The 72,089-nt window shown below is 33.4% G+C and overlaps 2 protein-coding genes across 2 annotated transcripts; one reads left to right on the top strand and one right to left on the bottom strand.

Moving 5' to 3' along the window:
* The first annotated feature begins 44,697 nt into the window (after positions 1 to 44,697).
* On the top strand, positions 44,698 to 47,322 carry LOC140878609 (B3 domain-containing transcription factor ABI3-like). The gene is made up of 6 exons (XM_073282227.1): positions 44,698 to 46,317; positions 46,426 to 46,518; positions 46,656 to 46,756; positions 46,872 to 46,918; positions 47,021 to 47,097; positions 47,182 to 47,322. Exons 1-6 carry the CDS (start codon positions 44,698 to 44,700, stop codon positions 47,320 to 47,322), a joined length of 2,079 nt encoding a protein of 692 aa, XP_073138328.1.
* An 851-nt stretch (positions 47,323 to 48,173) lies between these two features.
* LOC140883246 (uncharacterized) lies at positions 48,174 to 51,906 on the bottom strand. The gene is made up of 2 exons (XM_073289636.1): positions 48,876 to 51,906; positions 48,174 to 48,777 (listed from the first exon to the last, which is right to left on the bottom strand). The coding sequence occupies exons 1-2, from the start codon at positions 51,811 to 51,813 to the stop codon at positions 48,263 to 48,265; spliced, it is 3,453 nt and encodes a 1,150-aa protein (XP_073145737.1). The 5' UTR covers positions 51,814 to 51,906; the 3' UTR covers positions 48,174 to 48,262.
* Positions 51,907 to 72,089: the final 20,183 nt, after the last annotated feature.

The following is a 72,089-nucleotide window of genomic DNA, read 5'->3' as shown; positions in this document are numbered from 1 at the left end:
TATTATGTATATATACTAACTGTATTAATATATAATTTCATGTTATTATATAAAAGGTTGTCTATGACACTGATCTTATAATAACGTGATATGATATATATTATTGTGTAATATATACTAATCATATTCGTATAATCTCATATTATTATATAAAAGGATGTCTATGATACCGAACTTATAATAATGTGATATTATATACATAATTATTTAATTATGATTATCATTATATGCATCACATTATTATCACGAATTTTTATTCAACACATACTTGATTTTTTTTCTTACCCCCAATAGTCACAAACGGTAACAAAACGGCTAGTTTTTAGCCTATAAATATGTTCACTCAAACTCATTTTAAATCACACCAAAATTCACTCTTTCTCTCAAAATATTTTCTCCTCGGTTTTTTTCGAAGATGAAGATGATGGCATTTCTAAGGTTATTTTTCATAACGATTATGATCATCATGCTCACCGGAGATTATCCATGTAGTAACCCAGATTTCATTTTAAGATAATAATATGATAAACATGATTAAGGGTTGATAATTAACCAATTCCGGGATTCAATTGGACTTCGGAAGAGAATTTGGGCTTTTGACTTTGGGCCGGATCGGAAGCTCCGAACCCAGATCGGAAGTTCCGATCCCAGCCACTTCGGAAGCTCAGCGGAAGCACAGAGATCGGAAGCTTCGATCCTGGAACGGAAGTTCCGATCTCCAGCTGCCAGCAATGCTCGATGACTCAGCCGCGAGTTTTGACAAGTGTTGAACGTAGAGCAGATCGAAAGCTCCGATCGCCCGATCGGAAGTTCCGATCCCGACGTGTCACACATGCACGCAGTGAGCTGGATCGAAAGCTCCGATCTTGAAATCGGAAGTTCCGATCCTGGCCGGGTATTTTGCCTATAAATAGGACTTCTCAGATTCATTTCTAAATACGAATTCCCGAGTTTCTTTCTTCAGTTATATAGTGTGAGATATACACTTGAGGGCCCTATCGGTTATAATAGAGGTTCTGGAATAACCAAGTTGTGGTTATAGTCATCCGGGACTAGCGACTCCAAAGGGCTAACTACGGACGAAGGTATGGTCCGGGAATCTATTTAAGTTTTGGGAGTACTTATTAGCTTAGTTAAGGCTTATAGAATTTATGTAGTGATACGGTGAACTTTTGAATATAGGCTTGGAACCTAGGATCTTACTTTACTTGAACTAGCCTAGAGGTATGTACACATTGACTGAGATTGCCAGCGAGTATACATGTTTATATGCTGCATTTATTTGGCATTATTATATGGCATGATATATGATTTACCATTTTCCATATTCATGTGTCATGTGCATATACACGTTGAGCCTATACCTATACCTAATTATAGAGCCGCTCAGCTCTATACTCGATAGTCAGTCACTAAGAGTACCGCGACGGCGGGGGCATTTATGTCTGTCTACTCTGGTGTACTAGACGAGTGTGGTTGCACCCAGAGGTTGATCCGTGCGGTGGCAGCACTCATGTGGCGCCGGTACTGAGCATGATTTTCAGATGACCCTGTACCAGTCATCATGTCGCATGCATTATATACATATGTTTACTCATGTCTATGTACTGGGCGTTAGCGCTCACGTCCTAGTTGTTATCTTGGACACCCTATTCTATGGGGAAGGTTGCAGGATGGACGGAGCCGGTAGTTCGAGGCAGGACTAGGGAGCCGGAGCTTTTCAGGGGATTTCTGTCGGGAGTTCCAGAAATTGTATTTTCCTCCGGCTGTTCGCCAAGCACGATCTATGGAGTTGCTTACTCTGAGGCAAGGATCAATGACTATTGATCAATATCAGCAACGATTTCTTGATCTGCTACCTTTCAGTCCTCATATCAATGAGAGTGATGCGTCGAAATATGATATCTTTCTACAAGGTTTGAACCAAGATATCTACTCTCAGGTTGTCGTCTGTGATGACCCGGTATCTTTTGAAACTTTGGTGAACCGTTGCCGTCTTGTAGAGACTAGCAACAGGCGGGCACAGTTGATGATGACAGGACAGCCTGGTGGATCTTTTGAGCCTCGAGCTCAATCTGTTGTGCAATCTGGACCTACATCTTCTTCTACTCCTACTACTTCATCTGGATCTCGTGGTTCACGAGGTATGTTCCGTTTTGGGAATAAGAAGAAGAAGGAGGAGGAATTTTGTAGCCATTGTGGAGGGAAGCATCCTGCAGCTTCATGTCGGAGAGCTACTGGTGCTCGTTATATTTGCGGTCAGCAGGGACATCTGCGGAGAGATTGTCCTCAGCGCATGGGTTCTGCTAGTGGATCGGGATCACAGGTTGGATCTCAGGCTTCTATTGTTCCACGTCAGCAGCCAGCACCACAAATTTCTTCTGGTTATCATCCCCAGACTCAAGGGCAGGTGTTTGCTCTGTCTCAGGAACAGGCTACAGAGGGAAGCGATCGCATGTTGGCAGGTACCTTTTTGTTATGTGGTATTCCTGCACTTGTATTAATTGATACTGAAGCATCACATTCCTTTATTTCTAGTCGCTTTGTTAAGAGACATAGATTACCTTATGTATCATTAGATATGGATTTAGTTGTATCTACTCCATTGGAGCAAGAGATAGTAACTAAGCGTCTAGTGATGGGTTGCCTTCTGGAGTTTGAGGGTAATGTGTTAGCAGCTAATTTGATGATATTAGCGATGACAGATTTTGACTGTATCTTGGGAATAGATATGCTGACTTTGTATCACGCTACTGTGGATTGTTATCAGCGTCTGGTACAGTTTCATCCGATTGAGGGTGATAGCTGGTATTTTTATGGTGAGGGTGCGCGACCTCCGATGCCACTTGTTTCGGCTCTGAAGGCATGTCATGTCTTGGAGTCAGGTGGGGAGGGCTACCTCATCTATGCAGTTGATATGTCCACGAGTAGTACAGGTATTTATCAGTTACCGGTTGTCAGCGAGTTTCCTGATGTATTCCCTGATGAGATTCTTGGTTTTCCTCCGGTGCGAGAGATTGAATTTGGTATTGATTTAGTACCAGGAACTACGCCTATATCCCGAGCACCTTATCGTCTGGCACCTTCAGAGATGAGGAAATTGAAACAGCAGTTACATGATCTGCTTGATAAGGGATATATTCGTCCGAGTGTTTCTCCGTGGGGAGCACCTGTTTTATTTGTCAAGAAGAAAGATGGATCGATGCGATTGTGTATTGATTACAGGCAGTTGAATCGTGTTACCATCAAGAATAAGTATCCTTTGCCGCGGATTGATGATCTATTCGATCAACTACATGGTACTTCTGTTTACTCAAAGATAGATATGAGATCTGGATACCATCAGATGCGGGTACGAGACTCAGATATATCTACGACTGCTTTCAGGACCAGATACGGGCATTATGAATTTTTGGTGATGCCATTCGGTTTAACGAATGCACCGGCAGTCTTTATAAATCTGATGAATCAGATATTTCGAGAGTATCTGGATAGATTTTTCATCGTCTTCATTGATGATATTCTTGTCTATTCTCATGACAAGGATGAGCATGCACAACATCTAATGATTGTTTTACAGACGTTACGAGATAAGCAGCTGTATGCGAAATTGAGCAAGTGTGAATTTTGGCTTGATCGGGTAGTGTTTCTCGGTCATGTGATTTCTAATGAAGGGATATCTGTTGATCCTAATAAGATAGAGGCAGTGCTGAACTGGTCTCGTCCGACGACGGTTGCTGAGATTCGTAGTTTCTTGGGTCTAGCTGGATATTACCGTCGGTTCATCGAGAATTTTTCACAGTTGGCCAGGCCTTTGACTCAGCTTACTCGGAAAGATGTTTCCTTCATATGGTCCTCGGATTGTGAGGAGTCATTTCACGAGCTGCGTGGACGTCTTACTACTACACCTGTGCTAGCTCTACCTTCTGGATCAGGAGGTTATGTTGTCTATATTGATGCCTCTGGTCAGGGGTTAGGATGTGTTCTGACACAGCATGGACATGTTATTGCCTATGCTTCTCGACAGTTGAAGACGCATGAGACTAACTATCCAGTGCATGATCTCGAGTTAGCCGCCATTGTATTTGCACTCAAGATTTGGAGGTATTATCTTTATGGCGAGAAATTTGAGATGTTCACGGATCACAAGAGTTTGAAGTATTTATTCACTCAGGCGGAGTTGAATATGTGACAGAGACGCTGGATGGATCTTCTGAAAGATTATGATTGTGAAATCAAATATCATCCAGGTTCTGCCAATCTTACTGCTGATGCCTTGGGTCGGCAGGTGAGACTTTCTGCACTTCAGACTAGTGAAGTATCTTATATGATTCAAGAGTGCTGTTCATTTAGTTTTACGCTCAAGCACAAGAAAGGAAGAAATGGAATTCGGTTGTATACTATTTTGTCTGAGCCAGCATTGTATTCTCGGATCAGAGATGCTTAGATATTTGATGTTAAGACTCAGCGTTTGGCACGTCTAGCCAATGGAGTTAATACATCTGGATTTCATTTTCAGGAAGATGGTTTATTGTGCTTATCTAATCGAGTGGTTGTACCTAATATTGCGGAGCTCATGAATGATATTCTTTCTCAAGCTCACTGGAGTCGATTATCAGTTCATCCTGGAAGTATGAAAATATATAAGGACTTGCGAACTAGATTCTGGTGGAAAGGGATGAAGCGAAGTGTGTATCAATTTGTTTCAAGATGTTTGGTTTGTCAACAGGTCAAGGCTGAACACCGATGACCAGGTGGATTACTGCAGAATCTTGAGATTCCCGAATGGAAGTGGGAGCACGTGACTATGGACTTTGTTACCCACTTACCTATTACTTCACGTCAGTGTGATGCTATCTGGGTCGTTGTTGACCGTTTGACAAAATCAGCACACTTTATTCCTTATAACCGGGAGTATTCGTATGATCGCATGGCACGTTTATACATCTAGGAGATAGTGCGATTGCATGGGATTCCAGTGAGCATAGTCAGTGATAGAGACCCGCGATTTACCTCATGTTTTTGGGGTAGTTTTCAGGAGGCATTGGGTACCACTCTAAGTTTGAGCACTGCATATCATCCGGAGACTGACGGACAGTCAGAGCGGACGATTCGTACATTGGAGGATATGTTACGTTCTTCCGTCATGGACTTTGGTTTATCTTGGCAGGATCAGTTATCTTTGATCGAATTTGCCTACAATAACAGTTATCATCGTAGTATCGATATGGCACCTTTCGAGGCATTGTACGGTCGACGGTGTCGTACTCCGTTATTCTGGGATGAAGTCGGGGAACGGCAAGTCGAGGGTCCTGAATTGGTGCAGCAGATTGTAGAGAAAGTAGATTTGATCAAGCATAGGATCAAAGTTGCTCAAGATAGACAAGCCAGTTATGCTAATATTCGTCGCAGACCACTTCAGTTTGAGCCTGGTGAATATGTGTTTCTACGAGTATGACCTTTCAGGAAGGTGATGAGATTCGGCGTGAAAGGCAAGTTGTCTCCTCGTTTTATTGGACCTTTCCAGATACTGGAGAAAATCGGAGATGTTGCATATCGTCTGGCGTTACTGCCAAATCTTTCCAGTATACATAATGTTTTTCATGTGTCGTTACTTCGACAGTACATAGCTGATGAATCTCATGTGATTCAATCTACTGATATTCAGCTAGAGCCAGATCTGTCTTATGTTGAACGACCAATCCGTATCCTAGACAGGAAGGAGAAAGTTCTTCGGAATAAGACTATACCAATTGTGATGGTACAGTGGCAGCGCCGAGGCGTTGAAGAAGCAACTTGGGAAACTGAGAGTCGTATGCAAGCGGAATATCCTGAGTTGTTTGCTTTGTACTTTTGATTTACCATGTAAGATGTAATTACAAATGTTGTAATAAAACATGGTTTGAATGTTTCATATTGTTATCTTGATTTGTCTTTAGATGTTATTTCGCGGACGAAATATCTAAAGGTGGGGAGAATGTAGTAACCCAGATTTTATTTTAAGATAATAATATGATAAGCATGATTAAGGGTTGATAATTAACCAATTTCGGGATTCAATTGGACTTCGGAAGAGAATTTGGGCTTTTGACTTTGGGCCGGATCGGAAGCTCCGAACCCAGATCGGAAGTTCCGATCCCAGCCACTTCGGAAGCTCAGCAGAAGCACAGAGATCGGAAGCTCCGATCCTGGAACGGAAGTTCCGATCTCCAGCTGCCAGCAATGTTCGATGACTCAGCCGCGAGTTTTGACAAGTGTTGAACGTAGAGAAGATCGGAAGCTCCGATCGCCCGATCGGAAGTTCCGATCCCGACGTGTCACACATGCACGCAGTGAGCTGGATCGGAAGCTCCGATCCTGAAATCGGAAGTTCCGATCCTGGGCGGGAATTTTGCCTATAAATAGGACTTCTCAGATTCATTTCTAAATACGAATTCCCGAGTTTCTTTCTTCAGTTATATAGTGTGAGATATACACTTGAGGGCCCTATCGGTTATAATAGAGGTTCTGGAATAACCAAGTTGTGGTTATAGTCATCCGGGACTAGCGACTCCAAAGGGCTAACTACGGACGAAGGTATGGTCCGGGAATCTAGTTAAGTTTTGGGAGTACTTATTAGCTTAGTTAAGGCTTATAGAATTTATGTAGTGATACGGTGAACTTTTGAATATAGGCTTGGAACCTAGGATCTTACTTTACTTGAACTAGCCTAGAGGTGCGTACACATTGACTGAGATTGCCAGCGAGTATACATGTTTATATGCTGCATTTATTTGGCATTATTTTATGGCATGATATATGATTTACCCTTTTCCATATTCATGTGTCATGTGCATATACACGTTGAGCCTATACCTTGTTATACCTGATTATAGAGCCGCTCAGCTCTATACTCGATAGTCAGTCACTAAGAGTACCGCGATGGCGGGGGCATTTATGTCTGTCTATTCTGGTGTACTAGACGAGTGTGGTTGCACCCAGAGGTTGATCCGTGCGGTGGCAGCACTCATGTGGCGCCGGTACTGAGCATGATTTTCAGATGACCCTGTACCAGTCATCATGTCGCATGCATTATATACATATGTTTACTCATGTCTATGTACTGGGCGTTAGCGCTCACGTCCTAGTTGTTATCTTGGACACCCTATTCTATGGGGCAGGTCGTAGGATGGACGGAGCCGGTAGTTCGAGGCAGGACTAGGGAGCCGGAGCTTTTCAGGGGAATTTATACAGCAGGATATGTTTTAGCTGTATAATGTTTACTGTTTAAGTTCTTCGATTTGGTTGTATCACTACAGATTTAAGCCTGGTTATGTTACTAAGCTGATATGTAAATTATGGTTTGTTTCCGCATGTTTTACTCTCTTAAGTTATTTTGCAATATTAAGTTTAATGCATGCTATTAGTTGCCAGTTAGTAGGTGATACCATGCAGGGTCACTACAATCCACCGCACACTTTCCATCTATTTTTAAACATACTTGTACTCATCGTTTATCCATTATTTTGTATTGTCATATTAATAAAAATTAACTAATAAAATGCATTGTTATTTTTCTAGTACTACCATGTCAAATTTGGCAAAGCTTAAATTCGTTGCTCTCGATATCACTAGAAAATAACAAAGAATTGTTAATTAGAAATCATCAATCCCGACCCAATGTATCTACGGCATTTCCAGAAGCAAATGTCGTAAGTAAAAATAAAAACCAAAATCAAAGGCATAAACTAGATTTTGGTCGAGGTCGAGGATGTGGTCATGAAAGTGGATGTAGAAATGATCGCGGTCGTGGTCACGGCCGTGGATATGAAAATAATCGAGATAGTTACTTCAATAACTAATCTCAAAGAACGTCACGAACCACCCAAAAAGACAGCATGAAAATATGAGTGAAAATAAAAATCACTCAAAAAGATATGAGAGTGCTTGTTATAAATGTGGCACTCCAAGACATTGGTCACGTACCCCTGAGCACTTATATAAGCTCTTTAAAATATCGATAAAGGGGAAAGAAAAAGAGACCAATTTTGTTGAAAACAGTAACCATTTAAGTGGTTCAACTTATTTCAACGCTGTCGATTTTTCAAATGATTTCGAGAACATTGATTAATATATTGGCGGGACTGAAATGTAACATGCTATATTTTTCATGCATTCTTATGAAACATGCTATATTTTGCATAAATATATTATCCTTGATTTTCTTTATTGCATAATTTCTTTTGAAGTTCAAAATGGAAAACGGTATGAGCAAAGCTAAACAAGAAAATAATCCCATGGAAGTTTGCTTACCCGATAGTGGTACAACGCACACTATTCTCCGAGATAAAAGATATTTCTTGGAATTAAAACCAACAAAAACAATGGTGAATACAATATGGGGTCCTGTAGACTTGATTGAAGGTTGTGGAAAAACACATTTTTTGTTACCTAATGGAACAAATTTTTTGATAAATGATGCTTTATATTCACCAGGATCAAAAAGAAATTTGTTGAGTTTTAATGACATATATTCTCATGGGTATGATACTGAGACGATAACTGATGAAAATCAGAAATATATGTGTTTTACCATATATAAATCAGGAAAAAAATATGTGGTTGAAAAATTATCAATGCTCCCTACTAGATTGCATTATACACATATAAAGCCAACCGAATCAAATATGGTGGTTAATAGTTCTTCAATATTAACCAATTGGCATGATCGATTGGGACATCCTGGTTCAATAATGATGCGAAGAATTATTGAAAATACACATGGTCATCCATTGAAAGACCAGAAGATCTTTCAGAATAATAAGTTTCAATGTAAAGCATGTTCTCTTAAAAAACTTATTATAAGACCATCGCCAGCTAAAATCCAAACAAAATCACCCATATTTCTTGAACGTATTTAGGGTGATATTTGTGGGCCAATTCATCCACCACGTGGACCATTTCGATATTTTATGGTATTGATCGATGCCTCTAGCAGATGGTCACATGTATGCTTATTGTCAACTCGGAATGTGGCATTTGCAAGATTAATGACTCAAATAATAAAATTGCGGAATCAATTTCCCGATTATACAATCAAGAAAATAAGACTTGATAATGCTGGAGAATTTACTTCCCAAACTTTCAATGACTATTGTATGTCAATGGGAATTACTGTTGAACATCATGTTGCTCATGTTTATACACAGAATGGATTAGCTGAATCATTGATTAAACATCTACAACTGATTGCTAGACCAATGATTATGAGAACAAAACTCCCTATTTCTATATGGGAACATGCAATTTTACATGCTACGGCATTAATTCGCATCAGACCAAGTGCATATCATAAATTCTCCCCATTGCAGCTTGCATTTGGTAAAGAACCAAATATTTCTCATCTGAGAATTTTTGGATGTATGGTGTATGTGCCTATTGCACCACCTCAACGATCAAAAATGGGTCCTCAAAGAAAAATCGATATTCATATCGATTATGATAGCTCATCAATCATTCGATATCTTGAGCCTCAGACAGGCGATGTGTTTACAGCACGTTTTGCTGATTGTCATTTTAATAAATAATCTTCCCAATGTTAGGAGGAGAAAAGAAACACATCGAAAAAGAAATCACATGGTATGTACCATCATTGTTACATTTGGATCCAAGGACCAAACAATGTGAGAAAGATGTACAGAAAATTGTGCTCTTGCAAAGAATTGCAAATCAAATGCCAGATGCATTTGCAGACACAAAAGGGGTAACAAAATCATATATACATGTTGTAAATGCCCCTGCTCGAATTGAAATTCCAAAGAAACAAATTGAAAACACTCATGATGTCATAAAATGCTTGAAGCGTAGAAGGCCAGTCGGTTCCAAGGAAAAAAATCATCGGAAAAGAAAAGGCATAGAGAAACACGATGATCATAAAATAGAAAATGGTGTTCCAGAAGAAACACCTGATGATGAAAATGTTCTGTCAGAACCACAAACTGACGAGAATCGTGAAATCTCTATCAAATTATATTAATACTGGAAAAATATGGAACCGAAAATACATAGAAGATATTGATGAGATATTTTCTTATAATGTGGCTTGTGACATCATAAATGAAAATGAGGATCATGAACCAAAATCTTTTGGTGAATGTAAAACTCGTCATGATTGGGCTAAATGGAAAAATGACATCCAGGTTGAATTGGATTCGCTAAATAAAAGTAATGTTTTTGGACCTATAGTCCTCACACCTGAAGGTGTAAAACCTGTTGGATACAAATGAGTTTTTATTCGAAAGCGAAATGAGAAAAATGAAATAGTCAGATATAAAGCTATACTTGTTGCACAAGGTTTTTCTCAAAGGCCTGTAATTGATTATGAAGAAACGTATTCTCCTATTATGGATGCAATTGCGTTTCGATATTTGATTAGTTTGGCAGTATCTGAAAATTTGGAAATGTGTCTTATGGATGTTGTTACAGCTTACTTATATGCATCACTTGATAGTGATATATACATGAAAATCTCTGAAGGATTTAAGATGCCTGAAGCACAAAGTTCAAAACCCAGAGAATTTTATTCTGTAAAATTGCAAAGATCATTATATGGGTTGAAGCAATCCGGCCGAATGTGGTATAATCGGCTAAGTGAGCACTTGATGAAAAAGGGATATGTAAATGATCCAATATGCCCTTGTGTTTTCATCAAGAAAAGAACATCCGGATGTGTAATTATTGTTGTATATGTTGATGATTTAAACATCATTGGAACGAATAAAGAAATTCAAGAAGTTATGATGTACTTGAAGGAAGAATTCGAAATGAAGGATCTTGGAAAAACCAAGTATTGTCTGGGTTTGAAAATCGAAGAAAAAGAATGTGGAATTTTATTTCACCAGACAAATTATACAGAAAAGATCCTTAAATGTTTTAATATGGATAAATCAAATTCATTAAGTACTCCAATGGTTGTAAGATCATTAAACATAGAAAAGGATCAATTCCGTCCATGTGAAGATGATGAAGTTATTATTGGTCCAGAAGTACCATATCTAAGTGTCATTGATGCCCTTATGTATCTTGAAAATTGCACTAGACCTGATATATCTTTTGCTGTAAATTTATTGGCAAGATTTAGTTCATATCCAACAAAGAGGCACTGGAACGGAATTAAACATATATTCCGTTATCTACGAGGAACGACAGATTTGGGATTTTTGTACTCAAAAGACACCAATAAAAGTATCATTGGTTATGCTGATGCTGGATATTTATCTGATCCACATAAGGCACGTTCCCAAACCGGATATGTATTTACTCGGGGAGGCACCGCGATTTCTTGGCGTTCACAGAAGCAAACACTCGTAACAACTTCATCAAATCACGCTGAGATTATTGCGTTACATGAAGCAAGCCGTGAATGTGTTTGGCTAAAATCAGTGACACAACATATCCAAATTTCTTGTGGATTATCAGTAGACAAGAAGCCTGTGACGCTATATGAAGATAATGTTGCATGTATTGCTCAAATGAAAGAAGGATACATCAAAAGTGATAGAACCAAATATATCCCCCCAAAGTTCTTTGCCTACACTCAAGAACTTGAGAAGAACAAAGATATTGATATCTGTTACATTCAATCAAGTGAGAACTCATCAGATCTCTTCACAAAGTCACTTCCTACGTCAATATTCAGAAAACATAAAACACGTAATAAAGACAATCATCATATGACGATCATCATCACAAGGGGAAGTGTTGAAAATATATTATTTTATTATTATTGAATATTGAATGTTGAATATTGAGTTGTAAAATATTGAAAATTAGTGTGTGATGATGTAGATGATGATATATTAATTTTTGGACTAATCTCAAATGTGAATCTATAAATAGGTCTTCATTTGTGATGAAAAACATAATTGAGTTGAGAAAAAAATATTATAAAGTGTAGAGTTTGATATATTATGAGTTTTGGAGTTTTTACTTTTTACCATAAATTTTTACTTTTTCACAACAAATATCATATTTATACATTAATTCATTTCAATTTGGAAGTGTTCGAATTTGGCAGAAAACTTCTGCCGGAATTAACTCTTTTTTTGTGGAATTTTATGTGGAATTATAATTACATGTTTTGGAATGTAAATTTAATTAATGATATATATGTATATAATATTCATTATTAATATGGATGTAAATATACGTGTTGATTTTATTTACAGTATATTATGGTAAATTAGAATTTATATTCCGTGTAGGATTTAATTTATATATATATATATATATATATATATATATATATATATATAAAATTTAAAGTTGGAATGGTCTCTTGATTTGGAAAGCATATATTGTGATATGATAAATCATGGGATTGTTTTAACAATTGACATTATTCTTAAATCACTTGTATTTTGTAATTCAAATTATGAAAAATTATCTTTGGTAAGTTTTACAATGTATAATATTGTGCTCAAAATAAATGATTCTGTTTTTGAAATACCGAAATTTTGTGATTGTATAAAACAACTGACACACATTTTATTTATTTATTTTAAAGGTTGATTTTTAATTATTTTGTAAAGCAAAGATTATGAATGTATATTATTGTAAATTATAATTTATACTCTTTAGTTTTAGAGTTGGAATGGTCGGTTAATTTGGAAAGCATATATTGTGGTATGTGCACCGTTGAAAAAGTTGTATTTAAATATTTGGTAAATTAGTTACATTTTGTTAACATATATCTTGTGTTTTAAATGTTATTAATTAATTGTTGATAAATTTTATTAAATTTAAGATTTGCACAGTTGAAAAATTTGTATGTTAAGTTTATAATTATTTTTATTATCGTTTTATAATAATATTTGAGAAATCAAAGAAATCTACGAAATTTAAATATATGAATGTATATATAATATGATTGGACTTCCGCCGAAATTAACTCTTTTTTTTTGGAAATTTTATGTGGAATTATTATTACATGTTTTGGAATGTAAATTTAATTAATGATATATATGTATATAATATTCATTATTAATATGGATGTAAATATACGTGTTGATTTTAATTGCAGTATATCATGGTAAATTAGAATTTATATTATGTGTAGGATTTAATTTATGTTTTTTTTTAATTTTAAAGTCGGAATGGTCTGTTGATTTGGAAAACATATATTGTGATATGATAAATCATGAGATTGTTCTAACAATTGACATCATTATTCTTAAAGCACTCGAATTTTGTAAGTCAAATTATGAAATATTATATTTGGTAAGTTTTACAATGTATAATATTGTGCTGAAAATAAATGATTCTGTTTTTGGAATGCTGAAATTGTGTGATTGTATAAAACAACTGACACACATTTTATTTATTTATTTTAAAGGTTGTTTTTTAATTATTTTGGAAAGGAAAGATTATTAATGTATATTATTGTATGTGCACGGTTGAAAAAGTTGTATTTAAATGTTTGGTAAATTAGTTACATTTTGTTAACAGAGAGTGTTATTTATACTCCAAAAAGTGTTAATAACACTCCACATTATCTATTTAATTATCTACTAGACAATAATGCCCTTTTTAATTGTTTTCCTTATATAATATAACATTTTTATCTACCTTAAATAAATTAAAACTATATTTTGTATGTCAATAACAAATTCTAATATTTTATCGTAATTTTTTAAGATACATAAAATTTTAAAATAACAAAAAAATCTTAGTTTAATCTTGAATACTATAATCCAAGTTTTAGTAGGAACATAAAAATTTATTAATTAATTTTATCACAAAATATGTAGAATATTTAGGTGAAAATTTTTTGATTGTCACGATCTTATATAAGAAATGTGACTATAATTCAAAATCTTAATTTTAAGAATAATATTATTTATCAAATTTATTGATTAATATATATTTATTTTAAAATTTCTCAAAATGAATAATAAAATATATAGATTAATTTGAATAGTTTATTTATGTCAACATAAAATTAAATGAATGAAATTCAAATAATATTTTTTTTATAAAAATTATATTATCGTTAGTGGAATTTTTTTACACCGTCTATGTGCCTTCTGTTTGAAAAATTCGGATAGTTTGTCATGTTCGAGTAGAACCCGAACTCGATGCAAATATTTTGGGACAGATATTGGGAAGTAAATTTCTACCTGATCGGGTCATTTTTGTACCGATTTATTTAATTTTTAATTTTTTTTTATTAAAATGATAAATAATATTATGAATTTAATTAAAATAAATTGTTTTTATTTTAGTTATATATTTTTGTCAAGGATGCTAATATATTAATGTTTTCTGTATTTTTTGTTTAAGTATATTTTTAATTAACAAAAAACTATAAATACAATTTAATAAATTTTAAAAAAAAATCACATAGTACTCAAACAAGAATAACTTGATTCCGAATTTCTCGACCCGACCATGTCTACCTTTATATGTATAATGTAGAAAATTAATAAAAACTATAAAAAATAATCTAATTTTAAATTTTATTATGTAGTGTATTTTATATCTTATTATTATTATAAGATTTAATCAGAAATTGATAATTGAGTTTAAAAAAATAAGAATTTGATAAGTCACAGTTTGTTTATATCTCAATTATTTTATGTATTTTGGCTAAAACCAGGATAAAATATTTAATCTTAATGTTATATTTTTTAAATTTATTTTCTTTCGTATATGACAAAATTTATGAACCAAATTTTAAAACATTATAGTTTTAGTTATTGGTGTACAAAAGAATTGAAATTGAACTTTTTAAGGTAAATCCAAATGTTATAATATAAGGAAAGTAAAAAATAAGGGTAATATTGTCTAATAATTAATTAAATAGATAAAGTGGAGTGTTATTAACACTTTTTGGAGTGTAAATAACACTCACCTTTGTTAACATATATCTTGTGTTAGGATCGGTTGAAAGTTTAGAGGAGGGGTGAATATACTTTCAAACAGTTTAGTAGGAAATATTGAACTCAATCGGTTAAATAAATGAATTCGAGGCTTATCTTAGTGTCGGATGCAATTTGGCAAACAAAATATGTGCGGAAATATGTCAAGCTGCAGATTTAAAACACTGAGTGAATATCAGTTTAGGATGTGTGTTAATGGTGAGTAAACTGAAATGACACAAGTAGTTGTTTATGGATGTTCGGAGATTTCAAACACTCCTACGTCACCTCTTCTTCCACCTCGGAAGGATTTCACTAGAAGACTTTGATTTATACAAGTAATTTGCACAAACCCAATCCAGTTTAGGACTTAAACACTGCCTAAACAAGAACTCCTAGTATAACACCTTAGTTTCAGTCCTAGACTGATATGACAATAGAATAAATGTAACTCGAAATTCTTAGCACAAAGATCGACCCTTCAATTATCAGAATAATAATTTTGAACGTTTGTGCTTCGAGTTCCTTGATCGAATCTTGATCGTAAAGAGCTTTTCGTGTTCTCGTAAGAATGACAGAGTTTTCAGTGCGTGAAACAACAACTGCTGATGTTGATCAAGATCTCTATTTATACCCTTTGGATTGCCAACGATCATAAGTTTGAATTGTCCTTCTGATAAGATTTGAATTATTCCCGTTGGATTTGTCACTATCATCAACGATTTCTGGAGCCAACATTTCCTTGGTATCGCGGCACTACCTTCTGCAGAGATTTCAGAGTACGAATGATCTTATCCAGAAATAGCACGGTATTAAACTGTTGTGGACTCCTGAAGCAATCAGTTTGGCAAGGGTAAACTGATGGATTCAGTTTAGCGAGGTAAACTGCTTTGTATCCCTTTAGCGCGGTCGTTGATGGTTCAGTTTAGTAATTCAGTTTGGCAACGTAAACTGTATCTGTAGGTCATAGTGATGTCATCATTTTCTGAATATCAATTTAGCCCTTTTGTAGTTGCTCAAGTAGTTTGGCTTTCTTTTGTAAATACCAAAACTAAATTTCTCAACAATTTCCCCTTTTTTGGTGTTTATCAAAACATTGCAATTTATTATATCATAAACTGATATATATTGTCATCATAAACTGATATTCATTGTCATGCAAAGTTAATCACGATCTAAGAACTCTTCCCCCTTTTTGATAAACTGAATAGTATATATTCGGAAGGAGAGATACAAGAGTAGATAACATAATAATCTAGATGTGATAAAAGATAAACTATCTTCGATCGGAAGATGATCTGTGAAATGATGAACTACGAGATTGTTGATGAGCTGCTGAGGTATTACGTTGTAGAGCTTGAGCTTCATGTTGAGTTCGCAAGATATTCTGAGATAAGCTTGCCAAAGTGTTGAGTTGCCGAGAAATTCCTTGAAAGTTTGATTCAACTGATGTGTGAAAAGTTTGAACAAATCCATTCAAGTTGTTAACTTTTGTCTCTAAAGACTGATGAGAGTTTTGTAGTTGTGACAGTGAGCTAGTCAGTTGATTTGAATATACTAGGATTTTATCCAATAGTGCAAGATTTTTTTGAAGTTTATCGAGCTCAGCATTCATTGATTGTCTCAGTAAAGAGATGTTGATGTTGGTTGTTTGTTGATTTTCTTTGAGACTAGTGACAGTCTTTGATATGGCGTAGACTGAGTTTTCAACCTGAGAAAGTGCTTGATAACAATCATCATCAGTTGTGGAAGTGGGAGATGGGAGTCCTTTGTCAGTGAATGAAAGATTTTCTTTGGTAAAATCTTGCTTCTGTCCTTTAGGAGGTGATGGAGGTGTAGCTGCGATCATTTCAACTTTTTTCTTTTCCTTTGTCCTGATGAGTTGATGATTCAGGAGCTGTATGAACAATCATTGCTAGAGTTTGAGATAGAGTCTCAGTCTCAATAGCTTTGTCATGAGGAGATGAATCATTGATGATTTGTACATGTGGGGATGATTCATGTACTGGGTCTTGCAGCTGTTTATCATCAAGAGGAATTGGTGTGACTAATGAATCATTAGTTGAGTTGGTTGTCAGAAGTGCTTCTTCATTACTAGACTTGGTTGGAGCAGGTGTGTCATCAAGTTGGGATGGGATTTCCAACGTTTGAGAGACTTCCTTGGATTCTGTTATAACTTGTTCAGTGGGAGTTGAGAAGGATGACTCAACTGCTTGAGACAAGAATGGTTCTGTGATTTCCTTCTGAGAAAAGATGAGTGTCTCGTCTGTGTGGTCAAAAATTTGAGATGATGGTACTTCCATAGTGATCGGTTGAGGTTCTTCAAGTTCCTTCTGGAGAGATATTGGTGGCACACTTTCTTCCACGGATGATGCTGTTAATAAAGGAGTTGGACGATCTTCAATTTCAATATGAGAGATGACTTCATCAACATTCATAAGTTGAAGCTCAGGAAAAGTATTTTCAGTTTCTGATATATGCAGCAGCTGCTCGATGGATGTATCTGTTGTAATGGGGGCAACTGAAGTTTCTCTTTGAAGTTCTGCAAACACCTGATCAATGGTGTGATTTGAGGATTCAGTGGAAGTATGACTTTTCTTGATTTTCTTGTGTTTGGATTTGGATGAGGAGTGTGATTTGTGTTTCTTCCAAACAAAAACCTCTAGAGTTTCCAACGTTTGATCAGTCTCCCAGAATTTTACTTCTGTTTGTATATTGATGAGATCAGTTTGCAGTTGAGTGAATATGGCTCTGTATTCATAAGAATTTATGGCACGTGGATCGTAATTGCTTTGAAATTCATCAACAATTTCTCCCAGTTTCTTGATCCTTAAGAGATCATAGAAGTAATTTCTTCTTATCAATGCATCTTGAATGTTGGCAGTCTTGACAACTCTTAGAACAATTTCTTCAAGTTTGAGAAATTTTGACAGCTCATTCTTTTTGGTGAGATGCTTGGCCAATGTAGAGGTCCTGTATTGGTGCCAAGTATCAAAGATTTCAGCAGTACGCTTCTCAGCATATTTAAGTACCTCATCTATGGTTAAGTCAATTTGTAGTTGAATAGCATTGGATGGTCTTTCAGGATCTGAGGAGGATGCTATTTGTGAGCTTCCTGCTACTAAGTCCAAACCTGAGTGAGTATATTCAACAATTTTTTTTTGAAGATAAACCACCAATTGAGATTGCTGGAGGCAGGACTACAATTTGTGAGATAACTTGTAGAGTAGCTTTCTGAGTTTTAACATCCTTTCCCAAATCTTCATGTGTTGGAGTTTCTAGAGATGGTTGAAGACTCTGAAGTGATTCAATCATCATAGGTTGCTTTCCCTTCGGATCAGTTTTGGTTTTTAACTTCTCAGCTGTTTTATCAACGAGATGTGCATCTTCAGTTGAGGTCATATTAGCTGGTTTAGGAACCACAGAAATGATCAGTTTGGATGGGGATGTGACATCCTTTGCTTGTAGAGTTCTTGTACGCTTGGTTTGAGGCAGTTTAACCACTTCTTCACTATCAGTGTCATCACTGTCATATATCATAGAATTTTTCTTCTTTTTGACTTGTCTCTTCACTGGTGTTTTTTGTGTCTTTGCAGTAGTTAAGTCAGTTGATTCTCTGGACTGAAAATTTTCCAGATACTCAACATTCAGAACTCTAAGCTTGTGCAACTGAGAAGATGCTTGAAGAGTAATTCCAAGAGTTTCAAGAATTTGACTAGTTTGTAGTATATATCGCGAAGATTGCTTGGTGGGTGTCATCATTTGGACAAATATGTTAAAGAGGATATTACTCCAATTTTTCTTCACACCTTTCATGATGGCAGTCATTACTTTGAACTTTCCAACAGTCGGTTTGGCGAAGGACCCTCCTTTTGCCAAAATACTCTTGGCAACAATATCAGCCAGCATTTGATATTCAGGTTTTAGGTCTCTTTTGAATCCAGACAAAGAAATTGGTTGACTTGACCCAGAAAACATGCTTTGAATTTCAGTGATATCAGTAATTGATATAATATTGAAGTCAGTATTACCTGAAGTAGGTAAACTGAAGGTGTTGGCGAAAAAGTCTTCACTGATTTGAATGGTGTGTCCGCCGAGAGAGAGTAACAGTACACCATCATCCTTAAGTGTGCAGTTGTGATATAATGACAGCAAGTCTGTTTGATATATATTCAAATTTTTAATATCCAGAAAAGGCCGAAGTCCAGATTGTTCCAGAGTAGTGCAAACCTTGGATATCCCTGGTTTATCCATTCCGTATAGTGATTCAAAATCGATGGCAAGAGCATTGAGAATGTAAACTGCGGATGAAGTAGCCATTGAGATTGTTGCCTGTGAATCAATAGAGTAATCGTAAGAGAAGTTAGAATGGACTTAGGGTTATTGATGAACTTAGTTGTTGTAAAATGGATGACTTGGTCAATACGACACAAGAATGACGTGGCTCACAGAGTAATTTAAAATTCAAATCACATCGTACAGCAAGGCGGGAGATAGTACACATATTTCTCTCTATAAATACTACGTGTTGCAACTGAAAAATAGTGAAATATAACAATATATCCGATTTTATAATTTCAGTTGAGCAAAGAAATATGAGTAACAGTGTTCCCTTGTTTGGTTTTGGTCAAAGTCCTTATGTGGCATGTGAGGCATGTCGAGAGAGTTACTTTGAAATTGAAAAGAAAAAGATCGAGGAGAGGGTGTTTGAAAAGGTGATGAAGGTCTGGTTGAAGATAGAAGAGCTCCACATGTATCATCATGCTCAGTTTCCTCCCAGAAAATATGAGGATGCAAAGGAAATAGCTCAGAGGGCGATGTACTATATGATAGCACTGGATACATTTGAGCCCAGAGACATTTTTAAGGAGAAAAATGTTCTCTATATGATGCTCAGTAAAGAGTATATCACATTGGTTCGTATTGCAACCGATGAGCTAATGGATCCTTCAGTTGCTCCTCTACGAGCATGGGTGACTAACTGGAGCTTTGAAATTTTTCACAAGATGAGGGAAATAAAAAGTGTGTGATTGTAACATTTTGATTTCAAGTATTAGTAAAGGAATTTTTACTAAACTGGATTTTGGGCATAAACTGTTTCACTTAAACTGTGTCGATACAACTACTAAGTAAACAAAGGTAAACTAAAATAGTAAGCAAGAAAATCCATGTTATCATATAATGATTACATGCAATCAAATTTCAGAGATTTTTTGTCATGAACAGTGCCTTATTTCATGAAAGTTATACGTAAGAAACTCTTGATATTCTAAATATTTTAAATGTAATAAATGCTAGAAACTCTTCGATATCCGGGTTGTTAGTCTATATATAAAAAAAATGAAGATATGCAAGTAGACATTAAATCAAGTAAATAATGGAGAATTGGAGAGTTGCTCATGAAAATTTCATCGAGGAGAAGCTTGCTCGTTTACGAGCAAAGCTGATTCAGATGCAGTTTAGGGGTCCAGATGTACTTGATCCTGAGGAGGTGCGTCGTCTGTAGAAATACAAACAAGTGCTCGGAATAAACGACCCTGTGTATATCCTTGGCCGTGAGGGCATACGACTCCTGCACTTGAAAAAGAAGTTAAGGGTGGTGACCTTTTTTCATGGCCTGGAAGAGGTGGAAGATGGCCCACTGGAGGAGCATCTTTGCCTTTGGAAAATGGCTGTGGAAAATGAAATAGATATTGTAAATGGAGTTTATTAATAAAATATGCTATTTTGTTTGAATATGTTGTTATTTATATTTTTATGTCTGTTACAAGCCTAAAATATAAACTGCAAAAGATTTATTAGTATTCCCCCTTAATGTATGCTTATATCTTTTTAGGCAGAAAAAAGGAGTTTTAAGGCAACGTAATCAAGTACAATAAAATATCAATCGAGAATCAGTTTAATAGCTTTGCGAAGAATTCAGTTTAGGTCATGCTAAACTTTTTGGACATTTTGCGATGTATAAGCTTAATTTTAATTTAATTCAATAAGTCCTAGAATATTTCAAAAGTAAGAAAACTTAGACTCTGGGAGTGGTTTGGTGAAGATGTCTGCAGTTTGTTGCTCTGTTGATATGTGCTTCAGTCGGATATTCTTCTTGAGTGCATGATCTCGGATAAAATGATGTCTAACTTCGATATGCTTTGTTCTTGAATGAAGAATGGGGTTGTAAGTAATTGCAATTGTGCTGGTGTTATCACAGAAGATTGGTGAATCCTGTTCTTCAATTCCATAATCCCTCAACTGTTGTTGAACCCAAAGCAGTTGAGCACAGCGACTTCCAGCAGCTAAGTATTCAGCTTCTGTTGTAGAGGTTGCAATGGATGTTTGTTTCTTACTGCACCATGATATCAGCCTATCCCCAAGGAATTGACATGATCCACTTGTACTTTTTCTATCCAGTTTACATCCAGCATAATCAGCATCTGAGTAGCCAACTAGATTGAAGGAGTTATGCTTAGCATACCATAGACCAACATTATGAGTCCCTTTAAGGTACCTTAGTATCCCTTTGCCAGCTACGAAGTGGGACTGCTTAGGATTTGACTGAAATCTAGCACATAAGCAAACTGCAAAAACAATGACAGGTCTGCTGGCTGTTAAATAAAGTAATGACCCTATTAGACCTCGATACATTATTGCATCAACTGATATTCCCCCTTCGTCTTTGTCAAGCTAATCGATACGCTCATGGGAGTTGTTGCAACTGTGCAGTTTTCCATACCAAACTTTTTGATTAATTCTTTGGTGTACTTAGTTTGGCTTATGAATGTCCCATATTCCATTTTACGAACTTGTAATCCAAGAAAGAAATTCAGTTCACCCATCATGCTCATCTCGAATTTTTCATGCATTAGCTTAGAAAATCTTGTGCACAGTTTGGGATTAGTTGACCCAAAGGTAATATCATCAACATATATTTGAACTAATAAAGTGTGATCACCTTTCGTGAATTTGAACAAAGTTTTATCAACTGTGCCTATTGTAAACTCGTGTTCAAGAAAAAATTTGGTTAAGGTGTCATACCAAGCTCTAGGAGCCTGTTTCAGTCCATAAAGAGCTTTGTTTAAATGATACACATGATCTGGGAATTGATGATTTGTAAACTCCGGTGGTTGTTCAACAAAGACTTCTTCTTGAAGTTTTCTATTCAAGAAAGCACTTTTAACGTCCATTTGATAAAATTTGAAGTTTTTGAATGAAGCATATGCAAGGAATATTCTTATGACTTCCAGTCTAGCTACTGGTGCATAAGTTTCGTCATAATCAATTTCTTCTTCTTGCCTGTATCCTTGAGCTACTAATCTTTTCTTATTTCTAACCACAGTTCCTTCTTTATTAAGCTTGTTTTTAAAGACCCATCGAGTGCCAATAACTGATTAATGTGTTGGTCTTGGAACAAGATCCCAGACTGCATTTCTAGTAAACTGATTTAACTCTTCTTGCATTGTCTCTGTCCAACAGCTGTCAACCAATGCATTTTCAATTTTCTTAGGCTCTTCTGGGATATAAAGACTGCATGAAGAAGTTCTTTAATCATTTGTCCTCGAGTCCTTAATGGTGCCGTAGGATTACCTATTACTGCACTGAGTGGATGCTTTTTGGACCATTTGAGTCTAGTATTAGACTGATTTCAACTGATCACTTGTGCCTCCAGATCTTGATTAGTCATGTTGTCTTGACCAAGCTCTGTGTCTTCAGAATGAATGTGGTGAACTCGAGTCTCATGATGTTGTTCTTCAATATTCTCAACTGTGTGGGTTTGATGAATATCAATTGGTTGATCAATTTTATGATCCTCAACTACTGAGTCCACTAGTTCAGGTTCAGGAGATTGAAGTGTTCTTATAGGTGGTGAAACTTCGTTTTCACTTTCATCCTGACTATCATTGTCTAATTGTATTTCTTGAAATAGATCTGAGAGTTGATGAGTGTTAGTTGCAATATCATCAGTTAAATCTTCATCAAAAATAACATGAATTGATTCTTCAACATTTAGAGTTCTTTTGTTGAAGACTCTATATGATTTGCTAATTGAGGAGTATCCTAGAAATATTCCCTCATCTGACTTTGCATCAAATGCAGTCAGATGACTTTTACCATTGTTGTGAATGTAGTATTTTCTCCCAAAAATTTTGAAGTATGATACATTGGGTTGTCTGCCATTCCAGATCTCATATGGGGTTTTAAAAAATTTTTTGCATATCATTGATCTGTTCTGAGTATAGCAAGCAGTATAACATGGTTCTCGCAGCTTCTTTAAGAGTACGATTTCTCCTTTCTGCAACACCATTTTGTTGTGGTGTTCTAGATGCTGAGAGTTCATGTTTGATTCCATAATGTTCTAAAAAAGATGATAAAGTTTGATTGACAAATTCAGTTCCTCTATCACTTCTGATTCTTTCAATCTTGATTTTTCGTTAAAAAGTCTTTTAAAAATCTTGATGAGTTGAGAAGCAGTTTGGTCTTTTAATTTTAAGAAAATGACCCAGGTAAAACGTGAGTAGTCATCAATGATGACAAGAGTATACCTCATTCCCCCTAAACTTGTTACTGGAATTGGACCAAATAAGTCCATATGTAATAGTTCCAAGCATCGGAAAGATGAGTTATAACCCTTATTTTTAAAAGATGACCTAACTTGCTTCCCAAATTGACAAGCTGAGCAAAATTTGTCTTTGGAAATATCAATTTTAGGCAGGCCTGTTACTAGTTCGAGCTTACTCAGACTGGCAATAGTTTTGAAGTTAAGATGATTCAATCGCTTGTGCCAAATCCAGTTGCGCTTAGAATTGGAAGCTACGAGGCAAATTGGTTTGCTAGACTGAATGTTCCAACACACTTTATATGTGTTTCCATATATGTTTCTTGTCAAAATAATGTTACCAGAGGCATTTTTAACAATGCAGTTTAGCTTTTGAAATTCAACGGAATGCCCATAATCACACATTTGACTAATGCTGATTAAATTATATTTCAGATTATCAACCAATAGAACATCTTGAATGATAATGTTGCCGTGAATAATCTTATCCTTACCCACGGTCTTACCCTTTGAGTTGTCACCAAAGTGATAGTGGGACCATGGTATTTAACGAGTTCAGACAGTAGTTTATCATTTCCAATCATGTGTCTTGAACATCCACTGTCTAAGTACCATGATTCCTCTTCCTTTTCCTTGATACCTGCCACCTGCATTCACAAGGTTGAATAACTTTTGGTACCCACATCTATTTAGGTCCACGAGGGATTAATCCTTTAGGAACCCAAACCTGGAATACTTTAACTAGTTTACCAGTTTATGTGTTCCTATAGGTGCGTACTAAGTTAGATGCTCTAGATGGTGGAGTGTGATGTGCTTGTAAAACTATATGTTGTTTGCCTTTCCCAGTGTCTTTGAAGTTTCTATATCGCTTTTGAACTGGACGTTGATTATGGTTTTGACTTCTATTTCCTCTCATGAGATTAGGTTGATATGCATTAGTCCGTTTAGGACTTTTAGCAATCTCTACCTTAGTTTCATGAGGATTGAAGCCAATACCAAATCTTTTTCTGTTCATCTACTCTATTTGCTGCCAAGTCATCGGGATAGGTTTTTCATTTTCATTTTCCCTAACTGCTTGTACAAGTTTATGTATTTTCCTTTGCACATGTTCAGTTTGGGTACAGTACTTGATTCACCAATTTCCACTGTCTTGCCATATCCAAGACCAGTTTTGTCATGGAGAGGTCTTTGTGAATCATTTTTTTCTGTCAACAGGCTCGAAGATTTATTCCATGATCTTACTAATTCATCCATGTTATGTTTTTATGTTGTAAGATTCATGATATCGATCTTGAGTTGTTCATTCTCAGTTCGGAGCACAGAAATTTCTGTTTCAAGACAGTTTATCTCAACTGATTGTTCCCAAGAGGGTTCAGTTGAGGTATCTTGTAGATCCTTTTGCTTGGCTCTGACTTCATCGAATGCTAAGGACATTTGATGATACTCATTTTCCATACCATGAAGAGCTTTGATCAGTTCCTCTCAGGTAAATTCCTCAGAGCTGAAATCGAATACCTGTTCACTAGTGGATGGAAGCTCACAATCATTTTCTTTCCAGTTTTGCATGTCTTGATTTTGCTAAAGGTGTTCTTGTCAAGTGTTTTATACAAGATATCTTTAGCCACATTATCAAGATTTGCCTTATTTTTTTCTTTAGCAGTCCATTCAATTCTTGGTTTCTCAATGTACTGTGGACCACCTCCAGAAAGAGCTATAGCAATATTGACCTTGGTGATCGCAAGAGGTCCATCAGTGATGACAAACCACATGTCATCGTCTAGTGCTGATAGGTGTGATTGCATACGAATCTTCCAGTCATCAAAGTTTTCCTTTGAGAACATAAAAATTTTGCTGAATGAAGTCACTTTGGTTCAGTGCTTTAAGATTAAGATAATAACCTCTTTGATACCACTTGTTAGGATCGGTTGAAAGTCTAGAGGGGGGTGAATATACTTTCAAACAGTTTAGTAGGAAATATTGAACTCAATCGGTTTAATGAATGAATTCGAGGCTTATCTTAGTGTCGGATGCAGTTTGGAAAACAAAATATGTGCGAAAATATGTCAAGCTGCAGATTTAAAACACTGAGTGAATATCAGTTTAGGGTGTGTGTTAATGGTGAGTAAACTGAAATGACACAAGTAGTTGTTTATGGATGTTCGGAGATTTCAAACACTCCTACGTCACCCCTTCTTCCACCTCGGAAGGATTTCACTAGAAGACTTTGATTTATACAAGTAATTTGAACAAACCCAATCCAGTTTAGGACTCAAACACTGCCTAAACAAGAACTCCTAGTATAACACCTTAGTTTTAGTCCTAGCCTGATATGACAATAGAGTAAATGTAACTCAAAATTCTTAGCACAAAGATCGACCCTTCAATGATCAGAATAATGCTTTTGAACGTTTGTGCTTTGAGTTCCTTGATCGAATCTTGATCGTAAAGAGATTTTCGTGTTCTCGTAAGAATGACAGAGTTTTCAGTGCGTGAAACAACAACTGCTGATGTTGATCAAAATATCTATTTATATCCTTTGGATTGCCGACGGTCATAAGTTTGAATTGTCCTTCTGATAAGATTTGAATTATTCCCGTTGGATTTGTCACTATCATCAACGATTTCTGGAGCCGACATTCCCTTGGTATCACGGCACTACCTTCTGCAGAGATGTCAGAGTACGGATGATCTTATCCAGAAATGGCACGGTAGTAAACTGTTGTGGACTCCTGAAGCAATCAGTTTGGCAAGGGTAAACTGATGGATTCAGTTTAGCGAGGTAAACTGCTTTGTATCCCTTTAGCGCGGTCGTTGATGGTATAGTTTAGTAATTCAGTTTGGCAACGTAAACTGTATCTGTAGGTCATAGTGACATCATCATTTTCTGAATATCAGTTTAGCTCTTTTTTAGTTGCTCAAGTAGTTTGGCTTTCTTTTGTAAATACCAAAACTAAATTTCCCAACATCTTGTGTTTTAAATGTTATTAATTAAATATTGATAATTTTTTTTAATTTAAGATTTGAACAGTTGAAAAAGTTGTATGTTAAGTTTATAATTATTTTTATTATTGTTTTATAATAATATTTGAGAAATCAAAGAAATCTACGAAATTTAAATATATGAATGTATACATATATTTATATACACTTAATGAATTAAACTAAAAAGTTTAAATGTCCACATATGTACACGATTGAATACAGTAAGGTACCGCTTGGTAGGTATGATGAGATAAATAATACATAGATAAGTAATATAATGTAATAAAATATAAATAAAAAATGATAGTGAATATAAAATTTAATTTGATTGATGGATTATAATTTATTGATTTGATTGATAAAATTTTATATTAAAAAATGACAAATTACCATTTTACCTTTTCAAAAATAAATAAAATATGAATAATATTATTTATAAGGGGTAATATAGTAATTTAAATTAAATGATTTGATTGATGTAAGATAAATAATTGATGATTTTATTGATGAAAAATAAATAATTAATAGATGGATAAATAATATGATGAGAAGAACGTGGGATTTGATAGGATAAGTTATACACATATTAATAATATAGGCTACCAAACGGAGCCTAAGTATTGAGTATCAATTTTATTAAAATATAATTAATATTTTATTTTGAGAAAAAGTTTCTATTTTTAGCTATAGTTTTTTGGCGTGATTTTACCAAAAATGGCAAAAACTCCATTTTTATATATAATATAGATATTATTATTATTATTATTATTATTATTATTATTATTATTATTATTTTCTTCATTTCAAGGGATAAACCATATATATCTCATGATCGATGACCGAAGATTTCGGTTATGACTAAAAAGTGCACTAGGTCAAGCAATAGTAAATGGATAATGAGTCCAAGTATCGATCCCACAAATACTGTAGTCAATTCTCAAGATTTAATTATTTTACTTAATCTAGACAAAATAATAAAAATGATTTTGATTTGTTCAAGTAAACTGACAATAAATAAATTGAAAACAAACATAGCTAGAACTTTGGATTATAAATTCAATTAAAAAAGACAACCAAGACACACGAAGGTATCGAACTAATTTATGCATCCACGTGACACAGACTGAAAATTATGTTTTATTCCAATCACGTTGAATTTTCCTATCTTATTCAACAATCTATTTCTAAAATTGCTAAACATATCCAATTTGGACGGATTAATTGTTTTTAATTAATTCTAATCAAATTTAAGCACATTCAATATTTATGAAAATTTAGTTTTCACCTAAAACCGCATACTAAAGCCGATTACTATTTTTAGTCGGTTTAATCTAGGGCTGGGATACCGAACCAAAAATACCCGAAATATTTTCAATATATAGACATTTTTTTTTTGTATATAGAATTTTTTGGTATCCGTACGGTATCAGTATGGATTTTTTCCATACCCAAATTTTAGAATTTCGATATCGATACCGGTATGATTTTTTTTCATACCAATATTTTTGATATGGTATACCGAAAACCCACCCCTAGTTTAATCATATGTTGATTGATATCTTTAAAGTTATATTTAATCAATCATATTTCAATTCGTGATTAATCAACACACGTGTGACTAGATGATCAAGCTATTCACAAGAAATATTAAACTAACATCAATAAATAACTGAAAATATTCAAAATATATCAATCATAAAACCACGTCTCAAACATAAATTAGTTTCGACCTAATCTCGTAGTCTTGGTTGAAAAGAAACTACTCAAAAAATAAAAACATAATTTAAAACTACGTTTTAATCATCAAAAGAAGAAGGATAGAGAAGAAACTAGGATGGAGCGTTCTTCCAAGTCTTCAATCTTCAAAGCCCTAGCCGCCGTCTTCGAGAATATCTTTTTTTCCAAAAATATGATGTAATTTGGTATATATACATGCCAAATATTAAATCAATTGTGTTTCATTTTCGACATAGTCCGTAAAATAAAAAAACTGTGTTCCGCAATCTCCTTCGAGCGGCTAAAATTGCCCGCTCGAGTGCATAAACTTCTGACTTTATTTTTTAGGCCTCGTCAGACGCGCTCGAGTGGCAGAAAGTGCCCGCTCGAGGGCGACATTTTATGCCTCAATATTTAAATTCTCGACAATCGCGCTCGAGCGCAATAAGTTGCCGCTCGAGCGCGAAGTTTTATGTCCCAATTCTTCACTTTGGCCTTCACACGCTCGGCCAGTAAGAAGTACCCGCTCGAGCGCGACCTCTTCTGCCAAAATTCCTATTTTCTTCCTTATTTCCTACAAATAAACCAGGGAAAGTAAAATGAAGACAATATTCATGATTAAAAATAAAAATAACTTAAATTACATTAAATAACACGAACGCATGCAAAATGGACTCAAACACTAACACAAAACAATGCATGAAAACACACTTATCAACTCCCCCATGCTTGAATCTTGATCGCCCTCGAGTAAGACAAGTGACAAAAACAAACACAATGACACAAAAAGAAATTAGGATAATTCCATGAGAAAGTAATCGCCTCAGTGAAGTCTAAATAAATTCCAAGTTCAAAAATATCAGCAACTCTTCACAATACACTTCGATTTAGCGTAAACGTGTGTGTGTGATGTTATTCTAGTTTAATGCAACTCAAGTAGAATCTGTTGACACGAATGCTCAGTGACCTAATAACAAATCAGTGAAAGTATCCCTCTCATGTATCCATTCTTTCTAGATACGTAACATTCCCTCCTCCCTCTATATTAGTATATAAAAATATGGGTGATTTATATTTTTAACATACCGCCAGATTTTACACACGACTTACATTAGCCCCATAAATTATCCGCAAACTTAGCTAATAATTTGATAGGATTAGGATTTCAATCCCCTTGTCTATATCCCGGATGGAGCATCAACCTCATTTCATCCACATAATTAGCTTTGGACTTGGTGATTAAGATTTCAATCCCTTGTTCATGGCCCGGATGGAGTTGTTGTTGGTTTTTTTTTTTTGGTGCGCATACGAATCATCCATTTTTGGAGCCAAATAAAAAAAACGAGATCATAGGTGCACTATTAGAATACCACAAAAATTCACAAGACACATTTGATCATTAAACACCTAGTGATGTGCAATGGTCAAGCAGTCAAAAACTTCATCAATTCTTCGTTATAATTCACTGTTTAACAGTAGTGCGTAAAAATATTCACAGTTCAATCTAAGCTTCTCATTTGAAGTCAAGGTAAAGCATTTTCAACAAAATTCAATTTTCTTATTCCACAATCATCACCGATTTCCATTCATTATCCTAACTCGACACACAAACACGCAAAACTAAATGTAAAATGCAATAAACTACCTCTCATACTTATTAAAAGCATTGCCCTCAATGCTTCAAACATAGACAACAAACGAAACAATCCACAAAAAAAAAAAAAAAAAACAAAGCAATGATGTATGACACTAGATGCATGAAGAAAAAGAAAAAATAAAACTAACACTCCCCTGGTGTGTCCTCTTCATCCTCCTCCGGGTGTGAAGAACCAACATCACCTTCACTTAGCCGGGGCAACCTACTAAACATGGAAAACGACGAGTAAGGCGGTGGATTAGCAAAAGATAAAAGAAAAAAAGAACCAAAAATAAGTAAGGGAAAGAAAACACTGAGTTGCTTTCCAGTCAGCGCTAAATTTATAGTTGATCGCCCAAATTTCCAAAAGCAACCATCAAAGAGCTTTTGTCGCCCATAGTAAGAATCATACGACTCTACGTATGGGTTTTGATTTTGTACGCCCCAAGCTTGGCGTGATATTGACATTGTAAGCTCGTAGATCCAACAACACTCGTCATGAACTGATTATTTTGGGAAGAGACTCCGAATCTAGGCTGAAGCTCATAGAGGATATAATATTGTGGAGTTGGCGTCAATGAAAAGAATGGATCTTCTAGTGGTCCACGTGTGAAGATCATTGACGATTTCAAATTTTTCGCCTTGTATGTTTCTTCATCATTCAATGTCATTTTTGGCTCATCTTTGCATGAAGATTCCTCAAATAATATTTCCTCTTGATCTGGCTCAATTATTGCTGCAGGATCACATTCACATGCTAATTGATCAACACAAATCGCTTCATTCTCTTGGTTGTTATCAGGATCTGATTTCATAAGAAGCTTCATTTGTTCATCCAAGAAATTCTCTGAGATGGTGTGAGTTTCTGAAAATTTATGGTTGATCTCTGACTGTTTATTAACAATGTTCTGCAACTGATTCAAAAATTCTTCAGAATATGCTTCATTCTCCACTTTATGCTCAAGAGGTTGATTTGAAAATTTTGGGTAGTGGGGTGTTGGAGGATATTTGTGACTCCAACCCTGCAGTGAAGAATCTCAATGTCAGTTGTAGTCGAAATCTGCTATATCATTTAACAAGTGCATCGCACTATTGTAATCTCTGTTGAACAAGTGACTGTCAGTCTTCAAAGCTCTATAATCTACCCAACTTCTTGTTGTCTCATCCAATCCACCATAAAAAATCGATTAAGCACCAATTTGAAAATTTGTGGCATTGGAATTTTTTAGCCAAATCATTGAATCTCCCTCATGTGACTAGACCTGGCCACGGTCCGGGTCCGGGTTGGCTTTTAGCCAACCCTTAACCGGCCCGCCAATGGCCGGTTCCGGTTCGGGTCAGTGAACCGGCGGTTCCGGTCCGGGTCCGGGTCCGGTTAACCGCCGATTCAGGGTCCGCGCTAACCCGTGCTATTTTAAAAATATATATATTGCAGCGCCCCAGCGCTGCATTGGCAGCGCTAGGGCGCTAAACCTTCGAATTAAATTCGAAGGGGAAGCGCCCCAGCGCTGCCAATGCAGTGTTGGGGCGCTGCACCTTCGAAATTTAATTTTTTTTAAATTTTTAAACAGATTTTTAATAAGACATATTCATTAAATAATCTCAATCAAATATTTCATATCTCCATAATAAAAATCTATTACATTTATTAAATAAACAATATATTAGAATTTCAACATCTTAATATCTTATGGCTTAATATTACAAATCTATTACATTTTATTCTACTTCACTCGTATTTCCTCCCGTCGTAGTTCCGGATGTTCCTTCGGTATCATCTTGGTCTTCTTCATCACTTTGAATATGTTGTGTTCGAGTAGCGGTTTTTGACCAATCATTGAGCAAACATTGGGCTTCCAAATTTTTCGACCTTAAGCTAGAACGTCTCTCTTCCAATGTATTTCCTCCAATACTAAATGCTTGATCCATTGCAACTGTTGAAATCGGACAAGCTAGAATTTCTTTTGCCACTATAGCCAAAATTGGATATATTTGTGTTTTTTGTGACCATCATCTCAAAATGTCGAAGTTTTTCTCATTTGTATCACTAAAATCAAAAGTAGTGGTAAAATAATTCTCAAGTTCCTGACTGAAAATTGAGGATCCTCGTGGACGTTTCGTCCGTTCCCTTAATAAAAGTTGTGCTTTAGTAAGTTTAGAAGTAACATTACTAGTTGAAGTGGATTGTGTTTCATGTGAAATAATTTATCCACCATATTTGATGTTATATTCATTATAAATATCAAGTAAATGAGTTTTAATATTAAACAAAATCAATGAGATAGAAGGAACCGTTTCCGCAATAGGCTCCAAAGATTCATAATATAATGTTAACATGTCGCTTAAGCCATCTAATTTAAGTCTAGGATCTAAAACAAAAGCACATAAAAAAATTTCAAGAATGAGCAAAAAATATTTTTTCCATTTTACTTTCATGACGAGAATACATTGAGATAAAGCACTATCATTAGAATTAACATGCTCATGAAAAATACAAGCAATGTTGCAACAATGTGTTAAAAATAAATGCGAAGTAGGGTAATAAACATCGGATAATTGGTCACTAGCATCATTAAAAACTTTTAAAAGTTCACAAATACTAGTGCATATGTTCCATTGATTTGAAAACAAATAAATATCACAAGCTTGAAAAAATTGATGAAAAAATGTATATAATAAATCTTTATATTCAAAAGAGGATAATAACAATTTATATGTCCAACGAGTTGGAACGTCTCGTGCAAACCGCTTAGGCTTCATACCATTTACTCTACAAAATTTTTCTCATTGCTTCATAACTTGGGGGTGCGTCCATAAATAATGAATAGCGTTTCTAATTGGTTGAATATGTATGCCTAAATTTTTAGCCCATCTTGAACACACAAATTTAAAATATGACATGTGCATCTAATATGAAAAAATTTGTCACCTAGTGATGGTTTACATATTTCAATAAGCTCACTAATACTAGAAGTATTTGCACTAGCATTATCAAAAGACATTGAAAAAACTTTGGTAGTTACACCATATTCTTCTAAAATAACAAATATAAGTTGCGAAATATTTTGTGTCGTGTGTGATTCATTGAAACATCTATATGCAAGCAACCTTTTTTGAATGTTCCAATTATTATCAATCTAATGACATGTAATACCCATATATGAACAACTTTGCCAATGATCACTCCAAATATCGGAACACAAAGAAACTTTATTATTCAAACTATAAAATTCCTTAATTAATTCTTTCTTTTGATCAACGACTAACTTTTTCATTGTGTGTTTGAGACTATTTCTTGGAATACGTCTAATAGAAGGATTTGCACTTGTAGAAAGCCAATTTTCAAAAGATAATTTATCGCTAAAACTAAAAGAAAGTTGTTCAACCGCACAAAATTTAGCCGTTTCTTCTCTAAATCTAGCTTTGTTATATTTAAATAGTTGAGATTCATTACCCGATTGAGAAGAGAATGCCGGAATTTGAGTTTGACCACGATCAATACCAATTTCCACAAGATGATTTTTCTCGATATGCCACGTCAAAGTTCCATAACCACCTCCTTGTTTAAATTTGTAACATTTTGAACAATATTTGCATTTGGCTTGCAAATTACCGGAGGGAAGCGTCACCTTGTCGAAGTGTTTGGTGAAGATATCGGATGTCGGGCGAGGCACTGCTCGAGTTTGTCTTTGAGAGGCCGCCGGATCATTCATACTTTCTTGACTTGCATGATGACGTGGTGGTGGTGGTGGTGGTTGTTCAACTTGTTGTCTTTGTTGCGCCTCTTGTCGAATTTCTTGAATTTCATCATCGGAATATTCAAGATCAAATCCATCGACATTGAATTGAGGATACTCGACCTCGGGTGGTATGATGCTCTTTTCCTTTCCTTTTCCTTTGTCACCCCTACGAATTGATCCCGCTCCGGACATTTGTAATTGTATAAATATGAAAATAAATCAACTATTGACAATAAACCAATAATCGAAACTTGATATTTTTTATAATTCAAGAAATTAAAAGAAATTGAGAATAGAGAGAATGAAGAGAGAATTGTGTAAAAAAAATGAAAGGAGGTTGGGGGTATTTATAGATAACAAATAGGTTTTAAAAAAAAAATCCGATTGATCCGGCAGGTCCGGCGGGTTTCAACGGCCACAAAATCATGGTTGTTGATCTCAACGGCCACGAAATCGTGGCCGTTGAGAGATCCAACGGCCACTGCCACTTGATAGTGGCCATTGGATCCTCTGGCGCCCCGATGGGCGCTACGTGTCCAACCCGCCGGGTTGGACGGTTCCAACCCGGCGGGTCGGACCCGTTCAACCCGGCGGGTTGGACCCGCCGGGTTGCCGGTTTTCCTAAGGGAAAATCGGGACCAGACCTCCTAGTGGCCGGTCCGGTTTTGGGTCGGGCTCGTTGACCCGATTAACCGGCCCGTTGACCACGGGCCGGGTCCGGACCGGGTCCGGGCCCAACCCGGCCCTTGGCCAGGTCTACATGTGACAGAGAATGGTTCCGAGTACTGTTGGGCAAAGGTTATGAACACTTGTCGATGATTTATCTCGAAGCATTTCACAAGAAAAATAAAATAAATTAAACAAAGAAAAGAAAAATAAATAATAAAATAAATAAATAAATAAAATTAATCTAGTCTCAAGCAAATGATCTATCCTAATATTAACTAAACAGTCACTGACAACTACGCCAAAAACTTGACCGAAGATTTCGGTTATGACTAGAAGTGCACTAGGTCAAGCAATAGTAAATGGACAATGAGTCCAAGTATCGATCCCACAGAGACTGTAGTCAATTCTCAAGATTTAATTATTTTATTTAATCTAGACAAAATAATAAAAATAATTTTGATTTGTTCAAGTAAACTGACAATAAATAAATTGAAAACAAACATAGCTAGAACTTTGGATTATAAATTCAATTAAAAAATACAACCAAGACACACAAAGGTATCGAACTAATTTATGCATCCACGTGACACAGATTAAAAATTATGTTTTATTCCAATCACGTTGAATTTTCCTATCTTATTCAACAATATTCTATTTTTAGAATTGCTAAACCTATTCAAGTTGGACGGATTAATTATTTCTAATTAATTCTAATCAAACTTAAACACATTCAATATTTATGAAAATTCAGTTTTCACATAAATTCGCATACTGAAACCGATTACTATTTCTAGTCGGTTTAACCACATATATGTTGATTGATACCTTTGAAGTTATATTTAATCAATCCTCTTTCTGTTCGTGATTAATCAACACACATGTGACTAGGTGATCAAGCTATTCACAAAAATATTAAACTAACATCATCAATCAATAACTGAAAATATTCAAAATATATCAATCATAAAACCTCGTATCAATCATAATTTAGTTTCGACCCAATCTCGTTGTCTTGGTTGAAAAGAAACTACTCAAAAAATGAAAAAATAATTTAAAACAACGTTTTAATCATCAAAAGAAGAAGAATAGAGAAGAAACTAGGATGAAGCATTCTTCCAAGACTTCAATATCCAAGGCCCTAGCCGCGGTCTTCAAGAATATCTTTTTTTTTTCGAAAATATGATGTAATTTGGTATATATACATGCCCAAAATTAAATCAATTGTGTTTCCTTTTCGACATAGTTCGTAAAATAAAAAACTGTGTTCCGCGATCGCGCTCGAATGGCTAAAAGTGCCCACTCGAGCGCATAAACTTCTGACTTTATTTTTCACGTCTCATCGAACGCGCACGAGCGCAAGAAGTTGCCGCTCGAGCGCGAAGTTTTCTGCCCCAATTCCTCACTTTTGTACTTTACGCGCTCGGTCGTTAAGAAGTACCTGCTCGAGCGCGACCTCTTCTGCCAAAATTCCTATTTTCTTCGTTATTTCCTACAAATAAACCAGGAAAAGTGAAATGAAGACAATATGCATGATTAAGAATAAAATTAAACTTAAATAACATTAAACAACACGAACTCATGCAAAATGAACTCAAAAACTAACACAAAATAATGCATGAAAACACAATTATCAATCGATGTTCTAAATTCAATCGTAAGCTGAAAAATATTTTAATATTATATGTTTTAAGTTGAAAAATAATCACATTTTTTGTTTTTTGAACGAAATCTTGAAAATATAAAAAAACGGGATTTTTTCTCCCTACCCGATGGGATCCCGAATAATCGTGTCCCGAAATGTTTCGAGTATGGAATCGGGAGAAAAAATGTTTATCGATTTTTTTCGGGACGGAAATTGGATAGGAGGGTTACATGACGGGTCCCGACCCTACTCAACCCCTAGTTAAAATTATAACAACAATCAATAATAATTTAATTGGTTTTTTCTTTTATTTATGTGATTCAATTTGTTATTCTTTTTCCAAGTTTAATGAATTAATTAAAATACAAGATGTAAATTTTGGGGATATATAACAAACATTTTTAATCATGTTTGTACTTTTTTTAAATTTTGGTCATGTTAACGCGGTGAATTTGTATTTTCAGTCATATAACTTTCATGTTTTATTTATTTATTTATTTTTGAATTTTCATTTGTAGTCTGTAAATTGATATTTGGTGTATAAATTTTGATTAGATATTACACTAAATTTTATATCAATGAGCAACGTACGTACAATGAAATAATAAAAAAGAGAGAGAAACATACTTTTCTTCTTCAAATATATATCATATTATAAAAAATGTTACATGTACATGAATGTTTACACGTTGAGTTATACATCGTAGCTGAAATTACAAAATTATCCCTCTATTTTATTTAAAAAAATCTTTCAAAAATACATTAAGATAATTTAATTTGTAATTTCAAATGTAATGTTTTACCCTCTGTACATGTAGCTAGCATGCATCACCCTCTTATATTATATGTCAGCCGTAAATGACTGTTATTTTTTCACTTTTATTTAAGAAATGAAGTATATTGAAATGGAGATTTCGATTTCATAAGATAAATTAAATAAGGCCGGAATTGCATACTCATGAAACTCGGACAATAGACAAGAACCCAACCACAAAGACTCAGTCTCCTCGAGCGCACAATCAGCAGTATTTTGTGAGTTCTTCAACCATTGATTCATGCTGACGTAGAAATCGCCCCACAATTTACAAGTTTTAAGCCTCGTAACCTAAATATAGAGATTATTGTCTTTAATTAATTCCGACTATAAATACATAGCTAGCCTTTAAAGTAAAATTCGAATTCAAAAATAAATAAAAGTAACGAATCAAAATAGCAATTAAACAAAATGGCGAGCATGATGATAGTCACCTCCACCCTTTCAAAGCTCCATTTACGCACTGGGATGTTTGTTGCTACTTCACCTAGACTCAGTTTCCAGGTATTAATTCATCCATTGATTGTGAGTCGTCATTGATAATACAATGGTACCGTTTTGTTCTTCGACATAAACTTCTTCCTACAAAGAGAGACCTGCCTTCGATCTTAAGTGATAACGAAAAAACGTCGTCTAAGGATGAGAAAAGAAAATTGATAAAATATATATGACAATCATGCATGATGAGAAAATTTGAGATCACCATATCATTTTTGTATGACAATCATGCATGATGAGAAATTTGAGATCACCATATTATTTTTGTAAAAAATGATGATGAATATGATTGATGATATATATATAATATATTGCAGGGAAGGCGTAGTTTTGCTATGGCTACATATGATGAGGCTGCTGAGGCCGCGAAGCAAGCTCGTGACGCTGCGAAAAAGGGTGTGGATGCGGCCAAGAAAGGTGGTCAACAAGCCAAAAATCAGACCATATCCACCATAGATAATGTAAGGAGGCAATAAAAATAATGCATGCAACATATTAAAGTTTCCTTGCTTTAAATAATTTTGTTTAAAATTTTTTTATAAATACATTAAAATTAAAACTTTACAATTTTTATATAATAACTTTTTTTTATTTTATGATTATATTATTATTTTAAAATTCAAATATATATATCTTACTATTTTATAATAGTTGAGTGGGTTAGAATAATCGTTATTTGAGGACACCAACTTTCTTACCCATTTTACCCTCTCTTCATATTTTTTCATAATAATTCTTACACATTAATCTTTACTCTCACAACTTTTTAATTACGAGTCATGATCCCCAATCCATAACCTCTCCACTATCCCACTAAATCTCCCACTTATTTCATGTTTAAAAATAAGTTTTATTTTACACATGCGTGTGCACTTTTTTACTAGTATAAATAATTTATTATGATACGATAATTTTATATAAGATATATTTATATTATATTATTAAACTTGAGACCTTTTAGTTTTGTATTTCGTCTTCGCAATGTTAAATTTATCATAAATTAATTTAATATTTTTTTATAGTTCTTTAATTACGGAATATTATATTCATTTGGTGAATGGATATTTATATATGAAAATGTCCTTTTTATATTTATGTATTTTATAATTTATTTTTATTTTTATTTTTTGTTAAAAAAAATGCATGGGTTATACAAGCACGCAGCGTTTGAGAACTAATATTTGAAATTGGGTTACAAATGCATTTTAAATTATAACGAGGGTTATAAATTAAGTTATAAATGCATTTGAAATTAAATAATTATCTCTACATTTTATTTTGAAAAAATCTTTCAAAATTATATTTATTATAATTTTATAATTTCAAATATAGTTACTTATTAACTCAACGTATAATCTCATTTGTATATGTAGCATGATCCATTTGTTATATCTATTCAACGTATAATTCAGAGCTCCATTCAAAGACTCGTCCTTTTTGGAAGAAAGCCAAAAATCAACAACCCGTAAATTTAAAATAAATGGCTTAATTATAGTAAAAACTAGTGAAGTTAATAATTAATGTATGGAATTGAAATGGCGATCACACCAGGCGACTGAGAAGAGCAAGGACATCGCTGGGAAAGTGTCGGAAACCGCCCAAGATGCGGCCGGAAAAGTGAAGCAAACCGCGCAGGACGCGGCGGGGAAAGTGAAGCAAACGGCGCAGGACGCGTGGGACACCGTCAAAGACACCACCCAGAAGATCAAAGACACGGTCACTGCCACCGCCGAATCTGCAAAGGGTGCTGTCAGAGAAGAAGCCGCCCGCAAAAGTTGAGCGCAGCACAAGGAACTAGACAGATAATTATTATTTCCATTTTCTCTTTTTTTTATTTATTCCTTCCGTCGTTTGAATTGAATAGACTTTTTGAATTTTAGTGAATAATTTACGGGTTCTTTCATCAGATTTTTGGTGCACAAGAATCAAGAATGTAACTGTTCCATGTTTCATGGTTAAATTTTGATCCAAATAAGTTGAAAATTCTATAACTTGACCATTTATATTAATTGCTATTGTATTATCCCTTATTATTACTACTAAAACTAAAATTGAATTTTTTGTAACTTGTAATGCATATAAATGTGAAGATTTATATATTAACATATGTATTTGTGACGAAAAAAGAACTTGTAAAACTCAATCACGACGTCAATTTTAATTTCTGAATAATATATACTAGCTAGTATAAGGGATTATAATCTATTCCGCTTAAATAAAAATTAGGTCATTGTATAATTTTTTTTCCTCATGTTAAATAATTATTGTGTAAAATTAAAATTTTCGAGATCCACAATTCCCTATAAAATTATATAATAAAGAAAAAATTGTTTTTTTGGTCCTGTATATTTAGCACTTTGCGATTTCAGTCCTCTATGTTTTCAGATTTCAGTTTTAATCTGTTATCTTTGTTTTTTTTGGCAATGTTAGTCCTTTTTTCGATGTGGCGCTGATGTGGCATCAATGCAGTGCTGATGTGGAGCTGACGTGTATAGTGTCATGTAAGCATTTTCGAAGAAAAATGACTAAAATTGTCAAAAATCAGAACATACAGGACTAAAACTGAAATATGAAAATATAAATGGCTGAAATCATAAAGTAACAAATATACATGACCAAAATTGCAGTTTTCCTAAAAATAAGTAGAATGATTTTTTTACTGCTTTAATTTTCACAATTTATTATTTTATATTAAATTTCAGATGTCGTCTCAACAGTACTAGTTACATAGATTTTTTATATAGTAAACATTCACTACGACCACATCAGCGATGTTCATATATAGGTGTCTACAACATATGCTCATAATATATATTAAAACTATGAATTATTTATCAAGAGGTTTAATATCATAAAAGACATAGTTTAAAAGCAATATGTGTGTGTGTGTTGCATAAATTTTTTAATTAATATACAAATTATATCAACATTAACAATTATATATTGTTTTGATAAAATTTTACGATATAATAATAATAATGGTTTATTCACATGGTAATTTAATTTATTTTTTTTACGTGAGAACCCGCAGCCGCTATTTTCGGTGTGCCCTGTAGTTTAGGGTAAACCATCGGACTAACGCAATAGCCTGCAAACTACGTTACCCAGATAAACCACACGAGACAAGCTTTGTGTGACAGGCTAGTCCAAGAAGGTATTGATAAGCGGAAAGGTTTAGTAGGTGAACATAAAATAAAAATAAAGAGTTTAAATTGTCTAGATCAGATAAATATCATTTTTTATATATATAGTCATTGTTTACGAAAGACTTAAAGGTATTGCGGTTTGATCGGTTTTTTCATGAAAGTAATTGTAAATGAATTTTTATGTGGATTCAATTAGAAAGAATTTTTAAAAATTTTGGTTCTTAAAAAAAAAAAAGATGTGTACAAGCCTTATAATTTAAAAAATAAGTTACTAAATAATTTATGACATTTCAACGTAACTATGCAAGATTTGAATAAGTGACTAAATTAGAACATGTGTCACATAGTTGAGTTTGACACCATTGTATGCATTGGTTTTTTTTTTTTATGCTTTGGTGTTTTTTCCCTGAAACTTGATTCAACCTTATCTCTATTGTCCAAATAATTGTTTTGTTAAATTTCATTGGCATTTTAGTTCATTAGAAACTTTAACTGATTTGTCCAGATTAAGTTTAATAATAAATGTTCTAGTAATTAACGATCTTTGTGGAATTTAATAATAAATGTTCTAATAATTAAATATAGATTTTTGTGAAAACGATCGACTCGAACTCTAAATTCGATTTGTTACAATTTGATCTATTGCGCTTCATAGGCCTAACAGATCGACTTCGACGATCAAATTTTTGTGTGTACATAAAAGGATAAATTACTCAATATCATAGGTGCATACAATATAAAGGCTAACTTAATTTGAGCTAAAGAAGATATTAATTGGGTCAAATCTTGTAACAAAATTACTATTTTTTATTGACATTTTATATGATTAATAAATTAGTAGTACTTCATTAAATATATATTACATATCTCTATCATTATCTATGCTATCTATACTATTATATTAAGGATGTGGGGAGAATAAGGAAAAATTAGCATTTTGGTCCTGTATGTTGGCTTCTTTTTGGTTTTGGTCTTGTATGTTGGCTTGTTTTGGAAAAGATCTTGTAACTCGATTTTTTTTTGGATTTAGTCCTATATGTTGGCTTATTTTGGTTTTGGTCATGTAAGTTGGTTTGTTTTTTGGTTTTCGTCATGTATGTTATCATGTTTTGGAATTTAGAAGTTGATCTCTAATTATTTTTGTAATAAATATTTTTTATTCTTTCATGTTTTATCTGCTTATTGGTTTGAGATAATTACAACTAACTAATAAAAAAATTATTTTTTTACACTTAGATTTTTTTTAATATAAATAATTTAATAAAATCTAAAATATGTTAATTTAATGTATTAAATGTAACATGCTTTTGTTCTTTTAAAAAGTAACAAACAAACATTCATTTATATCGTTCTCAACTGTAACTTCGATTTTTTTATTTATTTGGCACTAAGTGTTCGCCCACTTAGCACCTATTAATGATCATATAAATAAGTTCCAACCTAAATTAACAAAATTAGATAAAAAAACTAAAAATATATTTAAAAAATATACTTTTGTTCTTTTAAAAAGTAACACTCTAATATATTTTTTTATCGTTCTCAACTATATATGGTTGACTTTTTTTGTTCCTCTTTTCTCGAAAGCAGAGCTTTTTAGGTATATATGTTTCACTTTTATCACGCTTAATCGCCGCTTAAGCGTGCTTTTTAGAACACTGCAAATAAGAAAAATTTTGCTGCTCCCTCCAGTTTCGGCGATGGAGGAAAAATACAAAAAAAAAAAAAAAACCAAGTTATTGTACCTTTTAAAACATAATTATTATTTTAAAAAATAATTAGAAGGTCAACATCTAAATTTTAAACCTAATTTATTTAATTATAAAATCATAAAAAATATTTATTATAAAAACTTAAGCAGTGAAGTTGGAAAGTCAACTTCTAAATTCTAAATTTAATTTATTATTTTAATATAAAAAACATAGGCGCTTATTCTAACTTAACCGAGCTTAATTTGGTCAAAACCGTATCTTTTCCAGGACCAAAATAAAAAAACAAGTCAACTAATATGACCAAATCCAAAAAAAATCCAAATTCCTGTATTTTTTTTCAAAACATAACTTTGTATAGGACCAAAATAAAAAATTAAGTCAACTTATAGGACCAAAACCAAAATAATCAACATGTAGGACTAAATCCAAAATAAAAACAAAGTTACGGGATCTTTTCCAAAACAAGCCAATATACAGGACCAAAACCAAAATAAAGTCAACATACAGGACTAAAATGTTAATTTTCCCGGAGAATAAAAACGTACAAAATGATATATTGGTATGGATTTGTCTTAATTGCACAATTGATCACCCTATTTATTATTTGACTCATTTAACTTTAATTGCAGTATGACCCCCTCATTATTTTTGATAATAATGAAATTACCTCTATTTTAACATAAATATCAAAACGATTTAAAAAAAAAACTGTATAAACACGCAACGCGTACGTCAAGACGCTAGAACTATATCAAACATGAGAGAAGTTTTGTAATGTTGGTATGACATATCTTATGTTTAATTTTTTGTACTTTGATAACTATTTAATTATGAAAGGATATATTTACCTTCTTTTTTTAACTTTTTTTTAAATCTTTTGGTAGAGATTTATTTTCGAAAATTTCTTTATTATTTTTTATTTGTTAAAAATAATGAAACGTTCAAACACACAACGAGTAGGGTTTTTCAAAAATTACATCAGCAGGTTTAAAAAATATTAGATCGAACTTGCCAGATCAGAATTCAGATGCCATGCACCCTCGAATTTTTTTCTGAAAATCTAAGTGTTTAATTAGGAACCCCAACGTACACCTCTCCTTGTTCACGTGAACGCATGCCGATCCCTCGCCACATTCCATGTCCACCAATAACATTTTCACGACAAAGCTAGCTAGCTATAGCTTATGCTCAAATCTTTGTGCCACTTCCCAACCACATAACTTTAATTTATATGCATGCATGCATGGGGATCTATCTCAGTTTTGGATTTTACCTATACCAGCCGTTCGAATCCACGAATGGGGACAAGACGAAGAGCCATTGCCCCTCTCCATCGGTCCAATCTCCCTCTTTCTCACTCTCTGCATACTTTACATGTGTTCATATATGGAGACGTACACTTTTTTTTTTTTATTTTCAACCTATATATATATATCTGCTGTAAAATTTAGCACATGTACTTAGGCACATACATATATATATATATATATATATACATATATATATATATATACACACGTACGGCGTACGACTCTCCTCTTCTTACCTTTCTTGTTTTGTACTTATATGCATAATATATATATATATATATATATATATATATATATATGTCATGGATTTCGATATCTTCAGAATATGGACAATTTTGCTGTGGTTTTCAAAAGACTGAGGCACCGATGGAGCGAACCATTCAATTGTGTACATATGGATACTGGCGTAGAATCTGGGGAGGGAAAAAAAAAAAAAGCAGCGGCACGAGGTTTTATTTCTTTGTTGTTATCTGAGTCCCTATCTTTATTAATTATTATTTTCTTTAAAAATTTCAAACTCCATTTCCAGCTATCTTCATTAAGAGCTGCACGACTTCATGACCAACAAACGATTTGAACTCATCTGCAAACGACAAAAGTAGAAGACGAAGAAGAAAATAAAAATATATTAATTGAAATTAAATTAAATGAGATAATTTGAAACTCCCGATAACTGACCAGAACATCATGGTGGGTGCTTGGTTTCAGATGGTTTAAATATTTCTTTCGTCCCAATTATATTATCCATATTTTTTTTTTTATTTGTTTCAAATATATAATCATACATCATATTTAGTAATATTTTTTTACACTTTTATCCCTTCGTCCCAATTATATTATCCACGTTTCTTTTTTTGTTTGTCCCAAATATATAATCATACACCATATTTAGTAATATTTTTTTACACTTTTATACTAATATACCCCTATTAACTATATCTTGAAAATTGTGCAATAATTTTTTAATATATTAAATAGAAATAAAATAGAAAGTTTATATAAAATTTACTTTTCCAATAATTTTTTTTTTAATTCGTGTGAAAACTAAAACAAAACAACATATTATAATATAGTACTTGTCTCCTCTTTTGGGTTCTTCTTCGTATATATTACCCTTTTTCTCCCATCACGATCGTAAATTCGATCTACTCAGCTTAATTATCTTGTGTTTTTCTTCACTAATAATTTCATATTGAATTGAATCTGATGGTGTGTGTTTGGTTTGGAGGAGTGAGTCCCAGATGGTTTATATGTTGCCGAATTTAATTTGAAGCGGGCCCTATGGCATCTTGTTTCCTTAATCAGTTACAGAAAAAGAGATACGTCTCTTCCTCCCTTATTCGTATATAGTCAACCAGCTTCTATATATATATATATTTCAAAATTTACCAATATGATTAAAAATGAGGTTGTACCTACCGGTGAACATGATTTGCGTGTGAATCCCACCGGAAATGTTGACGGGAAAATAGAAAGAATGGATAATATTGCAAACCCTAGCTGTGGTTTTGGAGCCATGGAAGAAGGAGTAGTGATGGAGAGTACTAGTCATGTTGTTGGTGACAAAGATATATGGCTTGATGTGAATCATGAAGCTTCCGTTTTCTATGACGACGACGACTTTCCGCCTCTACCTGATTTCCCTTGCATGTCGTCTTCTTCATCGTCGTCTTCCTCTTCTGTATCTCCGGCGGTGAATCCCGTCGCCGCCACTTCTTCCTCCTCTTCCCGCGCATCGTCCTCTCCGACGGCGGAGCTGGAAGCTGATACGAGTTTTCATCAGCAGATTTACAAAGGGGGTGGTGATAACCAGTTGAAATCGGAGGCGGCGGCGGCGGCTTTGTCTTCGACGGCCTCCATGGAGATCACTCCGCCGCCGTCCGAGTATGTCGGTGCGGGCAACGTTGACTGCATCGATGTGATGGAAACCTTTGGTTACATGGATTTATTAGACGGTAATGAAATATGGGACCCATCTTCGGTTTTCCAAAGCGAGATTAACCCTCAAGAATTCACGGAAGACCAAAAGATGAATATGATGCTGAGCGAGGAAGAAAATAATGAGGATGGGTTGAGTTTCATGCAAGGGAACAGCGAGCTTGCTATGATATTCTTCGAGTGGTTGAAGCAAAACAAGGATTACATTTCCGCTGAAGACGTGAGGAACATAAAGCTGAAGCGTTCCACCATTGAAACTGCTTCGAAGCGCTTGGGTACCACCAAAGAAGGGAAAAAGCAGCTTCTCAAACTCATACTCGACTGGGTGGAGCATTTCCAGCTTCAGAAATTTCGGACAAGGGAAACCCAAGAAACTCAAAACCCCCAATTTAATCACTACATTATTAATCCTCTTCCTACCACCCCCTGGATGCCGCCTCAACTCGCCGGAGCTGTGGCGCAATCGCCGGCTTTTTCGCCTACTATGGAAGCCGCCTATAGTGGGGGGGGCGGAGACCCAGCTTATACAAACTATATTCATGCCGCTCCTTTGAATTATCATCAAGTAGCAAATGGCATTCCATATCCAGCTTCGGCTGAATACTCGTCCATGGAACATGCTCAATCTTGGGCGCCGATGGCTCCATTCACCACCATGCCTCCTCCTCACTTTAGTCCTTTCCCTGATAATGGTAACCTTTTCCCTCAACCCCATAGTTTATATGGGAACCCTTATCTGCTCTTTGATAAGAATGGAGAGCGATTGGTGAAGTTGGGATCATTGGCGACTAAAGAAGCTAGGAAAAAGAGGATGGCTCGCCAGAGATCCCTTTACTCGTATCACAATCGCCGCAATATTATTGGTAACCCAACCCATAATCATGATCAAATAAATGATCACCGTGTTGTGGCTGATGACTGCGAAAATGCCGGCACTCAAGAAAGTCCCGCCGGAGATTGTATGTACTGGCAGTCGGTTGCTTCTTCGATGGTGGCGGCAACGGTCGATGTGCCGCAGCAACCGAACTATCCGCGACAGTACTGTGCGCCATCCGATCGGCGGCAGCAGCAACAGGTTCTTATATATATATATTTTCTGCCTCTTTTAAATCACCATTTGGGTTAAAAAAATTGATGTTGGGAGTTTGAAATCTTGTTTGATTTTGGGTTTTATGATATGAAGGGATGGAAGACGGAAAAGAACTTGAAGTTTTTGCTGCAGAAAGTGTTGAAGCAAAGTGATGTCGGTAATCTTGGAAGGATTGTGTTGCCAAAAGTAATGAAAATCTTCTCTTTTTTTTTTTTTTTGGTGCTTCGTTTATCAGTGATTAATATATATATATATAGTTTGGTTCATAGGTTTTTGAGAATATAGATTTGTAACACTTTGTGGTGTAATTAATTGATTATCAGAAAGAAGCCGAAAGCCATCTTCCAGAATTGGATTCAAGAGACGGAATTCCTATTGCCATGGAAGATATCGGAACTTCTCGCGTTTGGAATATGCGATATAGGTATAAATATATATCCAGATGCGATTTACTTTCTAAAACTTGTGAAATATGCAATGATGTGATTTTATTTCAAACCCCTTTTATTATTAAGTTGATTGTAATTTGATGTTTCCAGGTTCTGGCCTAACAACAAAAGCAGGATGTACCTTCTTGAGAACACGGGTAACTTGAACATTTTCAATTGTTATTTACACATTTGGAGTCACCTACTCTAGTACTAGAACGAGCTATTGGTGATATTGTATGTTTGATATTTTCTTGTAGGAGAATTTGTGAGGATGAATGGACTACAAGAGGGAGACTTTATAGTGATTTACTCCGACACGAAATGTGGCAAATATGTGAGAATTTCTTTCCTAGAGTATCACAATTTGATATGGTATTAGATTATCGTCCAGAATGATATTTATGGTGCAATATTGTAGATGATTCGAGGAGTAAAAGTGCGACAACCCGGAACGAAGTTAGAGGGGAAGAAGCCGGCGACGAGGAAGAACGGTACTCGCAGCTTATCAACTTCCAGAACCAGCCCTTCACCAGCAGTACCTATCAAACAATCGGTTTGATTGTAAAGAAACAAGCCGGAGTAACCTGAGAAGCCCTACATTTGTCGAAGAAACTCCCTTGTGCCTATTTTTTGGTGTCACATAGCTTGGTTTAATATTTGGAGATCAAATGCCGAATTAAACTGTGTACTCGAATGTAGTTAAGCAGATGTTCTAACTAACGTTTGGATATTAATTTCCTTTTTGTTGGCTGTTTTTTGATTGCTTGTACTATTTCTTAGTACCTATTACCAAATGATATGTATCATATTGTGGTCTGGATTATTGTTTCGAATTTTATGGTGTTAAATCATTTAATCCGACATCGTGTATTAAAAAAAATTCCCTGACATCAATCTAAATGTTCAACTTCGTGGTGGGTTAAAATCTGAACCTGAATAAAAAGTTTCAAAAGTGCTAAACACAAACAATATCTAAATATTGGAAAAATTGTAAATTTAGTCATGTATGTTTGTCATTTTGCGATTTTGGTTCTTTATGTTTTCACATTTCAGTTTTAGTTCTACATGTTCTGATTTTTGGCAATTTCGGTCATTTTTATTCAAAAATGCTTACGTGGCACTGTACACGTCAGCTCCACATCAGCACTGAATTGGTGTCACGTCAGCGCCACGTTGGAAAAAGGGCTAAAATTGCCAAAAAAATAAAGATAGCAGACTAAAACTGAAATCTGAAAATATAAAAGACTGAAATCGCAAAGTGACAAACATACAGGATCAAAAACGCAATTTTTCCCTAAATATATTGAGAAATCATTCATATGAACACGACTGCAAATATTATGTAACAATAAATATCAATAAGTGCATCCAATCCACCCGTCTATAATTCAATTATTGGGCCAAAAACAAGCTAAGTACATTTTTTAAAAATTTAAAAAAAAAAAAGTTAATAAAACCTTACAAACTAGAAGCAAATGCATAGTGATGCAATGCAGTACTCATTGTTTCCTAAAACCAAATTTAGCCACGGAAGAAGCTGAATTCAGCAATGAAGATGCAGAAAAGCTTGAATTGTTACTCTGAAAATACAGACTCTTCATCTTACAAGACGATCCTTCACCGGAGTATACCGTATTTTCTTCTGCATCACTAACTTTTGATCCTTTTATCGGAACATGATCAAGTTTAGAGCTTTCATCTCTTTCATGTCTTATTTCTTTTAGCATTGCTGCTATATCCTTCATCGTGGGACGATCTTCCGGAGAAGGATGCACGCAAAGCATCGCGACCCCTAAAGTTTGCATCATTTCTTGAATTTCGGGGTCTGGACTGGGGTGTAAAATGGGGTCTAGCACCTCGGTTCCACCTCTCTTTTGCCTCACCCAATCCACAATGTGAAGGCCTTCGGGTATGGTGGGATCAATGGGTTGCTTACCCGTTAAGACTTCAAGAACGACGACTCCATAGCTGTAGACGTCGCTCTTCTCTGTGATCTTCATCCTGTATCCATATTCTACACAACCAAGAAAACAGAAATCATTGAACAACATATCAACGCGATGCATCCGAATTCGGGTTTGCAAGAGACAAATAGGATTGAATTTAACGAACCTGGAGCGATATAACCATAAGAACCGGCAACCGTGTTAGAAGAACGAACAAAATCACCATCATCAACGAGCTTAGCAAGCCCGAAATCAGCAATATACGGCTCAAAATCGAGACCTATCAAAATGTTATTCGCCTTGATATCTCTGTGCAGGATGGGAGGAACACAATCGTGGTGTAAATAAGCTAAACCTTGAGCTGCACCTAATATAATCCGATACCTCACATCCCAATCCAAGCATGCCACACTCTTTTCATGGAGGAGACTTCCTAGGCTTCCATTCGGCATGTAATCGTACATAAGCAACCTCGTATTCTTATTCCAACAGCAACCCAAGAACTTGACTATGTTCTTGTGTCGGATCGACCCAAGCGTCTTCACCTCGGTTGAGAAGGAATCCCGAACCGAGGTACCATCCAACCCATCATTTTGACAGTTGTAACCGGCTTGTACAGCCGTTGGCCATAACTTCTTTACTGCAATGACTTCGCCATTGTCTAGTTCTGCTCGGTAAACAATCCCCGAGCATCCCTTACCGATCGTGTTGGATTCGACAAGGCAACCTAAAACTTGCTCCACCGAGAAAGTCAGTTTTTGAAATGGTGTAAATTTCCAAGAAACAGAATCAGGTCCTCCCAATTCTGAATCAGTATTCTTGCTGATCTTTCTCACCCTTAAAACTGCTGCTATTCCAAGAATCGCCAAAGCTGCGGTAACAGCAGACAGCGATGCAATAGCCAGTTTTAGCCGCCAAGAACGCCTAATATTGCGGTCACCAGGCAGTCCCATTCCTTGTTCATTGCTCAGGAAACATGAGTCATGCCCCCGAGTACACAGGCCTTGATTTCCAGTCAGTTCAGTGGAAGATAGCTGCCGAAACAGCTTATTATCTGGGAGTAAACCTGTGAAATTGTTGTAAGAGATATTCAGTGAAACAAGGTTTACGAGCCCTGAAAGAGACATAAGGTCTCCTCCAAGCTTATTGTGGGAAAGATCAAGTACTGAAAGCTTGTTCAAAGCAACAATCTGAGGAGGGATTTCCCCTGTCAAGCTATTCCAGCTGAGATTCAAAGCGATTTCAAGAGCTTCGATTTCAAATATTTCGACCGGGATGCTTCCAAACAGCTGGTTAGAGCTTAAGTCAAGCAACTGAAGCCTCGAACAGCGGCCGAGGGTTGAAGGGATTGGCCCTGAAAATGAATTGCTGCCGAGTGAAAGCCTGTTTAGAGTAAAGAGTTCTCCAAAACTCCCTGGAATTGGTCCGGAAAACTGATTAGTCGAAACATCCAAGACCTCAAGTTTACTCAGCCTAGATATAGAACCAGGCACATTTCCGGTGAGTGAATTTCCGGCCAGATTCAACATTTGCAATTCTCCACAATTGCCGATCTCATCAGGCATTGATCCAGTTAAATGGTTACTGGAGAGATCTAAAAAGCTCAGATTTGTCAGAAATCCAATTTCTTTAGGTATGGATCCGGTGATTTTGTTGCCAGAGAGTCTCAATCTTGTAAGAGATGTGCAGTCACCTATCTCCTGTGGTAAAGAACCAGATATATCGTTGAAAATCAAGAGAAGCTTGGTGAGATTTCTTAGCTGAAAAAGGCTCGGGGAAATGCTTCCTGTCAAAGCATTGCGCGACAAATCAAGGGCCTGGAGGCTTTGGCAACCGGACAATGTTGCGGGAATGCTTCCCTCAAGCTTGTTATCCCAGGCAAAGAAAACTTGAAGCTGAGTCAAAGATCCAAGTTCTGAAGGAATTGAGCCAGAAATCTGATTGCTGTCGATTTGAAACTGCATCAAGCTGGTGGCATTGGAAATAAAAGCAGGGATTGTGCCCGAAACATTGTTGCTACTAAGCATTAATTCTTCGAGCGCCGTCAGGTTCCCGAAAGTCTCCGGTATGCTTCCCGTCAAGAAGTTCAACGAAACATCGATGATCACCAAGTTTCTGCAATCACCAATCTCTTCTGGAATAGCGCCCACGAAACTGTTCTGCCACAGCAACAGTTTCTCCAATTTCTGAAGCTTTCCTAATTCCTTGGGCAGTGAGCCTGACAGGCTATTCTCGTACAAATACAAGTCCACAAGCTCCGAGCAATTGCCTAACTCAGGTGGGATTTCACCCGAAAGCATCGTCGTGTAAAGAGACAGAACCTGAAGCTTCTTCAACTTACCCAGTGAAGCTGGGATTGACCCAGAAATTTTAGTATCAGCCAAACCCAAAACTTGCAGATTCTGGATATTTCCAAGCTCATCGGGGATTTCCCCATCGATATCTTGATTCCCTCCGGCCCTCAAGATTTCTAAACCTGCCAGGTTTCCAAGCTCAACAGGGATGCTCCCGCTTAGCCTGTTGTCAAATAATAAAAGACTCGTCAGGCTACTGCAGTTCCCTAGCTCGGGTGGAATCTTTCCGGTTAACTGATTAGAATTCAATGTCAACTCCTCCAGGTTTTTAAGGTTCCCGAGGGTCGAAGGAATGCTCCCCACGAGACTGTTTGAACTGACATCGATTGCTTTAAGCGAGACAGAGTCTCCAATATCAAGTGGGATTGTTCCAGTAAGATTAGCCCCGGAAATGGTGACCCTTTGAAGAAATCGGAGGGATGAAAGATTTGAAGGAAAAGGAATAGCGAGCTGAATGGACTGAATATTTATTTCGGTGACAAAACTATCAGAAGAACAAGTAATGTAAGACCATTTACAAGGGTTAGAATCTTGTGAGTCCCAATTTGACAGAGCAGAAAGAGTCACGGAAGAAGAAGTATGAATCCAAGAAAGTAAAACAGAAGCTTCGCTGTTTGAAGCGCTGACGGGGTTTTGTGGAAGAATTAGGAGCAAGAAAAGGAGGAAATAGAAGAAATAGCAGCAACGGTACTTGCGGTGAAGATGGAAGAATTTGGGGGCGTCGTTCAAGAATTGCCTCGGCATTGGCATCAAATTTGCAGATTTTGAGGCTCAAATTCTAGATGAGTAAACGTTGCATTGGGTGTCTCTAAAACTCTCTCGATACTCTCTTAGTATGTTTTCTTGAAGACACTCTTCACACTCCTGCAACTAGCTTTGCAGGCAAGCAAGAAATTAAGGAGACAATATTCATTAAAAAAGGAATATAAAATTAAATATTTTTAAATATATATATTATTAAAATAATATGTGGTTCACTCAACCTAAATTTTTTAAGATTAGCTCCTTTTTTCCTTTTTAAATATGATTGTATCGCCAGAAAATAATATTATTTATTGTTATACGATGTGTATTGTCAAAAATAAATTTTATTTATTGGGGTTTTGATTTTTAGTCGTGGGTTTTTCGTATAAATAAATACAGTGGGTAAATATTTTTTTTTGATTTCCTTAATTTAGACTGCAAAATTGAATGCAGTTATACATTTTCCCTCGGGTAAATTTATTAGGGAAAATTAACAAAACTTTCGGATAAACTTTTTTTTATACATCCACCCAATTCCAATATCCTACTTTTCTTTTTCTAAATAAGGAAATCCCCAACTTAGAAAAGTTTTGCATAAATTTTACCTTGAAAATTTTAATAAGAGTATGGTCATCAAGTACATATTTGTAATATAAACGCATAAATAACAAACTATTTAAAAATTATTTTTATATAAGAATGAACACAATAAATATGAACACAAAAATTATTGTAACACTGATTTTCTATTCGATCTGAACCATAAAAAAATTATTTTTTATATCAAAAATATTAATTTTCACTTTATATATGATTTGAGTCAACTTGTGTCACATATTTATCCATATGTATACTACATGATCAAGAAACTTCTTTTGTTGTTTTTTTAAAATAATAAAACATATGATCGAATATAAACTAATATGGCTGAAATATCTGTGAGACTGTCTTATTAGATCAAAAACTTCTTTTGTTTTTTTTTATAACTAGACTTATGATCAAGTATAAAATTATACAACATGAAAATAGAAATAAAACCTTAATTCAACAAAAAGAATTATTGAGAAGAGAAAATCTTGATATTCTTTTCTTAAAAAATTAATTATTTAGATTATAATCTGGAAAATAATTTTTTTGAAAAATAGCATAATTTTTGTGAGTCATTTTGTTCCTCGGGATTCTGCGTGGCCCGGGGTTTCTGCAACCCTTAGTAATTTTCAAATAAATGAAGAAAAATAAAATAAAGCATGTGTATTTGCATTGATTTCCACAATTCAATCAGTAAGCTCAATGGTTTTGTTTCGGTAACTGGACCAATTACAACTAATGCTCCATTACAATTAATTTGTACTTAATTTATTTTTAACAACTACTTTTCTTGGATTCTTTGCTTTACTCTTTTTTTAACCAATTAAACCATAATCTGAGGAGTAAATATAAAATATCTCTTAATATATATAAATGAAATATGAAATTGCGGCATGAATTTCATATCCATCATCTTATTTAATAAATCGTACCATACTCTTTTAGCTATTAAATCATTTTTTATCATATGTCAAGATATTCAACTTTGGCTCAACAAAAAAACAGTTGTAGAGAAATATAATTTCTGATCATCGATCAAAATCTTATATACTCTATTAGCTCGAACACCCCTTTAGTACCAATATTATTATTGCAGGTAGCATATCAATACTTGTTTTGATATATACAGGATGACTTCAGTATAATCCCGGTAGATTAAATTAGGAACACGTAAATTTTATTTCGAAAATATTAATTAGTTCATGATTATTATTTGTAAAAGTGTGTATTAATAAATTATTTAGTTAAATACGAAGCAATAAATTAATATGGTGCAAATTTATTAGAAATATATATATATATATATATATATATATATATATATATATATATTTTGTATTATATATATATATATAGTTATTAGCAAGTCGAATAATAAGATACAAAATCCCAACCAAACATATAATTTAAAATCTTAACATGTAGTTTTAGAGCCTATAAGCGCGAGGAGGCACATAAAACAATGAAAACATCAAGAACGTTTCTTAATTTATCTATAAACTCTAAGTGTTTTTTTTTAACGTAAATTTAATTTATTCATCTTCAATATAACCATATATGCTTCAAAAAAAATATATAAATAACCATATATTAAAGAGACCTCTAGGAACGGAAGAATGTGCTGGGGCCTGGGACATTAGCTTCACGTTTGATAAAAAAATGTGTAACTTGTGTTATGTCGTAAGAGTTTTTTTTTTTTTTTTATCAGTGATATATAAACTCAGTGTTAGCAACATAATTTTCTACAAAATTCTAGATATATGTTGTAAATAAATAGAAAACTCCGGAAAAATAATAGTATGTCTTTTCATGTTTTACGAGATATCGTATTTCATGTTTTTAAAAATAATTTTAACAAAGATTTTATAGAAACACAAAATTAAAGTTCTCATTTACGATTTCACGGGTTAATTTCGTGAGATTGGTATCTCATTGATCTGACTCATAAAAAAATATTATTTCTTAATTATATCAAAATATTAATTTTTATTGTGGATATGATTCACCTAAACTTAGATTGGTGATCGTCCGACGTCTAGCTATCGTTTAACATTTTTTAAAACCTTGATTAATATGCATCATTTTAGTCGAAGTTAGACGGTATAAAGTAATCAAATAACTGACTTCACGATGATATAATTAATATAGAATTTTATTTCATAGATTACAATAAATAGCAACATTTAAAAAATTAAAAAACACCATCGGTGCAAGAAAATCAAGACAAAACGAACAATTTAAAAATTTCTTCTCCGATTGCATTTAAAGTCTTTAAATTTTTTTAATATATTCACACGCATATCTAGAACGTTATGTCATACGTGAACCAAATGTAGATTTATTTGGCTGTTGGCATTTATAATTTTTTGGTGTTAATATTTAATATTTTTGTCTTGATTGAGATTGAATTTGTTATTTATTAATATAATAATACTGAATTATTTGTATTTGCATCACCGTTTCCTTCAAAAAAGTTAAATTAGAAGAGATCAACATTTTGCAGATTTTAAGGAGGAACCCACGTGCAAAGGCCAAATTCCATCAAAATACCAAAACCACTTTCGAAAAGACACCATATACAATTCATATTGGATTATATATGATGCAAATATATAGACTTTGGATTTGGGAGATAATTTTTTTTAAAAAAAATTGATTTGGGGCTGTATAGATGTTCAAGTTGTGACTATATCCACCGTTTGGTTTGAGTGATAGGATAAGTAATCTATAGATAAGTAATATAATATAAATTAAAAATAAATAAGAAAAAATAGTTAATACATTATTTGATTTGATGGATATATTATAATTTTTTTGATTTAATTGATGTAAAATTATTAATTAATAAATAGATAAATAATATGACGAAAATAAGGCAAAATTGATTGGGATAAGTTATACATAGATTAATAATACATCAAACCAAACAATGCATCATGAATGTTTTAAATCAGTAAATTGAATTTATATATATATATATATATATATATATATATATATATTATATATATATAATCATTATACCATGCATAAGGATCTTGGACATATATAGAGAAATCAAAACCACATATCGCGATTAGATAATGATAAATATGACAAATAAATTGATAAGTGTTGTGAAAAAGTAAAAATTTACGGTAAAAAGTAAATATTCCAAAACTCAAAATATATCAAACTCTACACTTTATAATATTTTTCTCTCAACTTCAATTGTATTTTTCATCACAAATGAAGACCTATTTATAGATCCACATTTGAGATTAGTCCAAAAATTAAAACATCATCATCTACATCATCACACACTAATTTTCCACATTTTACAACTCAATATTCAACATTCAATATTCAATATTCAACATAATAATAATATATTTTTCAACACTCCCCCTTGTGATGATGACCGTGATATGATGACTGTATTCATTACGTGTTTTATACTGCCTCGTTAAAAACCTTACTAGGAAAAACCCAGTGGGATAAAAACCATAGTAAGGGAAAAAGAGTGCAGCCACGTAAACTCCCCCTCATGTTAACATGAGTGATTCTTCACATATTCCGTAGATTGCGCATCCCAATGTTGTATATATGCTTTCTGAATATCGTCGTGGGAAGAGCCTTTGTGAAGAGATCTGATGAGTTCTCACTTGATTGAATGTAACAGATATCAATATCTTTATTCTTCTCAAGCTCTTGAGTGTAGGCAAAGAATTTTGGGGGGATATGTTTGGTTCTGTCACTTTTGATGTATCCTTCTTTCATTTGAGCAATACATGCAGCATTATCTTCATATAGTGTCACAGGCTTCTTTTCTACTGTCAATCCACACGATATTTGAATATGTTTGGTCATTGACTTTAACCATACACATTCACGACTTGCTTCATGTAATGCAATAATCTCGGCGTGATTTGATGAAGTTGTTACGAGTGTTTGTTTCTGTGAACGCCAAGAAATTGCGGTGCCTCCACGAGTAAATACATATCCGGTTTGGGAACGTGCCTTATGTGGATCAGATAAGTATCCAGCATCAGCATAACCAATGATATTTTGATTGGTGTCTTTTGAGTACAAAAGTCCCAAATCTGTCGTTCCTCGTAGATAACGGAATATATGTTTAATTCCGTTCCAGTGCCTCTTTGTTGGATATGAACTGAATCTTGCCAATAAATTTACAGCAAAAGATATATCAGGTCTAGTGCAATTTGCAAGATACATAAGGGCACCAAGGGCACTTAGATATGGTACTTCTGGACCAAGAATAACTTCATCATCTCCACATGGACGGAATGGATCCTTTTCTATGTTTAATGATCTTACAACCATTGGAGTACTTAATGGATTTGATTTATCCATATTAAAACGTTTAAGGATCTTTTCTGTATAATTTGCCTGGTGAACAAAAATTCCACATTCTTTTTGTTCGATTTGCAAACCCAGACAATACTTGGTTTTTCCAAGATCCTTCATTTCGAATTCTTCCTTCAAGTACATCATAACTTCTTGAATTTCTTTATTCGTTCCAATGATGTTTAAATCATCAACATATACAGCAATAATTACACATCCGGATGTTGTTTTCTTGATGAAAACACAAGGGCATATTGGATCATTTACATATCCCTTTTTCATCAAGTGCTCACTTAGCCGATTATACCACATTCGGCCGGATTGCTTTAACCCATATAATGATCTTTGCAATTTTACAGAATAAAATTCTCTGGGTTTTGAACTTTGTGCTTCAGGCATCTTAAATCCTTCAGGGATTTTCATGTATATATCACTATCAAGTGATCCGTATAAGTAAGCTGTAACAACATCCATAAGACACATTTCCAAATTTTCAGACACTGTCAAACTAATCAAATATCGAAACGTAATTGCATCCATAACAGGAGAATACGTTTCTTCATAATCAATTCCAGGCCTTTGAGAAAAACCTTGTGCAACAAGTCTAGCTTTATATCTGACTATTTCATTTTTCTCATTTCGCTTTCGAATAAAAACCCATTTGTATCCAACAGGTTTTACACCTTCAGGTGTGAGGACTATAGGTCCAAAAACATTACGTTTATTCAGCGAATCCAATTCAACCTGGATGACATCTTTCCATTTGACCCAATCATGACGAGTTTTACATTCACCAAAAGATTTTGGTTCATGATCCTCATTTTCATTTACGATGTCACAAGCCACATTATAAGAAAATATCTCATCAATATCTTCTATGTCTTTTCGGTTCCATATTTTTCCAGTATTAATATAATTGATAGAGATTTCACGATTCTCATCAGTTTGTGGTTCTGACAGAATATTTTCATCATCAGGTGATTCTTCTGGAACACCATTTTCTATTTTATGATCGTCGTGTTTCTCTATGCCTTTTCTTTTCCGAGGATTTTTATCCTTGGAACCGACTGGTCTTCCACGCTTCAAGCGTTTTATGACATCATGAGTGTATTCAATTTGTTTCTTTGGAATTTCAATTCGAGCAGGGGCATTTACAGCATGTATATATGATTTTGTTATCCCTTTTGTGTCTGCAAATGCATCTGGCATTTGATTTGCAATTCTTTGCATGTGCACAATTTGTTGTACATCTTTCTCACATTGTTTGGTCCTTGGATCCAAATGTAACAATGATGGTACATACCATGTGATTTCTTTTTCGATGTGTTTCTTTTCTCCCCCTAACACTGGGAAGATTTCTTCATTAAAATGACAATCAGCAAAGCGTGCTGTAAACACATCGCCTGTCTGAGGCTCAAGATATCTAATGATTGATGGACTATCATAACCGATATAAATACCGATTTTTCTTTGAGGACCCATTTTTGATCGTTGAGGTGGTGCAATAGGCACATACACCATACATCCAAAAATTCTCAGATGAGAGATATTTGGTTCTTTAACAAATGCAAGTTGCAATGGGGAGAATTTATGATATGCACTTGGTCTGATGCGAATTAATGCCGCAGCATGTAAAATTGCATGTCCCCATATAGAAATAGGGAGTTTTGTTTTCATAATCATTGGTCTAGCAATCAGTTGTAGACGTTTAATCAAAGATTCAGCTAATCCATTTTGCGTATGAACATGAGCTACAGGATGTTCAACAGTGATTCCCATTGACATACAATAATCATTGAAAGTCTGGGATGTAAATTCTCCAGCATTATCAAGTCTTATTTTCTTGATTGTATAATCTGGAAATTGATTCCGCAATTTTATTATTTGAGCCATTAATCTTGCAAATGCCACATTCCGAGTTGACAATAAGCATACATGTGACCATCTGCTAGAAGCATCGATCAATACCATAAAATATCGAAATGGTCCACATGGTGGATGAATTGGCCCACAAATATCACCCTGAATGCGTTCAAGAAATATGGGTGATTCTGTTTGGATTTTAGCTGGTGATGGTCTTATAATAAGTTTTCCAAGAGAACATGCTTTACATTGAAACTTATTATTCTGAAAGATCTTCTGGTCTTTCAATGGATGACCATGCGTATTTTCAATAATTCTTCGCATCATTATTGAACCAGGATGTCCCAATCGATCATGCCAATTTGTTAATATTGAAGAACTATTAACCACCATATTTGATTCGATTGGCCTTATATGTGTATAATGCAATCCAGTAGGGAGCATTGATAATTTTTCAACCACATATTTCTTTCCTGATTTATATGTGGTAAGACACATATATTTCTGATTTCCATCAGTTATCGTCTCAGTATCATACCCATGAGAGTATATGTCATTAAAACTCAACAAATTTCTTTTCGATTGTGGTGAATATAAAGCATCATTTATCAGAAATTTTGTACCATTAGGTAACAAAAAATGTGCTTTTCCACAACCTTCAATCAAGTCTACAGGACCTGATATGGTATTCACCATTGTTTTTGTTGGTTTTATTTCCAAGAAATATCTTTCATCTCGCAGAATAGTGTGTGTTGTACCACTATCTGGTATGCAAATTTCCATGATATTATTTCCATGTTTGCTCATAGCATTTTCCATATCAAACTTCACAAAAAATGCAATAAAGAAAAATTAAGTACAATACAAATGCAAAATATAACATGCTTTATAATACAAGAATGCATTAAAAATACAAATTTGTTACAATATAGTCCCAACAATCTTTTAATCAATGTCTTCGAAATCATTCAAAAAATCTGCAGCATTGAAACTAGTTGAGCCAATTAAATGGTCACTATTTTCAACAAAATTGGTCTCTTTTCCTTTCCCTTTTGTCGATTCTTTATAAAGCTTACATAGATGCTCAGGGGTTCGACAAATATGTGACCAATGTCCTGGAGTGCCACATCTATAACAAACACTCTCAGATCTTTTTGAGTGATTTTCATTTTCACTCGGGTTTTCATGCTGCCTTTTTGGTGGGTGGTTCGCGACGTTCTTTTGAGATGAGTTATTGAAGTAACTATCTCTATTATTTTCATATCCACGGCCGCGACCACGACCGCGATCATTTTTACGTCCACGTCCACGTCCACGCCCACGTCCTCGACCTCGTCCACGACCAAAATCTGGTCTATGCCTTTGATTTTGATTTTTATTTTTCATTACGACATTTGCTTCAGGAAATGCCGTTGATCCAGTGGGTCGAGATTGATGATTTCTTATTAACAATTCGTTGTTCTTTTCCGCCACAAGAAGACATGCAATGAGTTCGGAATATCTCGTAAAACCACGTACTCTATATTGTTGCTGTATAGTTATATTTGATGCGTGAAAAGTGGAAAATGTTTTCTCAAGCATTTCCATCTCTGTGACTTCAAGTCCACAGAATTTTAATTGTGAGACTATTCGATACATTGCAGAATTATATTCACTGACTTTTTTAAAGTCTTGGATTCTCAACGAATTTCATTCATCACGGGCGGTCGGAAGTATCACTTCCCTTATATGCTCAAATCTTTCTTTCAACCCTTTCCATAAAATCATTGGGTATTTTTCTGTGAGATACTCACATTTCAACCCTTCATCAAGATGTCGGCGTAGAAAAATCATTGCCTTTGCTTTATCTTGTGAGGTTGATATATTAATTTCTTTGATAGTATCACTTAGACCCAATGACTCAAGATGCATTTCTACATCGAGAGTCCATGGCATATAATTCTTTCCAGTGATATCGAGCGCAACGAATTCAATCTTTGCCAAATTTGACATGGTGGTACTAGAAAAATAACAATACATTTTATTAGTTAATTTCCATTAATATGACAATACAAAATAATGGATAAACGAAGATTACAAGTGCGTATACAAATAGAGAAAAAATAGGTGGTGGAAAATCGCTGGTGAGTACAAAACTCGTGAACATGATGATCATAGTCGTTATGAAAAATATCCTTAGAAAAGCCAAAAACTCCATCTTCTTTTTCGAAAAAAACCGAGGAGAATGTTTTGAGATGAAGAATGAATTTTGATGTGATTGAAAATGAGTTTGAGTGAACATATTTATAGGCAAAAAACTAGCCGTTTATGACCGTTTGTGACCGTTGAGGGTAAGAAAAAAATGATTATGTGTTGAATAAAAATTCGTGATAATCATGTGATGCGTATAATGATAATCATAATTAAATATACGCAATAAAATATATATCATATCACGTTATTATAAGGTCAGTGTCCTAGACAACCTCTTATATAATAACATGAAATTATATATTGATATAGTTAGTATATATACATATATCATATCACGTTATTGTTTAAAAACCTTAGAGGCTTTTATACTTGTCGTATCCCTTACCGGGAGTGTGGGATGTCGTCTTAACATCCTCCCAGGATTTATAACAAGTTTTTAAAAACTAATTTTTTTTTTTCATAACATGATAATATATATTAAATATATACACAATAAACAATAAAATAATTATTCTTACTTGTTGAATATTTTTGACTTCTTCTTGTATTTTGGATCGTCGGAAAATATAGAGAACCTTCGAGCGATCGTGCTGATAACGTGTTGTGAAAAAGTAAAAATTTACGGTAAAAAGTAAATATTCCAAAACTCAAAATATATCAAACTCTACACTTTATAATATTTTTCTCTCAACTTCAATTGTATTTTTCATCACAAATGAAGACCTATTTATAGATCCACATTTGAGATTAGTCCAAAAATTAAAACATCATCATCTACATCATCACACACTAATTTTTCACATTTTACAACTCAATATTCAACATTCAATATTCAATATTCAACATAATAATAATATATTTTTCAACAATAAGTACATTTCTTAATCCTTTCAGAAATTTTATCGATAAAACTATGAACTCGCTCAAAAATTTATTATCCCTGCTTTTCATATAACATAGACAATGTCACAAATGAAGATATAAAATGCATTTGTTAGGCTTGAATTCCCTCTATACATATAGCATGGCCAATTGGCCATACTTAGATTTGGATATTATAGTTGGAGTAATTGATTTCTGGGAATGGACACAATGGAAACAATTATTTGAATTTGGATGAGCTTGACTAAAAGTCACAAACAATGCTAAAGGAAAATGAGATTTATTAGTAATTTAGTATTCAACAAAAGTGACCTTGGGAATTCCCCCCACCCTTTGGAATATATCCACGTTTCCGGTGCCCTAACCACTCTCGTTAATAAGAGTATCATAATTTTCTCTAAATATATTTATTTGGAAATGAATTTAATAAATATTTAAATTTATAATTTATATTTATTAAGCTCATTTAGGCTCGAAAAAAAAATCGAATAATCTCATTAGCCATTAATATATCCGTTAAATGAAGCTCGGTTCAGATCGACTATATATAAAGTATAAACGAATCAAACTCAAACATTCAAAATTTTTGGTTGACTCAATTCGGATCTCCAACCCTAATCTCTATATTTCCATTATCTATCCTTGAGATCCATGTTATGTATTTCAAAAAACTTCTCCAACTCATGTTCTCTAATGTTATCAAATTATCTATTTTTTTATTTTTCATTACCAACCATAATATATAAGAAATAAATAAATAATTACGTGACATATTATAAAATCGAACTCAATTAAATGTGTATTCTGATTGTTTTAAATGTGTATTCTGATTGTTTTTTTTTAAATAAGCATTTATTTTTTCATCAAATTACAAGCAGCTAGCACACAACATTTTAAATCTGCATACATAAAGAAAAATAAATTGATACAATCATAAAAAAAAACCCACTAATATTTCATATAGAGACTAAAAATAAAAGAACATAAATTTTAAAAAAGGGCCATTTTTTTTAAAAGATCCAAAGTAGTTTTAAAAGATGACATTTTTGTAATTAATGTCATCCTTTAAAATCATTTTTCCTTGCTACACTGATTTTCCATATTTAAAGAACCATGGTAACGTCCTCCAAAATGGAGGATGACAATAGAGAATGATTGGAGCTATTGTCATCTTCCATTTTGTAGAAATTCTCCATTTTGGAGAATGGTTAGAGATGGTCTTACATCCCTAGGTGTACAATTGATTTTGCTAATACTATATATAAGTATTTTGTTAAAAGAAACTTAAATTTATATTTGAAATAGTTTATATCGAAATATCATATATTAAGATCATATTTTCAATGTTGTGTAACTATTTTTATAAATTAAAAAAAACATGTGAGTTCTAATGAGTGCAAAAATATCTTTTGTGGAGCAGAAAGTGAAAACGCATACACAAACATTAAAATCAAATGAAAATAAAAAATTTATTATTTTTTATTATTTTTAAAAAAAAAGATTTTTATTGAAAAATATATATTTTGAGTAAACAATGATTACATGGTTCAAGCGTTTCTATTGAATAAAAAATTTAGTATTTTAGGATATTGTTATAAAAAATAGAAATATTTCGAGAATTCTAAAAAATTTGTCTTCATTCAACCCAGTTTTAATAGAGTAAAATGATTTTTTTTCCCTTTTAACTTGTTTGATTGGTTTGGTTCATTATAACTGTTTAAACTTTGTTTTGGTATTCTAACTTTTAATTTTTTACTATTTGATCCAACTGTTAACGTGAAAGCTTGACATATCAATATTTTTCAGTCATATATCATCATTTTTCGGTAACACGTCAGTAATTGAACCAAAATAACCGAAAACTAAAATTTATTGTACCAAATCAAAATTTCAAAAGTTTGGTGACCAAACTCAAAAAATAAACAAGTTAATGGATCAAAAATATTATTTTTTCATTTTAATTATATAGCATAGATTTACATTATGTCATAAAAAATTAATGTATGATATAAGAATAACAATAATAATAAATTAAAAGATATGCACTAATATTAATCCCCCGTTCTTAATCAACTGTGACGTACGTTGCAAGTGAATTATTAAATTTTGTAACTTTATGATTGAATTAAGGATAAATTTCAAATCAATACCTAAACTTATTATTAACTTACATTTTAATACCTACTATATTAAAACTTATTTTCTACTTCCTGGAGAGAGAAAATTTTGTTTAAAAATGTCACTTCTACCCTTATCCATTATCTTTCACTTTAATAACTATTACAATACAAAATCCAATAATAATAATAAACAAATAAAAAAAATGAGAGAATGGAATCTAAAAAAAAAAAAACAAATCCAAATAGTATTTATATAAAAATTCAAATTAAAATTAAAGAACATAAACCATATCATATACATGCTTATGTTGATACAGGAGCAAGTATGTGTCTAGCAAGTAAACACATACTCCCAAATCATTATTGGAAGAAATACGATAAAGGATTAAAAGTTCGATTAGGAGATGGATCAATAATCATGCTTGATACAGTAGCAGAAAAATTAAAAATAGAAATTGAGGAAACAAATTTGTAATACCCATTATATACCAAATAGAATCAGGAATGGACATTATAATAGGAAATAACTTTTTAATAGAATATCTTCCTTTTACACAGTTTGAAGATCACATAACTTTAAATAAAGGATCATCAATGATTTACATTCCTAAAATACGAACAGCATTTCGTGTAGAAAATGAAGGGTTTACAAAGAATTTTCATAAACGAAATACAAATCCAATAGAACTAAAAATAGAAAATATTTTAACGATTAATCCTGAAAAAGAAATCATGAAGAAATTTCATGATATTTGTTCTGAAAATCCTCAGGACAAAATTATGCTTCAATAAAACTCAAAGACCCTAATATCACAATCCGTGAAGCACCAAGAATATGCAACATGGATGATGTAAAAATATTCGAAAAAAAAGTTCAAGAATTATTAAAACTTAAGATAAGCATCCCTAGTAAAAGTCCACACTCTTCACCAGCCTTTTATGTCAGTAAGAAAGATACTGATAAGAAAATAATGATAATTGATTATCGAAAAATGAATAAAGCAACAATTATGGACGAATATTATATCCCAAATAAGAATGATTTACAATCTTATATAGGAGAAATGAAATATTTTTCCAGTTTAGATTGTAAATCAGGATTCTGGCAAATTCAGCTAGAACCACAAACACAATTACTTACAGCATTCAGTTGTCCAAAAGAACAGTATCAATGGACTGTATTACCTTTCGGACTTAAACAAGCACCAGGTATCTTTCAAAGATATATAGATGAATCTTTTAAATCATATGTAGATTTTTGTTGTGTTTATATAGACAACATATTAATTTATTCAAAAACACTAGATCAACATTATAAAGACCTCATGACAGTATTAGATATTTGTCATAAAGATGGAATTATACTTTTTGAAAATAAAGCACAATTGTTTAAAACAAAAATAAATTATTTAGGATTACAAATAGAAGATGGAAAACATTGTTTACATCAGCATATACTTAAGAAAATTCACGATTTTTCTAGTAAAATCAAGGATAAAGATCAATTAAGAAGATTTTTAGGATTATTAACTTATTCTGAAAATTACATTAAGAAACTTGCAGAAATCAGAAAACCTTTTCAGGCAAAACTTAAACAAGACTATAAGTGGAAATGGTCTAAAGAAGATACTAATTATATTGACAATATTAAAAAGAAGATAATTAGTAATCTTCCCGAATTATATTTTCTTTCAAATAAAGACATAATAATAATTGAAACAGACGCCTCGGATGAATACTGGGGAGCATGTTTGAAAGCTTATACAGAAGAAAGAAATTTAGAAGAACTTACTAAAACAGCTACGAGGAATAACGAAAAATTATGTAATTATACATCAGAAATTTTTCAAGGTGCACAATTAAATTATCATTCAAATGAAAAAGAATTATTAGCTTTAATATTCACAATTAAGACTTATGAAATTTATCTTATTTCTAAACCGTTTTTAGTAAGAACGGATAATATGAATTAAACATATTTCAAGACAAGAAAAATATCAAGAAATGCAGGTAGAAATGCAGCAAGGTTAATTAGATGGCAATTAGAATTGAACCATTATCAGTTCGAGATCCAGCATGTCAAAGAAACGAATAATTCATTACCCGACGCATTAACCAGAGAACTTCATCCAAATTATACTATCCGTAGTAACGGAATAATAAAATAGATCCTAAGAGATCCAGACAATGACCTTGAGTCATTCGAACATGCCTTAGAAAGCATGGGGAATATAAATTGATGAAAAGAGATTTATATTCAGAAACATGAATTATTTTATGACTATAAAGTCATCCGAACATGCCTCATAAAGCATGGGAAATATAAATTGATGAGATGATATTTATATTCAGATACATAAATTACTCTATGAGTAAAGATTCGATTCTTGTAAAAGAATCTATAAATGCAATGATACGCATAATAAAATTATCCGAATTACTCACGAAAAGAGTTATTTTACTAGCCATTATATATATAAATATTTTTTCTTGTGCAAAATATAATCAAGATGGAGCAACTAAGTCAATTAAAAGAAAAATTGATTGAATTACAGGAAGAAATTCAAATTCTTCAACTCAAAGAAAAGAATTTGAGTAGAAAAATTCAAAGGACAGAAGAAAAGATGACAACTTCATCATCATCATCCTCACCAAGAACACCAATCAAAATGACAACTCCATTTGACAAAATAATGGAGATAAAAGAAAAGCAGTCAGTGGTCACAGCCAACACTGACAAAGAAAAAGAAAATGAAAATGGAAAAGTATCGGTGGTCACAGCCAGCACCGAGAAAAATAAAAAAGAAGAAAGGACGTTTAAAAGCGCCCTTGAAAAGAAAGAAAGAAAGATGGTCAATTTACGACCACAAAATCCAATTTTTGAAAAAAAAAATTTCAGAAAAATGCAGGACTTAATTCTTTGAAATATTAAACTATTTGAGAATGGCCAAACCATCTGCAGGATCCTGGCTACAAACTTGTGACACAAAGAGCATATCGAGAGCAAGAACACTGCAAGGTGCTCCAGCGCATGAAGTCGCAAAATTCTTTTCATATGGATTATTAAGCGGATTGAAAGTCAGTCCCAACAATCAAGAAATAGAACTATTTCCATATCAATTAAGAAATAGTATCATCCAGTTCAAGAAAACAGTCTTTAAGGACGATCCAGTATTAACATTGAGTATTCACTCAACCCTTACAGATTGGGATAATAACAAATTCTATCAACCAATGGTATATATTCAATGTCGAAAACAAAAAGACAAGTTCTTATTCGAAGGATTAAATGAAGAGAAACCAGTAATGGATATCTCAACACCTCCTGAGATAAGAATAAAGACATTGATTGTCATGATCTCAAAGACGGGAAAGATTGATGAAAACTCAAAGGTTAAAATAAATTTTGCAACCAGTAAAATTTTATTAACCACTGGACACAAGGAGATAATCTAAAAGAAAGATCAAGCCCTGTTAGCTCAATTCGAAGCTCCAATCTACGAAGCAAGAGTTGACATGAGCAGAGAAACTCAACAAATGCTATGTCAAAGACAAAAAACAATAATTTCCACTCACAAATGGGGACATTGTCAACCAATTCAGACAGAAGAAGCAGCTGTCAAAGATGACAAACCAATAAAGAAATGGTCTGAATGTGCCAGTGATTCAGATAGTGACACAATGTAAAAACAAAAGAAATCGTGGACCACACCACATGTGAAAGGCATCCACTCAGATGTAAAATGAGCTGTTTTCCATTATGAAGTGTCGGGTGGTCCCCCTCTTCCTTTATTTGAAAAGTTTGTATGCGTTTCTCCACGCCTATAAAAGGAGACGTTTGTGTTGTAAATGAATAAGTGAAGTTTGAGTATCTCTCTTTTCTTAAGTTTCTTACAATCTGGTTCATACAAGACGTATGAAAACTATCAGAAACTAAGAAACATAAAATCAGAAACAAAATTAAGCCTTATGGCTAATAACTAAACAAGCAGGGCGTACGGAGGATAAGGTTGGAAGCCAACCATTAAGATTCATGGTTAGAGTAAACCTGGAAATCCATAGAGCAAGTACCAGTTGATCAAGTGATCATTAAGAAAAAGCAAGGATTTGGCCTCTGCTCAAAACCAAGACTCATTCAATCAAGGTAGCCTTCCTGAACCTCCTGTTGCCCTTAATTTAAAAATTATTTGAAAATTTTATCATGCCTGGAATGACTCTCAAGCAAGAAGTAATCGTATTAAATAAAAAGTTTCGAAATTTGAGAAATAAAATTCAAAATTTAGAAAATACAGATCCAGAATATATTCAGATCTATAACGAGATGAATACAATAAATCAACGATTATTCATTATAGAGAATTATATAATTGTTCGATTCGGTGAACATATTATACAAGAAATATATAATGAAATTGACAATAAAAATAATAACGAAAATATTTAAAGATCATTAATCATGTCATCATCCTTTATAAGAAATGAAAGATTAATAATAAAAAACTAGTTTGAAATAGAAGATGATCATGATTCATGAATATGATACATTTCATGAATATCGTTTAAATACTTCTGATTTAACCATATTCGAATCAATTTATCAATTAAAATTTGTAATAATAACCTATGAATGGAACCAAATTAATCTGAAAATATTTATCTGTTATAAATGAATCAGATCTATAAAACATGAATGAGAAATTCATAAAAATTCCGCAACCTGGTATCAAAGCCGGTTAAAGCAGATTATTAATGTCTGGATTAACTTTAGAAATCGAGATTAAAAATTTATTTGACAAAATAATCTTACTAAAATATTTACATCAAATAAATCAATTATGGAATAGAATAAAAGATCTTCAAACCTTATATTTCAAAAATCATAAAGTAGAACATTTTTCAAGTAACTGAAAAATGATAATTCAAAATTTTGAGAATGAAGAAATTGAAGACATAAAAATTTGTTATGCATAAGAATAAACTTTGTTATCGAAACCCGATCAACAAAAACAAAATGGTAAAAATAATAATTTTTACTAAATGGAAAATGTATGAAAATACAAAGACAAATATCTTTAATTTATATTCTCAAAATATAAATTTTGATATAAAAATTGTGAAAACAATTTGAAACATCTAAAAAATTGTCAACTTTTAATTGATAATTTCGAAGATTATCAAAATCTATTAGAACAAATAGATTCAACAAAAAACCTTTTAATAGCTTTAAGAAAATTAAGGAGTTCTATTATCTGTTAAAATGACAGAAGTAACAATTCAAAATCAAAACAGTCAGATTGATGAATCTGAAGAAAATCAAGAATATAATTTGAATATTATATTCAATCAAAGTAAGTTTGCTGAAATACAGAAAACATGATTTTCTAATTCAAAAACTAATCTAATAGATCAACCGGGAATATTAAGTAAAATTTCAAATTTTATTAATCCTAGAAAAAATTTAATTTATTATTCGATTCGTACAAAAAAACGATCTTGTAAAATAAATAACGAATTAAGGTTTAATACTCTAAAGTTATTAACAACTCAAGATATTGATACCATCATGGCAAAAGCCAGTGAAAAAGAACGATCTGAACTAAAATATGTTCATATCGGAGGAATTGAAATAATAGTATCAGCTCACTACCGAGAAGGAATAGATACACCAATTAAAATCACAGTTCGTGACAAAAGAATACGTAATTTTGAGGATTCTATCCTTGGAAAACTTGAAGGAAACTTATGTTACAAAAAGATGAAATTTTGTATTTATCCACAATACAATATATCTCTTTTTGATAAAAACATAAATGACGTTTTAACATTAGATTATTACTTTTATAGAAATAATCTTATGTTAACAGAAAACCATCCGATCAATATAAAATATGTTGTCGGTTTAGCAATAAGTAATAATTCTCAAATATGAATAATTTCAACAAAACCAATTATTTCTGTTGAAAGAATGTTTGAAAATATTACAAGAATTGAACACCCTCAAAAATCATTTATTGAAGAAATAAATCCCTATAAAAGATGGAGTTCAGATGACTTCCAAATCACAAAACAGTCTGTACCAAGAAGATCATTATCATTTGCTAGAAATGATGAAGATATTTTTGAAAAGATTGGAACCATGAATCAAAATATTCTTAAAATTAAACAAGCTATTGTTAATGAGTCAACCTCATCCAATGACGTCCTTAATAAAATTAGAAAAAGATCTAGAAGATTTAGAAAATAATATTAATAAGATCAATCTATCAATACAAGAATTAGAGAAAAATTTCAAAGAATATATTGATTTAGCAACGACTAGATTAATAATTGAACAAGAAAGACATAGTAATGAAATATTAAATTATCTTAAAGAAGTTCTTCCAATAGATAAAGGAAAAAAGAAAATGGAAGAAGAACCACCATTCAAAATTGAATCATGGTATAGAAATCTCCTTAGTTATGAAAAACATAAGTATGAAGATGTTTAGTGAAATAGATCAATCTGATTTTGAACAAATAGGAGTAAATACAGAAGAATTATATCATTCACATCAGGAATCAGAACAATACAGAGATATGGATATTTCAGAATCTGAATCTGAAGATGATTCTAGACCAAGATTAAATTTACGAACAAATGTAGAAGGTAGTGGTGGAAGAGATGATGAAAAATTTAAATATAACAGAGACCAATACTCTGGATCTTATAAATATGTTAGAGATATTATTAGAGAATCAAAAACATCAGGATTCGTAAAACAAAATATCTTAGATTTAGGTTGTTCAACAGCCAAAGAAAAAAAATCAAAATAGATCATTGGACAAATGAACTATCAGTACAAATTTAATTAACACCATTATTAGATAAAAGTGAGAATATTCAAGTTTTAACTCATGGGATGATAAAAATGACATTGGTAGGAGCAGTAAGAACTTGGGCTGAAAACCTAGTAATTACTAATCTACCACAAGGAATGACAGGACATCGATATTTCGAACTATTTGTTGATGCCTTGTACCAAAAATTTTTAGGAGTTTCTAATAATGACGCTAATTTAGTAGCCAAAAATATAGAACAAAATAGAGCAATCTTTATTCTGGATAATATAAAATTATGTAATTTATGTTATCTAGAAGATTTATATGTGATTATGAAACAAACTATTATCAGTTAATAGATGCTGATAAAAAAGAACATTATAAATTAAGTATTTTTAATAAAATATCTAATATACCAATAAATAATAAAGATGAATTCTTAACTAGCGCTTATGCCAAAACACTAGGAGGAGCTATTAAATTTATTAAAAATGTTATAACAAAGAAATGTCATGAAGTAACATTAAATAAAAGAATATCCAAATCTTACAAACAAAACAATAAACTTTGTTATGACAAAATGGAATTCACAGTAAAAGAATACAGTTGTAAAACAAACATGTCACACAAACATTTAAAACGACAGAAACAAAATAAATTTAATAAACCTTATAAATCTTTTAACAAGAAATTTATTCCCTATAAGAAAAAGAAATTTAGAAGGAATTTCTTCAGAAAACCTTATAAAAGAAAATTTTATAAAAAGTTTGATAATGAAAAACCACCTTGCCCAAAGGGTAAAGGAAAGAACTGCACATGTTGGTTGTGCAATAAAGAAGATCATTATGCAAATGAATGTCCAAAACGAAATGAAAAGAAAAATAAAGTTAAACTTTTAGAAGAATTATACACTCTTGGATTTTATCCAATAGAAACAATTGAATTTTCATCAGACGATGAAAATATTTATTACCTTGATGAATCAAGTGAATCAGGATCTGAATCCAACTCTACATCTGATGATTTCGAAAATAATAATGCTTCAAGATAAGACAAGGGTATTTTTGAAAAATGCAACTCTAAGTACTAAACTCAAACTTTTGTTTGGCTTAGGTACCTATTTCCAAGTTACCCTTGAATTAACATATTATAAATTTTACATTTGTAAAATTTTCATATAATCAATATATTAATCCAGTGATAAAATTTTAAATTTTATCTGTATATTATCAATAATGTAAGTAACATACATTTAAAAAACTTTATGCAACCTTGAAAAATAAAAAGAAAAGAAAAATCCGAAAAACCATGGGCACGTGAACAATCTTCATTTCCATTGATTGATGGTGCCACTGAGTTTTATGCAAGGCTTGGAAAAATTATTATATTATATTTTTAATAATTGTTTTTACTAAATAAGGGGAAAAGGGTGCCAAATAAGTTGCTCTCTTCCGTGTGACAATCATTTCG

The sequence above is a fragment of the Henckelia pumila genome, chromosome 2, assembly GCF_033568475.1.
Source record: "Henckelia pumila isolate YLH828 chromosome 2, ASM3356847v2, whole genome shotgun sequence".
Classification (NCBI taxonomy): domain Eukaryota; kingdom Viridiplantae; phylum Streptophyta; class Magnoliopsida; order Lamiales; family Gesneriaceae; genus Henckelia; species Henckelia pumila.
This window is presented reverse-complemented; position numbering and strand designations above follow the sequence as displayed.

Bases quoted from the DNA above. Each gene is read 5' to 3' on its own strand.
- LOC140878609 (XM_073282227.1), top strand. From the start codon at position 44,698: ATGATTAAAAATGAGGTTGTACCTACCGGTGAACATGATTTGCGTGTG. The intron at 46,757-46,871 runs GTATAAATATAT...TGATGTTTCCAG, and splicing joins GTTTGGAATATGCGATATAG to GTTCTGGCCTAACAACAAAA. The intron at 47,098-47,181 runs GTGAGAATTTCT...GCAATATTGTAG, and splicing joins ACACGAAATGTGGCAAATAT to ATGATTCGAGGAGTAAAAGT.
- LOC140883246 (XM_073289636.1), bottom strand. From the start codon at position 51,813: ATGCCAATGCCGAGGCAATTCTTGAACGACGCCCCCAAATTCTTCCAT. The intron at 48,778-48,875 runs GTTCGTTAAATT...TTGGTTGTGTAG, and splicing joins TTATGGTTATATCGCTCCAG to AATATGGATACAGGATGAAG.